General features: G+C 41.2%; 1 protein-coding gene across 1 annotated transcript; it reads right to left on the minus strand.

Moving 5' to 3' along the window:
- Window positions 1-5,636: 5,636 nt before the first annotated feature.
- Window positions 5,637-34,128, minus strand: KCNF1 (potassium voltage-gated channel modifier subfamily F member 1). The gene is made up of 2 exons (XM_059468588.1): window positions 31,921-34,128; window positions 5,637-5,670 (listed from the first exon to the last, which is right to left on the minus strand). The coding sequence occupies exon 1, from the start codon at window positions 33,537-33,539 to the stop codon at window positions 32,076-32,078; it is 1,464 nt and encodes a 487-aa protein (XP_059324571.1). The 5' UTR covers window positions 33,540-34,128; the 3' UTR covers window positions 5,637-5,670; window positions 31,921-32,075.
- Between the last annotated feature and the right edge of the window lie 37,961 nt (window positions 34,129-72,089).

The raw sequence follows: 72,089 nt of genomic DNA on the forward strand, positions 1-72,089 counted from the left end.
AGGAAATCCCCCAAACTCTTGGAAGGTGATAGATATATAGCAACCAAAATTAGCTTTTATTCTTTAAACAGAAGACAGCTGCTAGGAGGAAAAGTTGATATCTTGGGGACTGCAAATCACAAGTAGTACTTGTGCTTCACTAATTGTCAACTGGTTCAACCTCTTCTGCTCATCCCTTAAGTACCAGTAATGCCTTTGTAACTCAGACACCATAGGAAATACATTTCTGCATAGCAAACAACTGGGAAAGTGTATCCAAATTAACTATAAGTCTCCAGCTGAGCTTTTGTTTTTTGACTACTGCTTTATCACACACAGCAAAATGGATTTATAAAAAGGATGTGGTGAGACAGTATATCATTTAGGGCCTGCACCGTTCAGGTCTGAGCAGTTTATCCTACTGAATAGGTTCTGTGCTGTGATTTGTATTGGCAAGACTGGACCAGAAATGTGAGTCATAGTATGTAAAGCATAGTCTGCTTTAGAGTTACTGTAAGGTTGCATTTCTTATGAGACTCTCCAAAGGGAAGAAATTAGAAGGACAGTCTTATTAACATTCATACCTTTACTTATAAAATTTGGAAATATAAAGGTACAGTACATGCAAGGTAAAAACAGGCTGAAAAACATCTATAGGTAGTATAAATCCTGTTGTAGATTCCCAAATCTTTGAATTATCTCCCCAGCCATTTATAGCCATCTGTCATGGTTTGACACTGGCCAAACACAAGGCACCCACAAGAGTCACTTACCCTCCCCTGCCACAGCTGGGCAGAGGAGAGGAAAAATTAACAAAGGGTTTGTGAGTTGAGATAAGGACCAGGAGAAAACACTCAGAGGGCAAAACAGGCTCAAAGTAAAGGTACAAAGTGAGTTTATTACTAACAGAATCAGAGGAGGATAATGAGAAGTAAAATAAGCCCTTAAAAACACTGCTTCCCCTCAGCCCCTCTCTCCTTCCCACCGGCAGTGCAGGGAGGCAGGGCAGGGGGGTTTGGGCAGTGCATCACAGAGATTTTCTTCTGCTGCTCCAGGAGAGGAATCCTTCCCCTGTGGGGCCGTGGGGTCCCTCCCACAGGAGACAGCTCTCCATGAACTTCTCCAGCATGGATCCACTCTCACAAGCAGCAATCCTACCACACCTGCTGCAGTGTGAGCTCCCTCCACGAGCACACAGAGCTCCCAAAAATGCTGCAGCGTGGGTCACTCCTCCACGGGCTGCAGTCCCCCAAGGACAGGCTGCTCCAGCCTGGGAGCAGGGACCCCTCTCTGCACCGGGTCTGGATCACAGCCTCCTGCAGGCCTCCACCTGCTCTGGCATGGGAAACTCCCCCAGGGGCTGTGGGGGATCTCTGCATCCCCCTGGATCCCCACGGGCTGTGGGTGGATCTCTGCATCCCCCTGGATCCCCATGGGCTGTGGGTGGATCTCTGCATCCCCTGTGGATTCCCATGGGCTGTGGGTGGATCTCTGCATCCCCCTGGATCCCCATGGGCTGTGGGTGGATCTCTGCATCCCCCTGGATCCCCAGAGGCTGTGGGTGAATCTCTGCAGCCCCTGTGGATCCCCACAGCCTGCAGGGGCACAGCTGCCTCACCATGGTCTCACCATAGCCTGCAGAGGAATCTCAGCTCTGGCTCCTGGAGCAGCTCCTCCCCCTGCTTCTCCCCTGACCTTGGTGTCTCCATGTTGTTTCCCTCACATGCTCTCACCTCCTCCTCTTCTCTCACTAAAAGAAAAAAACTTTGTTGACTTTGTTTTAATTTTCTTCTTAAATATGTCATCACAAAGGCATTACCAACCTCTCTAACTGTCCCACCCTTGGCCAGCAGCATGTTCACCTTCAGGGCCATCAGAGGTTGGCTCTGCTGGATGTGCTGGAAGCTTCCAGCACCACAGAAACCACCTCTGTGGCCCCCCCACCAAAAACCAGGCTGTGCAAAACCATTGCCCTTGCACTTCCCATAAGCAGCCTCTTTGTAGCAAGGAAATGGTGCAAATCTCAGAGAATAAGGCAATAACCTCATGACTTTGGTTATTTGAAGAATATTACAAAAATAATTCTGTGTGCATGTTATCAATGTGGTGTTCTGGACATTATGCTTATCCTGTAGTAAATGTTCTGCAGGATTGAGAAGGATTTTTCAAGAGTAGAAACTATTTTTTTGGTTAGAGAGATTTTCAGAGGGCTAAAGTTTCACTAAACCAGGTGGATTACCTGCTGTTTCTTCTGAGCTGATGTGGAAAGCACACAGCATGGATAGCATGGTAATTTTCTGTCTTACTGGGCAATGCTTTGTGCATTTACTGTACAGAATCCCTCTACAGAATGCTGCAGAGTCAGCCAGTGCCCCATTCTCATCCAAGTCCTGAAAATCACAGCTATTTGTGGTTGTCAAGTGAACTTGTTAAGCTTAGAAATAACATTATATTTTTGATTTAGTCAGTACTAAAGTGATTAAAATTACCAAAAAAAAGTTCCCTTTCAGGAAAATAATTTCCAACTAGTAAATATTTTTTTATTTCCTTTACTGCATCTTTTACTGCAGGAAGAGATCTAGAGAGAAAAAAGCCTATAAATTCTTACATGGAAACACCCTCATTATTGTCTTTAAGGAGGAGTAATGGCAAACAGACTGTGACTTCTCATTTCTAACATTTAGATATTTCTTGAACACAAATAGGGAATTAAGACTTGAGGTTTGGACTTGAGAAATCACTATTTCCAACCAGTGCCTCCCTCAGTTTCCCGTAAAGAGATGCTGAAATGTGCTCATGTGGGAACTATCTGTGCTTTATTAGCTTGTGAGTTTTGTACAAGCAGGTACTGGAATTTGTATTGCCCATGTAAGCTAAAGAAGTTACACACATCCTGCAATTTGCACGATTGGGTCCCTTAACTGCATTCTTTTCCATACTTGTCATCTAGAGAGAAGCAGTGCTGCAGGAAACTGTGATTTTTCCTGAGTATTTTAGGTCAAATTTAGGGAAGACAAAGATATTAAAATAAGTAACTGTGTGCTATAACCAAATTTTAATTTTTTTTTTCAAAAGCAAATATTTATTTGTTACAAATCTGCAACAAGGAAAATTTAAGTTTATTGGCATTCAGGGAAAAAGAAAAGAATTAAGAATGTCCACTGCTTTTTTTTTTACTATAAAGTACTGGAACTTATTTAGCTAACTCATCCTTCCTGGATGTCTGTAATCCTTGACAGCTGTGGCAGAGACCTAAAGTGATTCTGTTCTGTCCATTGCACCCCTCAACCTGTTCCTTGTTATCTTCACCAGATTTCCTAAAGTTTTTTGCCATTGGTTCACTACTCTCATCATGCTCTCATCTACAGTAATAGAGTATTTACTTTTGTCTCTTTGTATCCAAGGCTGTATTTACAAATCATGAAATTTCCAGGTAAAACTGGCTCTTGGGTGCAATTTCAAATAAAAAGCATGAAGGACAGATGAAATTCTAACATAAAAGCAAATTATTGAGAAGGAACTACTGGCACTGAGGATTATTTTAAACCATACATTTTGTCAGATTAATTAGTCAGGATTAGTTTCTACTGCAGATTTATGCAGTGGCTTGATCATTGAACTTCACTGATAATTACTTACTTGCATCCTCATAAAAAAGAGGAGATAAATGGTAGTTGATGAAAGACTCTAATTTATTGTCCCTGCAGAAATAAAAACAAACTTTTCTTTTATACAGAATGGTCACACAGAGAATTTCTATTTTCATGCTTTGAAAGTGGGATTGTTATTAACTGAAGGGAATTATTTAACATAAAATAAGAGGTAAAATGTTCACACTGGGATCAAACTGCTCATTATTGCTTTGGTATATTTTTTAAATAAAATGAAAAGGATTCATTCTGTTCTGGATGACTTTAAAGTAGATTTCACAGAATATATAAAAGAAAAATCCTGATCATATCCTTCCTTCCTTCCTTCCTTCCTTCCTTCCTTCCTTCCTTCCTTCCTTCCTTCCTTCCTTCCTTCCTTCCTTCCTTCCTTCCTTCCTTCCTTCCTTCCTTCCTTCCTTCCTTCCTTCCTTCCTTCCTTCCGCCACTTCCTTCCGCCACTTCCTTCCGCCACTTCCTTCCGCCACTTCCTTCCGCCACTTCCTTCCGCCACTTCCGCCACTTCCTTCCTTCCGCCACTTCCTTCCTTCCGCCACTTCCTTCCTTCCGCCACTTCCTTCCACCACTTCCTTCCTTCCGCCACTTCCTTCCTTCCGCCACTTCCTTCCTTCCTTCCTTCCTTCCTTCCTTCCTTCCTTCCTTCCTTCCTTCCTTCCTTCCTTCCTTCCTTCCGCCACTTCCTTCCTTCCGCCACTTCCTTCCTTCCGCCACTTCCTTCCGCCACTTCCTTCCGCCACTTCCTTCCGCCACTTCCTTCCTTCCTTCCGCCCCTTCCTTCCTTCCTTCCTTCCTTCCTTCCTTCCTTCCTTCCGCCACTTCCTTCCTTCCTTCCGCCACTTCCTTCCGCCACTTCCTTCCGCCACTTCCTTCCGCCACTTCCTTCCTTCCTTCCTTCCTTCCTTCCTTCCTTCCTTCCTTCCGCCACTTCCTTCCGCCACTTCCTTCCGCCACTTCCTTCCGCCACTTCCTTCCGCCACTTCCTTCCTTCCGCCACTTCCTTCCTTCCTTCCTTCCTTCCTTCCTTCCTTCCTTCCTTCCTTCCTTCCTTCCTTCCGCCACTTCCTTCCTTCCGCCACTTCCTTCCGCCACTTCCTTCCGCCACTTCCTTCCGCCACTTCCTTCCGCCACTTCCTTCCTTCCTTCCTTCCTTCCTTCCTTCCTTCCTTCCTTCCTTCCTTCCTTCCTTCCTTCCTTCCTTCCGCCACTTCCTTCCGCCACTTCCTTCCGCCACTTCCTTCCGCCACTTCCTTCCGCCACTTCCTTCCTTCCGCCACTTCCTTCCTTCCGCCACTTCCTTCCTTCCTTCCGCCACTTCCTTCCTTCCTTCCGCCACTTCCTTCCTTCCGCCACTTCCTTCCGCCACTTCCTTCCGCCACTTCCTTCCTTCCTTCCTTCTATTCAATATGAATATTTTATTGACTTCCCCATATTTAGGACTTTCAAAATAGCTGAATGAAAGGAGAGGAATCTTGGTTTTACTGCATGTTTCTCAGATGCCCCCCATTTGCAGACCCTGCTGGGTTTTGATTACGGATCTCTAGGAAATCATAAACTCAATGCACAATTTAGGGAACAGGAAAACATTTCTGCATTTTTCTTTGGAAACTCATACACCATTTGCAATACAGGAGAGTCCAGGAGCTGTGTCTGGCCGCGTTTGTAACACAAGGCATTTACATGGTAAAAAAAATGAGCCTCTAGTCATTTCTTCAGAGAATTACATTTCATGTTCAACAGCGCTAGTGGAACAGAACAAACAAAGCAGGATTGAAAGAGGCAACTGCTCCAGGTATGTTTTGCACAGCATATTGTATATAAATGTAATGAACAGATTAGAAGTGGTAACAGATTTGATTGCAGCTTACTTCTTAATTTTTGCTATGGCCTTCTGTAGAGCAAGCTAATTTTTAAGGCTTGGTCATCAACCATTTGTTTAGTCAGGTTTTCTTTTGTTTTCCTTTCTCATTTTGCATTTCTGGTTTTCGACTCCTTGAGCATAAAATCACAGTGATTCTTTTTCCTCCTGTTTCAGATGAAAGAGAGAAAGAGTCCATTTTGAAATCTTTTCAATGGCTGAATTGAGCACAACACATTTTCAGCAAACAGTCCTTCTCCTCAAATCTCTTGGTTTAAATTTTCAATCACACAGTACTGCTGTTGTTTGCCAAACCACTATTTATGGTGGTCCAAATAATCACCTCCAAATGGAGAGAGTAACAAAAAAAAATGCCCTTTTGCCAAGGATTTTACAAATCCTGAATCCTACTGGGAGGGAGACAGACAGAATATGGAGCCAAGGAAGAAAATGTCTTCAAGTAATTTTTGGTAATAGGTTTTGTCATTTTCAATTGTTTTTTTTAATGATAATCCTTTGACTGTAGTGGAGAAATGGAACACATATTTGTCAATTAATGTAGAGTGCTTTACAAAAGATGTTATGACATTTCCTCACCCTGTCTACATCAACACAACAGTCTCATTAATAGTTCACTGTTTTGGTTTTTTTCCCACATGTTTTTATCATGAGGACAAGCATGGAGTCACCACTCTTTCTGTGGTGTGTATTTACCTTGTCCCCATGCAGTGTCTGTCCAGCCTCCCACGACTTCATTCAAAACACAGCTTTGGATTTCTGTTTGCTGCAGAGAGTCATAAATATGGATTTATGTAACCTAGTGTTTATTTAATGAATCCGGTGCTCATTACACTGGAAGTGAATTGTTAACTGCCTTTTCTGAAAATATGTTTAAAATAAAGGCCTTAGTTAACAACTGGCTTCAAGTGTCTCATTTCTGGGGTAGCTGAGAATGAATTGCTAAGAGATGCATTCTACCCAATGTGCTCTGCACATCCTACCAGCAAATATGAATATTCAATACCACTATGAATTTTTAGGTAACAAGGAGCAGAAAATTCACCCTTTCTATGAGCTTCCCTGCTGCACAGGCGCTTTCACAGGAGAGTCAACCAGAAGAACTTAAATTTCTCTTCCTGTGAAGGGCTGTGTGAGACAAATGCCTCAGACAGCAGGAGATATCTGTGTGTCTACCAGTCCTTGTGGAGATTGGCAATGCCATGCATTGCAGAGGAGACTGAGCACTTTGCTTAGGAATTTTGGAAAAGAAATCACTGAGATGATTTGATATAGATAAATCTGGTAGGAATTCCCACTATTTTAAAATAACAAAAATAGTAAAATATGTATATGCCTAGGCTAAAGGTTTGGAGGCTGTTAGATTTAGTTTTGAATTGTTTATAAATCCTACCAAACGAACCTCATCTCCCATTTAATGCAATAGAACTTAAGCAATAACTCTGCAAAATAGTTAACTGGCAGAGATAGGTGGATTTAAGTCCATGTTTACCATTCTGTAGCAGAATGGAAAACACTTAACTTTATTAGCACAAAAATGATGTAATTTGAGATAAACCTAAGACAAGATGTCAAGAAAACTGTGCAAGACATATTTTAGTGATGAAATGACAATGTTAGGATCAGAACACACAAAATCTTTTTCCTTAATATTTTCTTTAACTGCAAGATTTGCATTTGACAGTTAAATGCTGTAATTTTGTGGGACTCAGTAGATTGCTTTATTTTCCTCTTTTTGAAGAAATCCCTGCTCTCTGATCCCATTCCTGATGAATTCTAGGTCTATTACAGTACTGCAATGTCCATTGCTAACTGTGCTTTCAAATGCTCTGTCCCTGAGACAGACAAACTTGGCAGTGAAAGGAGCCATTCCCAGATTCTTCTGCTGATAAAATTTGATCTGACAAAGATCTTCTCTATCTGACCTGTTTGGGACCAGACCTGTGAATTGAAAAAGTGCATGAAAATATGTGAGCTCAAAGTACCCTGAGTTTCTCCTCACCACTGCATAAGGGGAGTTTTGTGAGCTCCAGATGTAGCAGGGGGACTAAAAAGGCTGCTGCAGGCTGCAGCCCTTGCAGTTTGTGCAAAGTGGTAACGAGGGCCCAGGACATTCTGCCTAGTGCTGCCTGCAGGGTGGCAGTCTCTGAGCAGCTGCAAACCCCTACAGCTGCTCTGTCATCCTCTCATTTAATCCTCTCACCCTTGTTCCCAACTAAGGTAAGCAGGAAAACAGCTCCAGAAAAAAACCCAGAATAATAGAATATTTTTTGTTTGGTGTTGTGGGTTATTGTTTGTTTGTTTAGGTTGGTATTTTGTTGTTGTTGTTGTGTTTGTTTTTGGTTTTTTTTAATAAATCTGTATCCTCTCTGTCTATGGAAGTTAAACCAATAGGCTCAAGCACCGTTCAGGAGAGAAGCAAGAACAGGTCTCTTGATTCCACTGGGTAGTTTCTGTCTATGTTTACTTGAGTTTGGGAGAAATCACTCACAAAGAGATTGATTGGTGCCCACAAATTATGTAGGAGAAATGCAGATAGAGACCTACACATTTTGGGCAAGGAAGTGGTGGATGTTTAAAACCAAAATCCACTCCCCCATGAAATAACCTGGCATTGCTTGATAGTTGGTCTGTGCATGAGCTTTGAATCTGATGCTTCCAATCTCCCGTGGTTCAAATTGAGCTCTGGCTCATCTGACCCATAGAGACACTCAATGTTTGTCTGATTGAGAATGGAGCCATACCAAAGCACTGGCATTTACGTAATTAACTATATGGAGTGAGCAGAGGTCTGAATTCACCATTCACTAACCCAGAACTTGTAAAAAGCTGATGGCCCTAAAGACAGGCTGGTGACTTCAAGATGCCTTTGGCAGGCAGGAGCACCCCATGGGGCTTTTTCCTGATCACTGAGGTCTGCATGGATGGTTCATTACCATTTCACCCCCTGACAGGAGATAATAACCCTGCTGTTTCTTGGGACAGCCCTGAAAACCACAACCCTAGGTTCTCATAGCTGACTCAACCACAGCTCCAGAAGCAGTGCCATAATCACTTGCATTGCTCAAAGATTGAAATTATTCCAGCCTGGGGTTTTTTTCCACACTAAAAGTGTATTTAAATTAATGCTGTTTGGCACAAACACTGGTTGAACTAATTTCTTGCTCTCTCACAGCCTTGTTTGTGGTGCAGCATAGCACTCTGTGCTGTCTGCTGTGGCTGCTTCCTCAACAGACTGCTCAGTGGAAAAGAAAATGCCACAATCAAAGTCATCATATTGAAAATAGCAGTTTTCTTGAGTCTTCATCTACAAGGAGAAGCCAAACTTTTCAAGTATTTGTGCATTGCTTTTTCACACGCAGCCTTAAACTGTTAGGGTTATAAAGGAGAAAATTATTTTTTTCCTTCTACAACATAAAGTTTAAGAAGCATACAGCTATGCAATACCAAAATTACCTCAGGAAAAAATCTGTTATTTTTTTATAAAATATTAAATAATAATTAAAGGCTAATGAACTTTCTTATCAGAAGGGACTATTCAGCCTGACTTTTCTGGAAGAGAACTAGTAGAGTCAGTTCAAAGTAACTCATGAAAATATCAAAAATCTCTTGAAGTCAATACCATCTCTCTTTTTCTTCAATACTCAGCAGGTCCCCTGAACCACCTCTTAAGTTTTTAAATTTGAATTTGAATATACCTCATATGGTCAGACATCCATTTCAGGGGGACAGTAAAATCATATGTTCGTGTGTGCGTGTGTGTGTGTGTGTGTGTGTGTGTGTGTGTGTGTGTAAAGTTACACTCCAAAATGATGGCAGGTTCATTTCACATGTTAGGCACAAATAAGACTGTGAAATGCTTCTCTGCATCCTAGTAAAAATAAAATCCCAGAAAAGACTTGTGCTGATTCTGTGGATGTTATAACTGAGAATTGTTTTACTGAATGCAAGGTTATATTTGAGGGTGTCTCTCCTTTGAGTTGAATCTTTAGGTTACCTGTAAAGGCAGGCATTTGTAACTAAAATCTTTACTGTATTCAGCCCCAGATGGGTTTCTTGTTGATGCATGTGGTAGGAGTCATCTTTTATCCCTATGTGTCCATAGACTACACAACATGATTTCCTGCTTTCTGTCTCAAAACATCCCTACCAAAGATTCAGCAAGCCTGGCTTGTTTCCAAAAAGCATCCTTTGTGAGAATTAAAAGAAAATGTTTGGAACACTATATAATAAAAGGAAACAAAATACAGCAGAAATAATTTTTTTATCTCAGCGAGAACTGAAAATGAAAATAAATAAAGACCAAGTGCTGCTTACTGAAATTTCTCTGCAGTGTGCACAGAGCAGAAAATAAAATAATTTTGTTGGTTCTATTATCATTCTTGAAAGCATGACAGAAAGCAATGCTGATATGGTACAGGTCCATCTGCCAGCTGGGGAAGAAGAAAAGAAAAAGCAATTAAGAACATTATAAATTTGGTTTGTTGCTCTGGGGTGGAAAGATCCAGTTAAGCATGCTGTGATTCTGAACAGAGAGGTACAGGAGACAAGCCAAGAGAGAATTCCTCTTGATATTATCACTTGACCTGTTTCCATTGCCTTGCACAGCTCTCCCAGCCAAGGATATATCTGTAGCCAAATCACCTCTGGCTCTCAAAGCTAAAATCTGACAGTCTGTGTATAAATCCACACTCCTGAAGATGTGTGGGCTAAATACCAGCCTGGACAACTTACTCTTCCAGTCTGACCATGTGAAAGAGCAGCATTCTGCACACCTCACTGAAGACACACAGCCCTGATTTCTAGAGCATGGAACTAGGTGACCATTCTGACTTCTCCTATGCCTTCTGCCATCACCTTCTTGACACAAATTTGCTTGATGTGTGAAACTAAGGAATAAAAGTAACTCCTGCTCTGTACAGGCAGTGAGAAATCCATGCCTCTTCCAGAAAGAAGGCTCAGAATTAATTTTCTTGCAAATGGTCTTATATGTTTTGTCGGTTTGAAAAATGCCAGTTAACCAGCACTGACTTTTTTGGGGGGCAAAGATCTGCCTTCACTTCACCTTTTGCATTTTGGTTTTGGTATTCTCAGTGTTCTTGGTGATTCTGCACAGGGCTCCAGTGGTATGCACATAAAACAGCAATGGGAAATGAGCCTCTGAGAAATTAATCTAGACCACATTACTCTTAAGTAAGAGCATAGAGCAGCTGGTACAGGTCCTGCCAGACACAGCTCCCTTGAAACCAAACCTTATCTTTATGTGTCACAGTAATCTGGAGGAAATGAACACAAGAGAGCTCTAAAGTTATATCTGCTTTACAGCATCAGTCCTTGCAAACTGATGATGTAGAATAACCCATTTCTCTGGGACTCTTTCTGTTTCCACTGTTCCCAGAGCTACTGTGACAGGGTGCCCTATGTGTGTCAGTGAAGCACAGCCCATAAACCTGTTACCACTGTTACCTGTTACCTTAAAATCATTGCTTTGCCAATAGGTCACCCTGAGCCTGCACTATTTGTACTGAAGTGCAGTTATTTTTGTAGGCAGCACGGCTCGTTTTTCCATCCCCTTCACATCTCACACCTGTTTGGAGCACAGCCAGAGGCTCAGCCATGGGCAGCCACCCTGTGCCAGGGAGCAGATCTGCCACATCTGCCAACCACCAGCAGGCACACTGTACCATTGGTGGGGCACAGCTTTGGGCAGGAGCAGAGCTGTCACCTGTTCGTATTTATAAATACAAAAGGAATAGTGTCAGGCCACTGTTGGCTGGGTGGGGTCCCACTCGGGGGTCTGCCCTGAGCTGGCTTAGTCATTCCTCTTTTCATGCTCATGTACAACACACAGGGACCAGCAACAAGGTCACACAAGCCAGCAGAGGTGGCCACAGTGCAGCAGCCTGGCAACAACCTGCACTGGCCATCAGCCACCCAAATCAGCAATAGCTTGGGGAATGCCATGGGCTGAGAACCGGGAATCAACCTGCCAGCACTCAGCTGAGCAGCTGCAGGCTGGGCACAGCCTTCGAGATGGATATTGCTGCAATCTGATGTGAAATTTGTGCCAGATTATCTCCATTCATTAAGGGAGAGAATAGAAAAAATGGCCATTTTAATAAGGGTGGAATTAAACTTGAGTACAGAAAAAATGAAACTAGTTGTCTAAATACAATAAGTCTTTTATAGTGTTCCCAGTGGTTTATAAATCATTACCAGCTAGTTCATGTCTGTGTGGAAGCTTTTTGTGAGAAGCTGATCTTCTCTTACTGCAAGCATTTTGCTCCTGTTCTGTGGGGAAGAAAATGTTTGGTTCCATTTGTAGAACAAGATTAGAAATATAATTTTGTGGAGAAATGGTGGGATTCTTGAGACAGAGCAGAAACCCCAGAAAGAGAAGGTGGAAAAGGGTTATTATCTCATCCATAAAGCATCATTTGACTCTGGAAATGTTGATTTACTCTCTTTTCTTTTGTATGGCACTGGAGAAACCAGAATTGGTTTTTAAATCTAATAAGAAAAATTGGAAATAAATTTCAAAGGTAAAATTAGAGTTATATATGTAAAGACCAATGTTTTACCTTTGAACTAGTAAATTTAATTAAAAGATAGGTGTATCCATAAGGGCTGTAAAAGAGCAAAGCCTGGATAAGCACTCACAGTGCCTCTCAAATTTGATTTATTCCTGTTATTAGAAATGGGTGAGCCTTCCTCATGACAGGCTTGCTACATTCTCCTTTACTGGGCTGCCTGTTTTCTGAGAGCTTGGGAAAATCTTTGTCAGCCGTATAGGCACTTTGAATGATGCAAACAGAATTTTGGAAGGATTTTATTTCATTGTCTCTTTTGTAATTTTGCCTATTCATTTAACTTGCCATTTAAAACCTGTTTACATGCATCATTAAACATTTCAGTTTACTTCCAGGATAGATGCCACTATTTCTCATTTAGCAAATTAATGAACTGAGGCACTAAGTGTGTAGCTGAAACAGGTGATGCTCCTACTAAGCACAGAGCAACCTGTAGTACTTGTTCCTGAGTGAGAAAGAATTCACCTATGGCTGATAGGGACTGAGAATCACATGAAAAATGGGTCACTAGAGGAGGTGGGGATGATCTCAGGATTTCAGGAATTGGGTTTCGCTCTGAAAGCAGCTGAAAAGAAGGCAAATATTCTACTGGCCTGAGTGGGTTGCTGGAGATCCTCACAATTTCATCTGTTTCAGCAGAATATAATTTAATAGTTTCTAATGGAGTTATCTGAGTGGAAATAAAAGGCATCTCTTACAGCACAAGCCTCTAAAATAATAAGTTTTATAAATTAATGCTTCAGCCAGTTCAGCATCCAGTCTTGAATAGTATTTCACTCATAAACAAACAAGATAGTATTTCTGAAATATTATTGGTGTGGAAAAAAGATAGACTATTTAGAAGAATATAAGAAAATTGTGCTAATTTATGCAAAGATGCAATTTTATTCTGAGATTCTGAAAATACTTCTCCTAATGTTGTTTTATTAATTCTTATTAGATGTAGGTTTAAAATGGAGTGCTGATTTGTCTCATGGAATTTAGCAGAGTGAAGAAGCAAAAATAAAATTAGTTTTGTTGTCTTCTATTTCAATGTTCCATTGATATTTGAGAGTTTATTGTTTGAACAGGTTGTTGCAGCGCATTGCTCCAGCTACCTTAATCCTTTGATTTTGTAGTAAATAATATTCCAAAAACGTTTCTATTTTTCCTAAATTTGCTAATCTTAGAATTCATTGAATTCAAAATGGTCTCTCATTTGAGCAAGAGATCAGTAATTTTATAGCAAATGAAAATCACTTATTGAATATGAGACATAAAAATTCTAAGAATGCATTTATTGTATTTGTATGTAACCAAGTAAACTGCTTTAAAATAGACATGAATATTATGGATGGCTTTTTGTTGCTCCTGTTTTTCATCTCAAATGATTATTTCAAACACCAGATGCTTATCATCTTAATTCTTTTCCAAAATCCAATAACTGAAATAAATTTATGTTCCAGAATGGTATCCTGAGTGGAGCTCATTGACACAGGTAATACCATTTTCACACTGCCCTGACGCTGACCTGTCAGCTGTAGGCATTGAGGAGGAGGTGGGCTGGGAAGCTCCAGCAGTTCAGGAGCAACAGTTTTTAGCAGGCTCTGGAGCGGCTGTAGATCCATGAGGTTATTTATGACCTATAACTTCAGCTCTGCTGTTTAGTGCATATTCCTACCATGCACAAAATCCCATTCCCAGTCGTTATTTGAAAATGATCCTTTGTACTCATGGGCTCTGTGGGCTTCATTAGGGATTTCTGAGGACTTAAAGGAACGCAAAATCCAGCATTCTGTTTTCTAGACATTCAGTGTTTCTGAAGGAAGTAATGTAGTTTGAAACTCTGTTGTTCTATTTATAGGTGACCTAATATCACAGATTGGGTGTATACAAAATTTTATTAAGTTCTGACTGATGAGTTCCATGGCTGGTAAATCTCTCTTGGTCAGATCCGGGTGTATTAAAGTGCTTGGTTGCTTTAGGACGTGAATGTAAATGGCAAAACTCATTTTATGAGCTTCATTATTTCTGGAGGGAGGCTTCTCATACAGCTTATTAATGTACCTGATTTTTATTATCTTTTCCTCAATAAAAGCCTCTTTCTTAATAGGTATTTTGACACTGAGGTTTAATGGCATTTAAAAAGATGACAGATCCAGGCACAGAAATTGCAAGTCATATGTATTAAATTGTTCAGTCATGAAAAGATCGTTCCATCCTAAAAATGGAATCACTGCTGTTCTTTTTCCATTTAGGTTTTCATTTTTGCTCTGGTAGTTTGAACATATTACTCTGGATAAAATAATTTTCTTTTGCTTTTAGGAATGAATTTTTTTTTTCTGCTTATCCACAAACTAGAAGAGTGAAAGAGACAGCAGCTAGAGAATCCCAAGAACATTTATGTTTTTTGAGCACTTATGAAATCTGTATCAATCAATTTGATAAAACAAAGTCTTCCAACATGAAAACCCCTAATAGTACATTACTCTATGGATAGCTATTCCTTTATTTGTACAAGCCACTCTGCCTTTGAAAATACACTGGATCACCATACTAGTATAATATTTGACTCGATGACCTTCCAATTCTGAAGGAAAGCCAGGTCAAACTTCTTATTGTCAAGATTCTACTGGCTTCTATTCTTCTCTGCCTCATTGACTTGAGTCAGTAATTCAGATAAGACTTCTTCTGTGCATTTATAACAGAATATTTTATCTTTACTTTTTTTCAATATATTTTTCATTTGCAAAAAGTTCTCTACATTTTAAATGGATGCATGTATTTAAGCTGACATTAATTTTCATAACGAACATGAAAATGTAATATACATAGCCAGCTCAAGCTCATTACTGTGCTATTTAAAAAACTTTCATAACCGTATTTGTGCTTAAATAAATATTCTCTTTTTCTTAACAACCTGCATTACTTACAGACAGTGATATGCTCTTTCTGTAGGCACCAATTTTCTGATGGCCTGAAGCTTTTCACCCTGTAGATGTGGCTGCAAAAGGATTGGGGATGTAGCCCTGTGGAGAGCATAGGTTTTTCTACCATGTACGGAGCAGTATAAACTTCATGCATGTGCTCTCTTCTTGGAAATGTCTGTCTGGTTAACACATGTTTTCTAGCTCTGAAATGCCACACTTCTGCAATATGTTCTTAGCATAACTCTGGATGAGTGCCTGTGTGAATGGAGGCGCCTGCACTGAAGGAGTAATGTGATCTTCTGAATAGATTAATATGAATGGGAGCACTTTGGAAGCAGAGATTGGACAGACTTGTGAAGGATTTTCATTCCATTTGCAGGAATTACTTGTAGTCATTACTCATTTTCCAGGGTGTTGCACCACTTAATGTAAAAGCCTATCTTTCTGCTAGAGGACGGGCTTGTGAGAGGATTTAGTCTTGTACAGTAAGCAGCATGACTTGCTTTTCTCTCTGGTGGTTTTATGGTGGTCTCTAGGTTCTTATCACCTGGATATATGAATATAGACTGACCAATCAGGTCATTTCATTGTAAGGACAGATGCAGTTAGAGCAATAAGAATGAAGATAGTTTTATTTGTGTTTAGACTCTGAATATTCTTTAGAAGTCCGGACAAACTGTTGTAAAAATGGAAGAAGAATCAAAATCAACTGCTTTGGGATAGACTTCAGGGACCCTCTGTCCAGCTCCTTGCTGCAAGCAAGGTCATATGTGAGCTCAGGCCAGCCTGCTCAGAGCTTTACCCATGTGGGTCTTGAACTCCCCAAGGCCAAAGTGGGACTGCCTCTCCAGGCAGTCTGGTCTCCTGACTGTCCTCAGTGAGATTTCTTTTCCTATATCCAGCTGGAATCTATTTCAGTTTATGACTCCTGCCTCTCCTTCTCCCACTGTGCATTATTGTGAGGAGCCCATCTCAGCTCCTCCATAACCCTCCAGGTGGGTAGGGCCAGGCTGCTCTGAGACTTTCCTGAAGGTGTGCTTTACCCAGGCTGAACAAGCCCAGCTCCCTTCAGCTCTGCTCACAGGACAAGTCCTCCAGCCCTGACCAACCCTGACCAGCTCCACTAGACTTTTGCAAGTTTGTCAGTGACTTTAGATACCAGGCCAGAAACACTGCAAAAATAATTGCAGAAACAAGATCTTGAACTTGTGTTTGTCACTTGAATGTTTTTACACCAATTCTTTCTCTTGCTGTTCATTGAGCAAGAACCTGTCACCACTTTTAAGAAAGCAAAATCTATTATCACTCCATAAGATGCATTGCTTATAATAGCTGTCCTCTTGGAATTTCATTAAAGACATTATAATCATTTTTCCTACAGTGTCTTCTTTTCATCTTCTTTGCCAAGCTCCATGGATGGCAGACGCTTTTCAGGATTAATGAATAGTGATAACATCATTAGTCACTATCTCAAGATCCAATAATCCTTTAAAGGAGTGATGTGAAAGTCAATAGGTAAATGAGAAAAGGCTATTAAATTGCTTCCTGTCTCTAACAAGTCAATAAAGGCCCTCAGTGGGAGAGTGAGCATCTCTGTCTCACCGTGTAACAGCAGCTGAGGCTTGTCAGGAGAGGATACAAGGACACACAAGACACAGGAACATTTCATGTGCTACTTCCAGGCTGACCTGCAGAAGAGGTCTCTTTTCAACTCAGGGTGGCAAGCTGCATGGAAAGGATAGTGCCTTCTCTGTCTTTATTTCTAATTGACATCTGAAAAATTATGTCTGAACTTTACCATCACCAATGAAGGAGTAATTGCAGATGATACCAAACACAGAGGAACAGTCACTACACTGGAGTACAGTCCTGCTAGTCATAAAGACCTTGAACCACTCTGTCTCCTTCAAAAATGGGGTAAATTGGATTGAAGAAGTGGGAAATGATGTGGAAGTTGACAAGCTGGGCTGGCATAAGCAAAATACTCATGTCTCATTCCAGCCATTTGCATCCCTTCACCTTAGGCTGTGGAGCTGTAAATTCTACACTAAGTAGGATTAAAACATCAGAGAAAAAGAAACTACCATGCCAGCATAAAGAAATATTTCTGCTTGTTTAGAAGCAAGGCAGGTCCTTCACATGTGTCCCTTTCTCCAGTGCTTTTCCTTGACAGTTTGAAGCAAAGCTCCATTATTCCATGCAGCTAAAAATAGCCCTGTATCACACCCAGGGCTCTCTCCTTGCAGGAAAAGCTTCCTTTTAATTTCTGCCTGTGTCTAAAATAAAGAAGGTTCATTCTTGACAGTCTTTTTTATTTTTTCACAGAAGACTAAATTATCAGGTCAGCCTCTTAGGACATTTTCCCTCCCTTCTTCTCCCTTAGGCAATTTGGTTTGATGTTTAGCTTTGTTGGAATTGCCCAAGAGTGGAACTGCACATTGGGAAAGCTGGGACACCCCTGCAGTCCAGCCTGAAAGGCGATTTGTGTCAATGCTTTAGGGGCAAGAGCTGAATGGGGGACTAATCCCCTGTATAGAGCAGAGCTCTCCTGCTGCCAGTCAGCAGGCTGGATTTGGCTAGGATGAGTCTGCTGGGAATGTGATTTTGCTTAGAGAGCAGAGGTAAAAGGGTTTTATAGCAGTTTGTGCAGCCACCTGCCACCTCCTTTGCTTGTGCGTGTGCAGGCACCAGCATCAGACACCAGCACATCCATGTCCATCTCAGGGCAGGGGGTGGAGAGCTTGGGTCCCCCTTCCACCACCAGGACAGTCAGAAACCAAAGCATTTTCAACACTCATCTGTGAAAATCCAGGCATGCAGTCTCTTAGTATCCACCTTTCTTCAAGGCAAAGTAATAATGCTTACATATACCTCTTAGCATTACATCCATGAACTTCAGAGCACTTGGCATTGACAGATATGTTTATAACCAATTAAATAAATGCACAGATGTTCCTCTCCATTTATTTCACAAATCCTTAAAAGCAATTAACTCTTTTCTCATTTGCTTAACTTTGAGATCAGAAACCAGAAGTCAGTTGTTATCTCACAGAGGTTTTAAATAATAGGCATTCACTGCAGTGATTTATAATGCCATCCCTGACCTTGGATTACTTGGTAGCAATTAAACCATGTGTTTAAGTTCCTGAACTATTAGGAAATATGTTAGAATGGAAGAATGGTTTTTCATCATGTCCTGTACAAAAATATTCTTTTAATTCATAAGCCACAAATTTACTGCAATCTCCTTGGTTTTCTTGCAGGTACCCATCAGAAGTAACCACAGAAAAGCAGTATATCAATGAGAATAATACAGTGGGTTTATTTCATTACAATTATTGGTGTTTTCCATTTCATTGAGACTTTTTCTGTAGGACTCACTAACAAGAATTACCAACTGGAAATTAAAGGGACAGGATATATAGCCATAAATTTTCATGAACATGAAATATCCTTCTGTGCTGCATTTTTTTCCAATTAAGTGAGTCAACTCTGTGCAGTTTGTGGAAAAAATAACAGAATGGCAATTTCATTCTGAGGTAAATGGGTAAACCGGGATATGGGAATAGATTGAAGCTCATTAAGGAGGTGGCTTCATAGCTTCATAGTTGTCAACCTCTGGGTTGTAAATGGGTGACACTGTACCAATAAGCATTTTCAGCACCATACAGAAAGTAACTAGTAATAGAAAAAATATTTAGGACAAATTCAAAGGAGAAACATCTAAATATATGTTAGTTATAGATATACCCTATGGTAAATGTAACTATTAAAAGATTATTCTGTTACAGCTGTAGCAAACTTTTCTGAAAGTACTTAAAAATATTTTTCATCAATCCTGCAAGACTGACTGTATTCATACATGAGTATATGAAAACATACACACATTTATGCACTATCACTACTCACCCTCACTCTGTTGTTAGCAAATGACTGGCAGTGATAAAAGTATTAAAAGGACTTTCATCATATTGAATCAAAGTCACACAAAGGAAATTGGAAAATGGAGCTTTGTGAGAAGACAGAATGGAATAAAAAATGTAAAATGTCTCTCACCAAATGTTTCTCACCCCCTTCCCTTTTGCCTCTCCATTCTGTAGTATCTTTCTCTGTACTGCTTTTTATTCTTTTGCTCTCTATTGCCCTTCTAAATCCTGTGCTACGCCCACCTATTCTCCTCCTCTGCTTTCATACTAACTAGCAGCACATCCTTTCATGTTCCCATCAAGCCTGGACAAGCGGCAAATGCTCTCTCTCTCATGCACACTGACTTTTCTCATTGTTCTTGGCTGAAAAGGTGCAACTGTGCCAGCTTTTCGAGACGTTTCAGATGGGATTTTTCAGGGTGATGAATCAGACTCATTTTGTTCTCCAGTCACTGCACTACAGCTTTGATGTTTCTGTTCTTCTCAGTAACATGTCAATGACGATATCTTTTCTGCAATATAACACCATACCAGGCAGTCTGATGGAGGGATAAATTCACTACATGACTGCTACCAAGTGTTAATGCTATTTTGACAGTATTAAAATCTGTGTCTGTCACTCCATCTGCAATAAACAGGAGATGATGTCACACCACTTCTATGCAGGGCCACAGTGTGGACTAAAGACATGATGCTAAACTTATGTGTGGCACTAAACATCATGGAGCTACAGCACTACTTGAGTTTCAGCTGATTCATCTTATGATAAAAAAATGAGCATGCAGCAATTGAGTAAATGTTTGCAAATATTTTGCCACTGAATTTAAATCACAGATTTATTGCAATAATAAACATGAGAGTGCATCTTGATAGTTTGTTAATTGAGTTATGTGGGTGGTTAGCCTTTTATTTCTATTCAGATGATTCTCTATGTGAAATCACATGATTTAGTTATTTAGTCTGTAGTAAGAATACTGACTGTGGTCATCAGCTATCCCAAATGATCTTCACTCCTTTTGAAATCCTAGGACAATAACATCAGAGTTATTACACAGAGTTTTGTTTGTTCAAATTGAATATGCATGAGAAGCTGTCTAGAGAAAGCTAGGCAAGACAACACTTCTGTTGAAAGGCTATGAAACTTGTGGAGTTAGAAGCAATCTTTAAGTATTGTAACAGAGCAAAATTTTGTACTGACATGGTTTATGAAAATGCCACTCTAACATTCCACTATCAATATTAAAACCTGGAAGGTAAATCTCCTTGCAGACTAAGAAACAAAGTTAATTGGCTTGATCTATCCTCATCAGCTGGAACACATGAACCACACTGTTCCCAGCCATTGTTGAAAGACTCTTGAATTTACATTTCCAGAATAGGAGATGACAGCACAGTTTATAATGCTGTCTCCATTTACATGAGGGATCAGGCACTTGGAGAGGAAGGCTTTTCAGGGTGGGAGAACAGAAAGGGGAGCTGTGCAGAGCAGTGGCTGCTCTGGGGTTATGGGGTGCAGGAGTCAAGGCTGCAGGAGCTGCTGGAATGTCTCTTGAATTTTAGAAAACAGTCACCATTCTGCTCCCATGGCTGTTTCTGATCCAGTGCCAGAGCACATGGCCCACTGCTGATTTTTATCTCATTTTCTACTGACACAACTGTCACAAGTCCTCTTTTGATCTGTGAGATCAGAAACAGATGTTGGGTAATTCAGCTTGATGATTTGAGCACAGGATTTGGTAATGCTAGGTGTACAGCTGAACTCAATGTTAAAGGTCTTTTCCAGCCTGAGTGATTCTATGATTTACAGGTAGGGATCCAACAGCCAGATCCAGGCATGTCCTGATCTAACAGGAAGCCTGAAATACCATCATACCATCAACCTGTGCCACAGACTGTGGGACCATCCTTAAAACCATGTGATTTAGGTACCTTTATTCATACCTGATAGGTTGTTTTTTTCTGACCAAGCAGCAAGGGAGAAACTAATTCTATGACTCTTTTGTAACAGAAAACTCTTCAGCTGCATGGGGTTTTTTGTAAAACAAGACCATTCTCTTTGCTTTTCCTCAGCAAAGTGCCCTGTACCTCACGACGTGATCACAAACTCAGGAAGCAGACAGCAGACAGCAGAAGTGAAGGTTCAGGCCAGCATTGACACTTTGCACTCTCAAATCCCTCTGGAGTCAGCTGAGATCAGCTCAAAGCTGATGGTGGAGCCCAGCAGGCAGCTGAAGTTCCAGGAACCATGTTCAAGCAGACACGAGGGCTGGGATTCATTTGCCCAAACACAGACATCTATTATCAGTTCAGGTGCTGTGAAGGACCTTTCTTGGCATCTTGGAGGCACTTCAGGAAGGCTCATATGCTCCCTAGAGTGTATTTGCCATCCCTTGCAGATGTCTCAGACAGCCCGTCCTGTCTGGACATGCTCCTGGACAACCTGCTTCACATGGCTGCTCTTGAGCAGAGGGATTGAGCTGGGAATTTCAAATTATTTCTGCCAACCTAAATGATTCTGTGGTTTCAGCTGGAAACAAATTCCAGTTCATTGGGCACCTGAAAGTTCTGCTCTGCCAAAATCCACTGACAGTGATTCAGCTTGATTCATTTGAGGGTGTTTAGGAGTGTCATACCCCATGAGAACATCTTGTGACCTATCAAGCGTCTCAAAGCAATGTGGGGATTTCAACAGACAGTTTACTTACAAGTGGTTGCAACTTCTTTAGTCACATTAACAAGGCTTTTTATTTTTCCTTCCCTTTACCTCTCTGGGCCAGAACAGCACTTATGGAAAATATGCATAATTTCATGCCAGGCCAGGAGGGACACCCTCACCATCTCAGGTACACTGGGTACTAACTAAATTTGAGTGACTGACTTCTCAGTAGTCACCTCTTTTGAAATTTTATGTAGTCAAGAATCCAGATGGCAAAATCTTCCCATCCAAAATTAATTCCTTCCATGGTAAGATAATTTCTTGCTATGATATTGTGCATCTCCTTAGAGTATGCTACACTTAGCACTTTATGCTTTTGTCTGTTACATTAACAAGCCCTCAGCTACCTGGAACTTCCATTGTATGCTGGTACTTGATCAAGCCGTCTCTAAAAGTATTCTTTAGCAAACTAGGAAACAAAACAAAACAAAAATTGTCTTTTTTAAATTACTTATGGCAGATCTTTCACATTGCAGCCTTTCATTCCTGCAGCCTTTACCATGAAAGTTTTTTGAGTCATTAAATACTAAAGTGTTGGAAGATCCCCTGGATGCTAGAGGACATGGCTTACTCTGATCGTGTGTGTCTATTGTCACTTGATCGGAACGAGGCAGATGAGCCAGCAATTGAATTCAGTGATATTTCACTGGAGGAAGCATTGTTTCCCGTTAAATTGTAGCAATGGTTCAGTCTGTACAGGAGAAAAAGCAGTGGAATCAAATTAACGATGAAAAAAACTTTTTTCACTTTAGTCTCCGTTTATAAATGAAGCAATACCTAGAGACATCCCAAATGTCACCCTCCCTCACTGACTTCTCATTTGGAAGAAATCTCTTTTTTTTGTACAAAAACATTTTCTGACACAGTGATAGTGCAGCACAGGGAAATGTCCCACACATTCCCTATGCAGAAGAAGAGCAGCAGCACCGGATTGCAGATGAGGGTCCTTGGGTAAGGCACATTTCCAATCCTGCAGCCCACTGCCAAGATCCTTGCCTTCCCACTGATTACAGGACCGATTACAGAAGATCCTTTGTGTTTTGTTGCATCCTACATCTTGGATTGATGTAGCAGTGAATTAGGTTGAAATCAGGGATTTTGGATTACTTCCACTTCTAATTGTAGGCTGCCCAAGAATCAGTGGTGCTGGACTGCACCATAATATTTTTGTCTTGTTGATCAAAATTAAATTTTTCAGTCCACAAAATGTACAAATTTGGATGAGAAAGCTCAGCCCAGAAGGGAGTGTACCAGCAAATTATCTCCCTCTCCCCCACAACTATGTCATCACTATTTTCTCATTTACCCTGGAACTGTAAGAAATGTAGAGGAATCCAGTTATCTCCTTTATTTCCCTTGGTGGATGTCACAGAACATCTCGTGACCTATTAAGCGTCTCAAAGTAATGTGGGGATTTCAGCAAACAGACAGTTTACTTACAAGTGGTTGCAACTTCTTTAGTCACATTAACAAGGCTTTTTATTTTTCCCTCCAAGATTCCTGATGATAGAGAGCCATGAGCTTTCCAGGGTGGCAGAGGATATCATGTGACAGCTTAGGCAGCAAAGCCAAGTGTCACTGTCACAGGCTCTGACACCTGCGAGTCTCACTCATGGATCCAAGCATTATCACACTGGGGCTGTCTGCAACCTTGTGATTAAAAAGTGTTCCATTCTAAAAAAGTAAACTTAGGCATCCCTAAGTTTTAGCTGAGGGAAAAATGTTGAGTCTCCAAGGCTGCTCTACTAACCTCCTACGATATTTCTTGTACTTTAAACCTCATGGAATTTTGGGCAATAGTGTTTTCTGTATGGGGAGTAGGAAGCAACAGACCTCTTTTGAGGGAATATCAGACAAAACCATCCTCTGCCACCCACCTGCTCACTGCCAAGCAATGCTTAAGGGGCAGTCAGATGAGTGGAGGCAAGAGGGCCTTGTATGCCTCTCCTGATGACTCCTGGGTGGCAACAGAGCCAAGCTCTGCTCCGAGCCCAGCCTGCGTGCACCCTCCCCAGTTAGCCCCCAGATGCTCATTGAAGATCTTTATAGCTTCTTTACACCTCTTTTCCAACTCAGAAACGTTTGTGCAGCTGAGTTGCATCAGATTTGGGAGATCTCACTTTAATGCACCTTTGAGATGCTCAGGTCTCATGTGAGCAGCTGTGACAGTAAGAATCCCAACGTGAGGAGTACAATAGCAGCTCCAGTGTGCAAGGATGAAGTCCAGCTGGCAGCTGAGGTTCACTCCTCCAGCCAAGGCAGTACAAATGTGCCCTATGTGAGTCACAGCAGGGATGATGTTGTACGGCAGCAATTAATTTGTTTCTAAGGCAAACGAGTCCAAATGGTAAAGGCTTGTGCGAATGGAATTTACTGTTCCAATGTAAATAAGGAACTGGCAAACAATAACCACTCCAGCCTGAAAGCCCAGCCAGCAATTGGTTGACATTTGGGCTGCAGAGAGTTTGCAGATTCCCCACGAGTTGGAGAGGAGCTGTGTTTTGCAGCAACAATTGATTTATTACTGTGACAACGAGTAGAAATAGAAGGACCTGCTGGCAGACAAGGGTGTGATTTGTTCCTTTGCAAACAAGCAAGCAGCGTCCAGCTGGCCAGTGGCCATTGCCAAGCAAAAGCCATGGGGAGGATGCAAGTTTTATCTCCTCTCTGCTTGACTTCTGCCCACTAAACAGTGATGGAATTAGGGTGGTTTTTCTTGGTTTTTTGTTTTGTTTTTTTTTTGTTTTTTTTTTTTTTTTTTTTTTTTTTTTTTTTTTTTAATTGTACAAAACCAGACTTGTAATTAGTAACGTTTCTACAAAGTGAGTAAGTAAGGGGGAGGTAAAAGTCAGGCTGTCTCCTTGATATTTCACTTCTCAAGCAGTAGGATGACACTTTATCTGCTATTCATGAGCAGAAAATAATTCTCATTCGTATTGCAGCAGCCCCTGTAAGGACCAATCAAGGTCCCATTGTGCTGATGCCTGATTGGTGGCCATGAGCAGAAAATTGCTGGTGCCTGCTTGGATGCAGTTCAGAAACTTCCATTTTTTTGCCATGTAAGGTTTAACACGAGCACATTCTGATCAGCAAAGCATGTAAGTGTACATTTAAAGCAATCTCTTTCCAGCCAAATGCCTCAGTGTTTCAGTCCTCTCAAAGAGAGGGGCATTTCAACATGTGCAAAAATGTTCACCTAGGGCTGAGCATTCAGACAGGGCTGCTGCATGTGGGCCTCACATCTTCTGAGTGTTCATGTATGAGAGACTTTTCCTCTGATGCAGGGTTTGGGGGCTGAGGGGACAATGTCCAAGTGGAGTTTCAATCCAGTTTGTTTTCTCTCCTGGGCAGGTTCTAAGCCAGCCCCACTGAACTGGCACCGTTCAGAGAGCTGCACTCAGTGGGATCACACAAGTCATTTGACAGATGTGTCAGAGGTGTGAGCATCAAGACAGATGAATCATTTCCATTTTCTGAAACAAAACATTGACTGTAATAGAATGAAATTAAAGTATAAGAAATGAGGCTGAATGAAAATAAAAACATGCCAGTAAGGAGAGATGTCTGATTTTAGAGTAATCTGGATGGAACAAGGGAAGAAACCAAAATGGCATGCAGCATTTCATGGTGGTTAATCTGGTATTGACTAAGTCAAATGAGAGAATTCTTTTCTGGTTGACAATGGGCAAGCTGAGACTTCAGGGATATGAGTAGTTAAAATCAGTAAGACAATGAATACATCATCTATGTGAATATGGAAGGAACATTTGTAGTGTATCATTTTTGCTGCAAAAGTAATAGTAAGGAAAAAATCAACAGAGACCAATAGCTAGCTACAACTACTTCATATTCTGGATGTTGTGTAAAATAGCCATTATTTACTATGCTAGTAAGCCTGGAAAACATTGACTTTGTAAAGCTGATAACAGTAATGCACTGGAAACATTGTCTGGGACCAGTGGAGTGCATTGTACTGATAAAGAATTTCCCTGTAATGCTCTTATAGTAATTGAAGCTGCAGTTTGTTTCTTGCACAGTAAAACAGTCTGAGGCTGGCAGAAGGTTCACTAAAACTTCCCTTTCCAGTGCTGAGCAATTTGCTGCCTTCTTCCACTGACTGCTCACCTGAGTTTTCACAGCTTTGAGAGCCCTACCACAGAACCTGTGAGCTCTAGCACAGACTCTAATGAATATAGATAATTCCTATTTTTAAGACATTTCACTGTTGTGGAGTGTACAAGTTACTTGCTTATACAATAGGGAATCAGAGAACGTTGTACTTAAAACCCAAAGCACTGAGGTCAGCATTTGTGTGCATCATTGTCAATTAAATCAGTAAAGGGATTCACTGAAAATAAGAGAGTTTTTGTAGGGACATACAGCATAACATTCAGTCTTTCTTTCCATTTTGAGATTATTTTTAAAAAAAAAACAAACTTGTCAACTTATACTCCTCTAAAGATTTCCCTTCCTTTTTGCTTTTATTATATATCTTTAAATGACCAGCAGGATTTAGCAGTACTTGGCTCTCAGCATGTTAAAAAGATATTCAAGGTTACCTTTACATGGGAAGAAAAAAAAGCAACTTTAAAACACTGCCAGCTTTCTCATCTACATATGAAAGCAACAAGAAAAGAAACAATTAAATGGCACAGCTTCTCCTGGAGCTCTCAGACCTTTCCATCATTTTTATATTCCTCTTAGCAATTTATACAAGATTGCCTTGTACAGTAGCCTGGCTTGCTTGGCTCCATCATCCCCTATAAAATTCCTAAGGCAGGCAAAGCTCCCACTGAATTCAAGCCTAATACGGTTCACTGCAGGAAGGGAAACCAATTTTGGTTTTAGTGAGATATCTACAGCTGAAGCAAGTGTATTTAAGATATATTGTCCTGAGCTGACTCTCACACTAGTGTTATGTTCCTGCAACTTGCAGTGAAGTTTGGTTTACACAGGCAGTGCAGAACTTATTACCCACATCATTGAGAGCCCTCTGTCTCAAAGGGAAAATGTCTTCTGCAAACTGGTGTGGAAGGAAACACTGATATTCGCAAATGGACAGTCTAGATAAAATAGTTGAGTGGAGAGCAAGCCAGTTCCTCAGAAACCTGGGGGGGTAACAAGTGCATTCTCCTGTGCCTGTGCCCAGTAGCTGTGTAAGTAAGGAATTGTAAGGGGATTTGGTGGATATAGGACCGAGGGCTGCATTGAAAGGGAGGAAGTAATTCTGCCTGGCATCATTCACAGGGGACTCTATTCTATCTGTTTGAGCATATCTGCCAATGCAGGTGTGACTGGAAGAGGGTTGTGGGGTTTTTTCACAGAATCACAGAATATTGTGAGTTGAAAGGGGCCCACAAAGATCATCAAGCCCAGCTATTAAGTGAAAGGCCTGTATGGGTATCCAACCCACAACCTTGGCATTATTAGCACCCTGCTCTAACGAACTGAGCTAATCTCAGCGGATTTTTGTCTTCCAGTGTAGTTAATTGTTCATTTCTATTCCTTAACCTCTACTTTTTATGGATATTTGAATGTTCTGTTTCAAAAAAACACCTGTTTGTGACTATTTTTTCCAGTCTCAGGTGAGCATTTTGGGTAGTTATTTGAAAAATCCATATATAGAGAGTAGTTGAGACTGAAAACAGTCTTGGTTTCTCCTCTTTAGCATTTTTATCAGCTACATTCAAATAGTACATAACACAAAAACAAATCTGCCCAGAGGGTTACTGAAACAGCATCGCTGTCAGCTTCACCTGCAAAAAGTGATGAGTGCCCCTAGCACAGCAAGGGACAGATGGGCCATGGTGCCTGGTCCTCAGCCCTCCTTCTCTTTGATAGGAGCTGCCTCTGCCTCCACATGTTCATCTTGACCCATGCACAGACCAGAGGGGCCATTGCAATTAACCTTGTGTGGCACTGCCACATCTGCAGGACTGAGAGCCTCTCCCACGTGCACAACTGCAGAAAACAGTGGTGCTCTACTATTTCCCATCATTTTGGTGGGTTTTTTTATAAAGTCTCTTCAAATCATATATACATGTCAATCCAGCAGTGAAACCCCAGCTGCTGATGGCTGTTTCTGCCTGAGCCTGAGCCTGGCTCAAAGTGAAGGTGGCTGTGACATGCCAGCCAGAGTGTGCTGTGGGCTGGTGTGTTAAACACCCATCACTTCCCTAAGACTAATGCTGTGTGTCACTAAATATTCCAGCCATCTCCCACGCTTCTAGCAGCAATTTCCACTCTATCAAATTCTACTGCTAATGGTGTCCAGGAAGGTAGAAACAGGCTTCATTGTACCTAGAGTTTAGCAATCTTCACCAATCTACCATTGGCTGTGTTATTAAATAAAGGCTATTGAATCAGATTCTGCTAGCAGCTATTTGATGTCAAACCTGGAATTAATCCTGAATTTACAACTGTGACTGATGTTATTCAGGAACTAAAAGATTTTCACTTCAAGTTTTAACTCTATAAAGAGTTTTAAGGCTGTTTTAAAGATACAAAGTTTTCTAGAAGCAGCCAGGACTGGCTGCTAGGGCAGATGTCCCACAGGATAACTTCTCCAAAGGACAGTTTGAGCTGCTCACTGTGCTCTGAAATTGCTTGAATGGTGAGCTGAGGAACTTCTGTATGAGGAGGGATATCACCTAAAATTACAGTAGCTCTCTTTTGTTCTCCATAATTCTGGTCAAGAAGAGAATTTTGAAGATCATTCCATAGAAGAGTACTACATTTTTTTTTCCCAGACTCCCAATTTCTTATGGAAACAGTGACCCCTTTCCTTTATACACCCGTGAGTCCAAAGTAGAGTCCTTGTGCAGCAAGAGTAAGGAGAGACCCAGGTAGTTTATTGGGATTTTTCCGCACTTGGATGCATTCTGGCTATCCCAGTCCTGGTTCCCAGATGAAGGGTATTAAACACTAGGGACAGGGCTCCCCTGAGAGACAGTTGTGCTACAGTTTCCCATTTGTGTCTGGAGATGGTCTCACTTGGAATGCTTTGCATTCCTTAATTGAATTGAGTAGACTCAGCCAAAGTGTCCGCAAAGTGCTTGGGAAGAGCTGGATGTGGGGAAGGCACCGCTGGGTTGAGTGGAACAGCCTGTGCCCACTTCACCCAGAGCACAGAAATGAAACCTGCAACAAGCATGGTGCAGTTTCCCCTTTGGAAAGACTTCAGAGCTTGTCCTAAATCTGGACTTTCTCAAGTCCTGTGTCAAAGAGTGGGGACACCAGACCCTTTGGATTGTGTTGCTTACTCTCTGAGAAAGGGCTTCTCTAATCCTCCCCTTCAACCCTGGAGACTTCCAGATTTTTAAATCCTTTTCTTTTCTATACTGCCTTGTAACAAAGGAAAATCAGCTCTGCTGAGTTGTGTAGGATATTAAAACAATAGGAAACAAACAACCCCTAGATCACTCCATTCTTTAAGGAGCAGAGCCCTCTGTCCAGCCCTGATTTCAAAGCCAGTGGTTTGTGGTAGTTTCCTGATTTGCAAGAGATGTCTCCCCAGGGACCCAGGAAGCCTCTTGTTTTGCACCATCAGGATTGTGTGCTCAAGACCCCCTGCTCCTTTCCAGTCTCACCATGGGCTGCCAGCCTGCCCTGTCCTTCCACCACTGCCCACATCTCCCCCTGCTCCTGCAGGGTTTCCACACCATGAGCAAGGCAAATAGGCAGGAATCCATCCTGCCCACACACAGCCTTTTAAGAAAACATAATTTATAGCAAAAAATCCAACAAATGAGGTCCCTACTGCAGCAAGACACACTGAGACCTGCCTGGGCTACAGCAGCACCAAGGTTGTCTCTAAACTCTTTCCACACTGACAGAGCATAAGCAGAGCCCAGTGCTCAAAGGCATAACTCATTGGAGAAATTAGCCCATAAAATAATTTCTGATAAAAGAGAGGGTTTTTTAAAATTTAATGTCAGGTTAAATAAATGACAAAGCATGGCAGTGAAGATTTAGCACTTGCAGTGCTAAACCATATAGCTTAGTTTTAACACAGTGCTTTCCTCATTCAAGAAAGTGCTTTTGCTAACTGAACTCACTCTCAGCTACCCTTTGCATGTCACCAGCAAAGTCAGGAGTGTGTAATATTCCTGCTGATAGATAAAGCTGGGCTCACACAGCTGTGTTAGATTCCCTCTTCTCCCACCCTCAGCACCCCAGCTGAGTCAATTTTTGCTGGTTTGCAGCCCATACTTGTAACCTGGAAGTCTTAAGCTGTGCAGGGACAGGATCCTGTCCCTTAGATGGGAGCCAGCTGTGGTCCTGGCCAGGCAGCCAGGGAGAGGAGCTGATGCTGTTGGCAAGCAAGGAGCAGGTCTCAGCAAGTGAGGCAGAGTGAGAGAGCAGTTCTAGAGGCCAAGAGCAGGGATGTGGAGGGGAAGGTGGATGTGAAGGGGTGCTTGGGCTGAGGAGGTACTTACAGTGGCTGTTCGTCTTAGGCAGGAGAGAATTTGGCACAAATGCTGGTGGAAGGATTTGGGTACAGAAATGTTTAGACATTGTTTAAATTATCTTCCTTGATGGAGGTATGTAAGAAAGGACAGGGTAACAAACTGAGGGAAAGGACATTAGGTCAGGCACAGGGCTGGGACATGGGGGTACCAAGTAGGTGTCCCTGGAGATCAGCAATTTGAGGTGTAATGTTGGGAAAGGCCTTCAGCCTGGGGAAGCAGGGGCTGATTTCCATGCTAGGAGAGATACAGGGTGGCTGATGTTCCTGAGGAGTGCTGCCCTTCACTGCACACCTGCCCACCCCTACATGCCACCACTGCTCTCTGCTCCCAGACGGACAGGGAGCTCCCCACCAGCAGACACATACCACTCTGCCAGGGAACAGGGACAAACCAGGAGCCAGAAAGGAGCACAGAGCCCATCCCTCAGCTCTGCGCCCCTCCAGCCACTGCTCCTGTGGGGTGTGTGGGGTGGATGTCACAGGCCCGCTGCTTGCCCATGTCCCAGGAAAAATGTCCCAAAGACCTGTAGGGGGATCTTGGGCATGAGGTGCCCAGGGATAGGTCATGGCTGGTGTTGCTGCATTTCACCTGGGCAAGGGGCTGCTCAGCACAACAGGGAACAAATACAGATAGCTACTCTAGCCCTTTAAACATTTGGGATCCTGCTTCCAATTTATGTAAATATATCTGTGTGCCAGTGCTCCCCTTCCCTCCAAGCTGGCAAAACTCCTAGTTTCAATGGATTTCTCTGGCACCAGACCTATTACACATGCAGTTTTTACACCAACCAAATTTAGACTTATGTAGATGGCACTTGCTTTTGAAAAGGATAGTACCTTATACACTGATGTTGATTCATTAGTATACTAATTAATAAATAAGATACTGATCAGTACCTACTGCTTCTGTAAACTAATGTTTACAGAGTTTGCAGTTATTGTAGGGGATGAGTATGTCATTTAAAAAAATAACATCTTTATTCAGCTACATATCTTTACTAAAAATCAGTTGGAGACTATACTATTTTTTCTGAAACTTTCTGTGCACTTACTTTCAAAGAGTTAGTTTCTTATTTAGAATTACTCAATTTAACTTCCTTATAAACTTCCCTTGATTTAGTAGGGAATTTAAGATACCATGATTTAACTTACAGTTTTAAAAAGCTACTTAATTATAAATCCTTCCTGAAAGATCCCTGCATATATAAACCACCCAGCAATTAATAGCTAGAACAAATATTTTTAAATTTGCTCCTGAAAATACACTGATCTGTTCTGTATCTCTGCTCAAAATATAGTTTCATGTCCCATTGAAAATGACACTTTTTCTGGAAATAGGAACAGAAACCTATCCAAAAAGTTGACCCCAAAGCACATTTTACAAAACAAAGCCATTTATTCACTCTATTATTCTGCACACGATATGCTGATACCTTCAGTATCTCTAGGCTCAGACTGCTTGTAACATTTTGCTGTACGCCTGAATCTTATACAAATGAGAGGCTGCTTTAATTTTTTTAAGGAGCAGTTCCCCTAGCTGCAAAGGCATTGAAGAGAGCCTGGAAGACACAATCTGTGTGATGCTGCTCTTTATTGTCACAGGTACAAAGTTCTGATGTGGCAATGTTGCACATTCGGGTCATTGAACATTTACGGATCAGGAAGGATTTTTCAGTCTCTGAAATGGTTACAAATGGTTTTTGTCAGAACACACTCAATATAAGCAGTCTTATCTCAGACTGCTGGAGTCCTACTGTTTTATTTTGGGTTAATAATGGTAAAGTCTTACCAACTGTTGATGGAGAAGCCATGGGGTTAATTTATATTCATGTTGGAAAAGCAAAGCAGTGCTCCCTCCCAACTCTGACAGATCTGTGAGTCCCTTCCATAGCTGATTGTCAGGTTGTCCCGATCTGCAGCTTAGCGCTGACAACAGCTCACAGTTTATTTGCAGCTTTGAAGCCTGGTCCTATGGTGTTTCTCTTCTGACAGGAGATGAATAAAGGTGTCACTGTGGGAGACTTTTATCCGGCTGCTATAAAAAGGACCCTCTTTGCTTTCCCTTGAAAGATCCTCCAGTTCACTTCTGGAGCCTGCGGCTTTCCCCTCAGCAGAGTTTAGTTCCATCAGCTCCAATTCATGTTTGGCAGCTGTTTCTAAAACTCTCTGTTTGTTGTAATACCTGACAAAGTTGTTAATGATGGGATGGATGGGGAGGGCGATCGCTATCACTCCACAAAGAAAACTGATGGCAGCATTCAGTTTTCCTAGTGTTGTTTTAGGGTAAATGTCTCCATATCCAACTGTGGTCATGGTAATGATTGCCCACCAAAATGATTGAGGGATGCTTTTAAATAAAGTTTCGGGGTGACTTTGTTCCATGGTATAACCTAGGGCAGAAAAGACAAATATTCCAACAGCTAAGTACATGAGGAGCAGCCCCAGCTCCTTAAAGCTGCGTTTCAGGGCATAGGTTAGGGTCTGGAGCCCTGAGGAATGCCGTGCGAGCTTGAAAATCCTCGCGATCCTCATGATGCGCAGCGCCTGGACAGCCTGCTGGACATTGCTCAGCTCCATCAGCTTGGCTCCCAGGTGGGTCAAGGTCAGGCTGACGTAGAAAGGAAGTATTGCTAGCACATCAACAATGTTCATGAAAGAGAGGGCAAAGTGGAGTTTGTTGGGAGAGGAGATCAGCCTCAGCACGTACTCCATGGTGAACCAGCCTATGCAGGCGGTCTCGATGCTGTCCAGGGTCGGGTGCTCCATACGGTTCCCCTCTGCATCTACCACCTGCAGGTCTGGGATGGTCCCCACACACATCACAACAGAGGAGATCAAAATAAACAGAAAGGACAGTACAGCAATCACTCTAGCTGGATAGGATGATTCTGGTTTCTCCAGAAATTTCCAGATGCATTTTTGGCACTTTTTCCAGCGACTTTCTGAGGCATCTACTCCCAAGTCGTCCAGAATGAGTTGCACCCTTCGGGCTATTTCTTCCAGTTCCTCCTTTTTTTCACTTAGGTGAGCTTTGCAGCAGTCATCCAAAAATTGCAGATCCACTTTCCAAAATTCCATTTCATTCTTGAAACATATGGGGCATATTCCTTTCTTCATGTGAATTTCCCCAAAGTAGTACACGTCAATAATGCATTTGAAAGCATCTGGATCTCTGTCAAAGTAAAACTCTCTCTTTCCAGGATCATAGTCATCACAGAGGGAAAATATGCTATCGTATCCCCCCGATAAACAATTGACCAGCTCTGCCAGCCGTGTCTCTGGGTACTGGTTCAGGTTATCTCCGTAGAACACCTGCCTTACTCCGCCGACATTGACTACAATCTCCATTTCTTCACTTTTTACTGATCCATCACTGTCCACATCTGGAAACCTAGAGTCACCTGCCATTTTATAATTGTGTTGGATTTTGGTTGATTTTTAGCCCGTTGTTTGGTTTCACAGCTTTGGGGTTTTAATCTCTCATGAAAGCAAATCAGCACTGAGCCAGCTCTGTTACAAATGTCACCAAACTGCCCTGGAGTCCTGATGGGAAAGGTTACTGACAGAAACCTGCGGTCGGGAAAGCCTGGTGAGGAATGCAACAAGCTGCAGGGAAAAGACAAGTCATCGGGCTGCTGTGCCTGCAAGCAGGGTGTTAGAAAGCTCCAGCAGACTGGAAAGAGAAGAAACCATTTAATAAAACTCACCACTCTGTTCAGTGCTCGAGAGTCTTTTCAGGTCCCATTCTGTCTCTAAACGGGATATCTATTCACAGCTTGGAAGTCACGGCAGAGAAATAAATCCCGAGCTCTGATTAAGGCACGGTGCAGTGAGTGACAGCTCTGAGACAGCCGGCGGGGCGAGCCCACGGGAGCTGCCGCGGCTTCTCCCTTCGCTTCCACCGACTTCCCTAGGAAGCTGCTTTTGAATTTTGTTTCTCTTTCCGTTTTCTGTTTACTTTAAGGTCTTCCAGAGTTCATCTGCTGACTCTCGCACATAGTCAGTCGGTGCAAACAGGCAGAGGAGAAACTTGTGCTTGTTTTCCCTTCGCTGTTTCCCAGCACAATAGGGAGCCTGGGCTGCCAGGAGTCCTTTCCAAACTCTACCCTCTCCTGGTGAAACGCAGCAAAGCACCAGCTGCACGGAAAGCACTTCTCAGCTATTTATACGCCTGCCCAGTGGTACAGTGATGTGTTTCTATGCTAACAGGAACTTTAAGGAGTTTTTATAACATTTTTCTTTATCACATGCAAAGCTTAATCGTGTATAAAGTCATCCAGAGCTCAGAGAGACACACAAATGTTTTCTCCAGGCAGAAACCAGAAGAAGCAATACTGTGTTTTGGGAATAAACATATGGCATAAATCCTGCTCTCAGTGAGACTGGAGCAACTCTAGAGCATCTCTGTCCTGCATCAGGACATTGAGTTAATTTGGATTTGTACTGGTGTCTTTGAGAAAGAAGCAGAGACCATAAAGTTTCTGTTGCAGATGTGGAGCAAAACCTCCCCTACACTCTGTGCATGTTTCCCAAAGCTCTGGGTCCTCACTTTTAGCTATGTTTTTGTGACCTGTAGTCAGCTGAGTCTGAGGAGGGTTTGAGTAATTTACATCTATTATGATTTCTCAGTGACTGCTACTTACCAGAATCAATGCTTTGTACTACATCCAGCTCTTTAAAAGTAGAAGTAGAATAACAAGCATTTCCTTTTAACTTTGTTTTCTCTGAATTCCAGGATTTGAAGAACATTTTCCCCCCAGACCTCTACAGGCAGGAAACCTACCACCCTTAAATTATTAAATCTGACTCTACAGTTCATTTTAGTGGGTCCAGGAAAACCTACAGTTCATAAGTTAACTGTTTTTGGCCACAGCAGAATTATCTGCACCAGCAAGTTATGATCGTTTCAAATTTACTGGCTTCTGAAAAGCTTCTCAGTAGAAGGGAATAGAGAGGAGCAAATCCAGCTGACTGTTTGCTCCTCCAGGCTTGTGTCCATGCAGGGAGAAAGGTGAGATCTGTGGTGTGCCTGCTGTCCTCCTGCTGGTGTCCCACAGCCAGGGGAGCCTGCTGAGTACCCAGTGTTCCTGCTACACTGTCTCAGAAGCTTATGGGTGATTAATGAGGGGCTGTGCACCAGACCTCATCTTGGCATGGCATGTGCTCATAGTGTCACATACCCAGGAAAAGGGAATATCAGGTCCCAGGAAGAGAGTGATATCTATTAATCTACCCAGTGTCATACTGTGAACATCTGGAGGCCAGTGTCACCTTCATGTGCTCCTGAGTGTGCTGCATAGTTTGGGTATAATACAAGAAGTCCCTTGAATTTTTTTCCAGGCACATATAAATTTTCTGATACTTGCAAGCTTCTTGAGACAAAATAAATACTTTGGAGACCTAGAAAAACCCTCAGTATTTTGTGTTCATCAATAAGGCTTTCCTGCTTGCTAAATAACTTGGCATGAGCAAAATAAATTTTAAGATGCTAATAGCAGTAACATACTTGCACAGGGGGAAAATGCAGATGGGATTACTTACCCAATCTTACAAAACAAAATCAAGATCTGGAAAAGTTAGGCTTCAAATTTTGTCACACTGCATATGCATAGGGAAAAGTTCTGTAGATTTAAATCCTCAGATTTAACCATCTCAGATCCTACCCTCTTTGATCAACAATTCATTCCAGTGACCTTTTGGTTTTTTTCTAGGTAATGATAAGAAATCAATACAGGGTCCAGCACGATCAACACAAAGACCTCTGTTTCCAAAAAGGCTTCTCTCCCTCCCTTATCCCTCCCCGTCCATTTTACAGAACAAATACCTACAAAAAGGCACACAGGACATTGTTCTGTTTGAAAGGTGAAATCAGCTCCTTTCAGATGATAAATCTCAGCACATTCTCAAAAGGTTGAGAAGAAACTATTTTTGAAATGCCAGATCTGTCCTTATAAAGACTTTACTTAGTGTGGCTGCTAAAATCCTTGTGCTTTATTCTCCCTCGTCTTGCACCTTTTCAGAGCTCTTTACACCTTTCAGTGTGCCTGTGAAATGTTAGAGGAGATCTGGTAGCATTTTAAATCCACTTGGGCAAATGTAAATGATCCAAAGAATGGTCAGGGAAATCATAATGAATTAAATGCGCAGTGCATTTTTGTTTTTGTAGCTGAAAAGAGTGACACAGGCTTGCTTGATGAATGTTTGTATCAGATGTATCCCAGATCGGCAAACAACGGGAGCAGAAATAATAACTTGCAGCAATAATTTATTCCATTAATTCATTTTTTATCCACAAAAAGAAAACTTCTCCAATCTAAAAATTTCAGTAGCTAATTGTTGCCCTATAATTCATTTATGACCAGATTGCTGCAATTATTGGGGCTCCTAAATTCAACTTCTGTTGCCTGTGAGAACAGGTCAAGCTGTGCTGTGTCTGCTGGAAGCAATATGTGCTGGCAATTGAATTCCTACAGACCCAACAAGAAACACAGAGGGTTTTTTTCCCTGTGTCAGTGCTTTGGCTCAGAGAACAACACATGGATTTGAGCTGACAGTTGTGTTAAGTTTTGGCTGTGGTTCAGACAGGCTCCTTCAGGGAGGAGGAGGAGGAGAAGCAGGAGGAGGTGGAGGAGGAGGCCTAGCCAGACACCAAGCCCTGCAGCCTGACCAAAGGGCTCCTGGGTTGCTGGGCGTCCCTGCTGGGCCAGGGGCTGCATTTAGTGGGGTTGCCAATGTCACGGGGTGGGGCTTGAACCCCAACAGGGCTTGGTCCACAAAGTGTAGGTGGAGCTCAGAGTGGGTCCCCAGTGACACTGGCTCCTTTTGAGGGAAGTGGGTGGCACAGAGCACCCACAGTGCAGCACAGGGACCTGCAGTAACCACAGTCCCCAGGAAATGCCCACGTTCAAGGTTTGCCTCCCTTGTTGATCACTTTTTGGGAAAGGGCATTTACCCCTGAGTGGCTTTGTGCCAGTCTGGGAAGAGAGATTGCTCCTCTTGAGCACTACTCTGGCTCATACTACATTCCTGAACCCCAGCCAGCACCTCTGTCCTCCTGTCAGATGCACTGAGCTGCTCCCCACAGAGCTGTGGGCAGTAGTGATGCTTGAAGGACTGTGAATGGGTTAGGAGCCAACCCTAGGGAGATAAGATTGGATTCCACTAGGAGAAGGGTGCTTAGTACAGAGACAGGACTTGGAAGCCTCTCTGCAGGCAGGCTGTGGGGCAGTCAGACCCTGCCTGCACTGAGCACAGCCCTGCATCTGCCCTCTCCCTTCTCCCAAAATCACAGGCAAGCTCAAGAAAGTCTAGGGGCCTGACTCTGACTGACCAAATAAGAAATAGCTAAAGCATGTCTGGCACAGATCCAGCCCACAATGACCAGCTAACATGGACATTTCCTAGCCACATGTGGCCATCAGAGACAATTCCCAACAGAGCATTTGCAGGCAGCACCAGTACTGCAGATTAAAAGGACTTCTTAAAAGAGAGGGAGGCCAGTTGTCAGTTTTCGTCAATGCCCAGGGACATCTTTGAGCACATGTAAATCTGCTTATACTCAGTATAAGCACACATTCTCTGTTGTGTCATATTTGGGTTTTAAATGACACATGCAGTACTGGACCTGTGATAGATCCAACAAAAGATCTCAGCATCTAACACACCGCTTCACCACTTATTTTAGACTAGATACAGACTATGGAAAGCCATTTAAGACAGGAACATATCATCAAAATGTCCTATAGAAAAGTCAATCAGGGACCTAAAGGAGGATGGAGAATGGAAATATCTTATTCTTTCTCCCTTCCTTGGGTATTGTGGGGTCAAAGTTTTCAGCCAGTTGCATGGACATCACTTCTTCACTGGCAGTACAAGGTTCTGTTTGGAAAAAGCACCATGTAATTACTTTGTGCCAATCACAAGAAATGGGAAGCAGATAACCTGGAAGGACGGGAAGCAATTAATGATGTCATTCTGGACTTCAGAAAGAGCAAGTCATCCAGTGTAAGACTGGTGTCTGAGCAGCTATTCTGAATGCTTTACCACAGCCAGCTTTAGTAAGTTCAAGAAAGATTTTGCTGAAAGAATCCTTTAGGCTTTCCAAATCTAAGGAGTTTTCTACTGGTTAGTGCAGCAACATCACAATCACACTGGAAGATCCAGCACACTCTCTTTGGCAAATTAATCCAGCTACTGCAACATGTTGGTTTATCCTTTATAGCTCAATATTTCAAATCTGTTTTCAAATCACACCTTCTTTTATCCTTGTAACATGCTTTACAATAAAGTCAGCTTTTTGACACATCAAGAACACATGGATTGCCTTCCCTTGGACACTGTGGTTCCCAGCATGGATCTGGTGGTGCTGCCATAGCACCAGCACCAATCTCATGCACCTCCCCAGCATGAAGGTCAGCAGGGCATGAGTTGATATCATGGGCTGTTAGCACCAGGGCCTGTGGGAGAGGAGCTGTGGCACTGGCTGCCTGCAGGAAGCCTCTGTGTGCAGTGGCAGCAGCTCCTGGTCCCAGCACTGCTGTGTGTCTTGTGTGTGTAGCTATGAGCTGCTGGAGTGAATCTGAGCTTCAGCATGAAAGATGTTCATTGCCCACTGCTGCTATTTCTAGCAACAGATGAGTCTTTTAAACCCCTTGATATGGTGCTGTGGTGTGCTGTAATGTCCCATTTTGGACTTCCAGGTCACTTCCCCAGGTGTGCCTATACCTCTCTCCCTTCCCCCTTGCCCCCATGCTGAGTGAGTCCTGTCAATCAGGCTTAACATTCCAGCAAGGTGTCGTGTGGTTGGTCAAGTTCAAAGGATGCCCCTCAGGCCCAGGGGTCATTGGCCTGTCTGGGTGTCATCTTCCCCTGAGACCCTGCCCCTCTCACCTGGTTGGTGGCTCACCTGTACCTCCCCTCCCCCTGTCCCTGAGCTTAAAAGGTGAATCGGACCACGTGGCCGGATTCTGTTGGAGCAGTTGCCTACATTCAGACCTCTGTGACCATGGAATAAACCTCTGGATTTAAACCCTCCAGCAGAATCCATCTCTTTTTCTCTTCACCACCGCCAGAAGCCATTCCTCCTGAGGTAAACGGAGTTCCTAACAAGCCTGGACTTGTTCAGTGCCCAGCTGCAATCTCCAGCAAGCCAAGGTATCTCTGGGGTGATTACACCACAGTTGCCGCCTTTGGCCCAGCAGCAAGGGTCAGACTGGCCCAGGCACAATCTAACTGGTAATATTGGGATTCATATTCCAATAATATGGTAAAAGAAAGGTCCCTGTAAAGCTAGAGAAACAAATTGTCTACTTCTTTTATTACATCTCCGTGCTTTGTGTGATGTTTCTCAATACATGAAACTTCCTTCAGATTGGTATATTAGGAACAAGAGATTATGAAATATCTGAACTGAGATGGGTATCTGGACTGTAACAGGTACATTCACCTTGCAAATCTGGTTTTATGTGTCTCTGTTTCCAGCATATTTATATATTTCTCCAAGACTATTATTTCAAAGTAGTTTTTTTCCCAGTTTATTTTTCCTCTCTTAGCTACTTTGGTTTTTTTAAAGTTCAAAATTTATACATAGTCAGTTTATTGTATCAGAGCTTTTAATTAATACCTTATTGAAGGGCTGGTAATAGCTTGCTGCAAATTTCAATTGGCCTTGCTTTCCATTTGACATTAATAAGTCTGTTTTCCTGTACAATTAGACCTGCCTTAAGTGACCACTCAGGAGTACAGCCAAATCTCTGATTTAATGTAAATGACTGCAAATAAATAAAATGCAACCTTCCCTTTAAGCAGCAAACAGATGGGTTCAAATTAAGCATATCAGTGAGCCATGAATAGGATGGGAGTTGGAGATGCTGTAAAAGATTTAAGAACCTTGGCTTGTTTACAGCATCACTGTCTCTTGAGGAAGGACTGGAATTCTGTTTCTTGCTCTTAAACACTGCCATCAAAAGCTTTGAATGTGGTTGCATGTACAAAGAAAAGCAAAAAATGAGGTGAAAAGACTTACTACAGTTGCAGAGAGACAATGACTTAAAAATTAGGAATTGCATATACATTATGGTCCAAAAATGATCCAAAAATTTGCACATGCACATGTAATTAGGTGCTGTATCATAGTCAATAGGCACAAGGTGATTGAGTGCAGTTTGCATGGGTGATCTCAGCTCTGGCATTTCTCAGCTCTGTCTGCCTTTGTACTTCCACTGTTGGCTTTTATCACAACTGGCTCTAAGTGATTTCCTGCAGGAGCCACAACATCCTGGTGCTGCTCCCCAGCAGCTTCCCCAGAGCCAGCTCGAGTGTGGGAGACCCAGCAGAGAAATCTAAATGGTACTGGGGTAAGTAGGCAGATAAAGGTAATGGTACTATCAGAGGGTCTTGCTGGTGGCTCTGGTGAAGTGATGGGCCTGGCCTTCCCAAAGGTGAACACTCCCATCACTACCAAATGATTTTGTTACCAATAATTGACTTGAAGAAAAGACCAAGACTGTGGCAGCAGAGAGGGAGGTGAAATGGGCAGACTGTCTCCTAAGTTTTGTTAGCCAAGACACAATGACAGATCTAAGGCTGATGGGGCAGAGGTTTTTAATGTTGTTTTATGTGTTTTCTTTTTAAAAATTCAACCCTGCAGCCCTCCCCTGTGCTTGGAGTTTGAATGGTGATTAATAATACTCTCTACAAGCTATCATTCCTAATTCTTTGAAAGAGGAGCATGTGTAGCAATTCAATGTGTACCATTTAAAAATAAAAGTTATTTTCATATAAACTAATATTTGTTCTTGTGTCAAATCAAAATGAGGAATATAATAAAATAATTCATTGTTCTGCTGCTATGGTCAAAAGTACTCCGATATGTCTGCTTAATGAAGAAAAAAGAATATGTAATATTTTCTATTAAAAAGCTGTAAAGAACACTTGTTGGGAAAAAAAAGAAGAAAACAATTCAGCAGTGCATTGAAACAGAAATAAAAAATAAAATACTTTCATCGATTCTAGAAAACATGGCAGCAGAGAGAAAAATGCAGGCTTACAGAAAAGCCTGCAATTCTCAGAAGCTCTTGTGAATGCAGCTATAGTTTTCCTTCTTGCAGTGAGCGGTAGAAGATGAAGGAGAGGAAGGCGTGTAGGCAGAAGCAGAGGCAGAGTTCATATTTTCACAATTCTGCAATTACCCACGGAGGCAACCTCTGGACATTTGACTTCATTAAACCCTGCAGGACTGAGAGCTGTGGGAGGATGCCCCGGAACCCCTTGCTGCCAGTGACTCCCTCAGCTTGAAGCCTTTCTGGACTTGCTCCCTCCATCTCCTGGGACAGTGACAGTACTGCCTGTGGCCAGGAAGGCAGTCAGGCACTGCAGGATGTGGTATTTCCCAGCCAGTATCCTGCTTGCGCAGCCAGCATAGAGTGGAAGCATTAAAGTATGCACATTTGTGGTGATGAAAGTAATTTTTTATCAGTAAACACTTCCACTATAGATCAGAGAAAGGAGAAGATCAAATGTGCTTTCCTCTTCATCAAATGTGCTGAAATCACTGCTTTCAGAAGTGATGGGACAGTGGTCTTACTCTTGTTGCCTTTGAAAAAAGAAGACCAAACCTCTGTGTGACCCTACCTTGACAAACTGTTTTCAGCATCTCCTTCTTTGCCTGTCTTCTTTAGCTTTGCTTAGCAAAAGCGTTTGCTGAATTTGAGTGGAATCTACAAAATGTTTTAAGTCAATCAAAACTACATTTTCTGGAGGACAAACAACCTGCCAGAAATTATTTCCTGGCCCTACTCAGGATCTGTCATCTGCCACTGGGCAAGTCTTTTGCCTTCTTGCTACTTATTTTAAGCTGTTTGGCAACACATTGTATTTCTTCATAGCTTACAAAGGAGTAAAATGAAGAAACATTTTTAATTTGACAAACAGATTACAAATAAGCTTTTACATTGTCTGAATGGCTCTAAAGCTAACCCACATATTTCTAAGTGATTTGTCTAGACAATGGATGAGTCAAGCCTTTTATCCATTCTGTTTTATACAATAATCGGTTCTGCTCAGTTAAGATTTCATTGAACATTACTAAATGCCTTTCATTACTATGTGCTGTTTAATTTAACATTGTATTGACATCTTGCATACTAATTCACTTTTTGCTCAGGACGGAGTCATAAGCCCATTTGCACAACGTGAAAAGAACACCACCATCCATTGTGTGCACTAGTAGTGTCCTCAAAGATGAAACTACAGAATCCAAGATATCCCATTGGGCAAAATAAATAAGGGCTAAGAAGATGAAAGGAAGCTCAGTGATGAATGGGAAATGCTGCTGCTGAAACCTTTATTACCATTCTCTGTACTTTTCAATTGTTCTGTCCTGATGAGTAACGAGGATTTCATCGCTTTTGCGAGCTCCACTGCAAGGTGCTGCTGTAACTAACACAGGTTAATCACAGGACAGGCAGGGGCTCCTCACTTCTGGCAGCAGCAGAACATTCAACCACCCTGGGACTTCTCTTGGGTGACCTTGAGAAAGGAGTTCCTGCCTATGACAGCAATGATGCTAACATTTACCTTCATCTAATCTCCCCCGTGCTCTTTTACCTGCTCAGTCCTCCCTACTGTTTTCTTTAAGCTTCTGTGCATATTATTGAGACTACACAGTAGCAGAACCACCAGGAAAAGGAACCACTTCCCTGGTCAGAACATCCACAGTCACACTTGGCCACAAATCACTGGGACACCTCCTACACATCAGCATAAAAATTCCTATCCTGACCAAAAATAGCACTGCACTAAAGATCAGAGTGGAAACCATAATGGCTCTGGCTCTTCAAATCTAAAACTTTACTCCAGTCATGAGAAATACTTCAGTATTTCACTAGTCTCATAAAAAGATAGTTAGTTTTACAAAAATAGCTCAAATCTCAAAGCAGATTTCCTTTATTTTGCAGTAAGTATGGGTACTACCATACATGTGAGGTCGGGTGGTAGTTGTAAACATACCCATAAATGTGGCCAGAATGCAAAATTATCAGATCTTATACATACAAATAATAAAGGAATTAATTATTTTATCCTGTATTTGGAAATGGTTTTGCACCTTATGGTTGGAGTTTTAAAAGCAGTTGTCAATATCTCATTACAGGGGGGTTTGGTTTATTTGACAACAGAGCTGGATATACCAGTAGCACCATGAATATGATAAATAATCAACCATTGTTTAATACGTGGCTGAGTTCTCCTTCCATATTGGTCTTAGACTGGTTCTGGTACAGAAATCAGAATCAGGTACTGTGTATATTTTGCAACAAATTTGTGATGTACATGCATAAAATGGTGACACTGCATAGGTGGGGAACCACAACTCAGCTCCCCTGATTCAAAATCTTCTTGGGACTTCTGTTTCAGAGCTGATCACAATTCATTTAATAATCAACCATTTACTGTTTGGCCTTCGCTCATCTCTTAAAGTCTTTTTCCTTGATAAAACTGACTAACTTGAATTAATTTTAACTAGACCTTTACAAAATATATAACATTTTCTAGGAATTTCTGATATCCTGACATTCTGTTGAGATGCAGAAAGAAGGAAAAACTAATCTGCATTTTAGAAACTTCCCTGCAATGTGTCAAATCTAAATATAGGACATTGGAATCTTTAGTTTAGCAACACTAAAATTTCACATTGTGAAAATGTTTATACACTGTATGCTAAATATTACATTCTGATATTGTATTATCAGAATGCTGCTAGTGCAGTACAAAGCCAAAATAAGGAAAAAAAATTGAAATTACAAACCTTGACTAAACATTTTAGACACAGAGGTAAATATATTTTGATATTGTGAAAACAGTTTCTTTCAACACATGGACATATCTTGATTAAACGTTTTTATTGCATTTTTGGCAGCTTTCTATTTAACTGAACTGCATTTATCTGACATGAATCTCTTCTGTCAAAAAATTATCTGTTCTATTTCCATTGCACAACACCAGTAATTCTAGCACTCATGAGATTCTTCACATTTCCTTGCCAGACCCTCTCTTAGAAATTGGAAATGACAGATGGGATTTGTGAGAGAAAAGGATACTTTCTGAACATATAGCCCAAGGGCACGAGAACAAGTCAACATTCTCCACATCGATTTTCACTAGCTTTTGCCTTTGTTTTCTCTGTAGCCCTTCTCATCTTATTAAGCCTGAATCATCTTCAATTGTTGTTCCTGAGTACATTTTTCAAAAGGAAAATGTACTTAATAAAACCTTTGGGGACCCATGGGTGTAATGGAAGAGCTCTTTACACCAATCAAACAGTAATGTAGCCGATCCACCCACCGTGCATGAACTCTCATCTCAAAAGTGGCCAAAAATCTGTAAAACACCAATGAAAATATTTCCTTTTCTGTCAGAATAAGTGCAAAGAAAAGTGGAATTAGGATCCTATAAAAAAAAAATCATTGCTCCAACCACAACTGGTTTCTACCTGCAGCACTGCAACATTAATACCTGATATTTACAGTATGTAAATGTTACAGTTGTAAGGCCAGAACAAAAACTGAGGTACCTCACACATGACACATCTCTATACACCTTGTGCATGAATATATTTTTATGAGAACATCTGAATTTCATCTTCTGGAAAGTAATTTCTTCTACAGCACAAGAGAAGAATGGTGCAACAACCCTGCATTTCAGATCAACAGGGTAATGGGATAGAGTATATTTTAAATTCCCTCTGTATTCATTCCTTAATTGAAATAATGCTGTTAATTCCTCTTTCCTTTTTTTTCCCCCAAATTTGATTTTGAAGAAGTTGTCACAAGCTGGTTTTAGACTAAAATTTAACATTCCATCAAAAGGGGTGATTTTTGACAAACTTATCAAATATGTAATTTTTGCACATGCATTGAGGAAAACTCTTCCCTTAAACTGAGTCATTTTGTAAGTTAACAACTTTAATAATGTGGTGCTATATTCTGCAAGAACTCTGTCTCACATTACTTGTTGATGAGAGTAAGTTGTTTTTAAATGATAAAAAAGCTTCCAAATCAGCATTTCAAAAAGCAGGTAAATAATCTGTAGACTAGAAGTACAGAATGTAAACACAAATGGGTCCAGACAGTGTTTCACAACACACTGCATATTTCAAATAACTCAAGAAGGGATCTTCCCTTGTCTGTTTACCATATACTTATTACAAAGAGTTCTCTCAATTTAAATACAGAATATTACTGCAGTCATTTTGCTCTTTTTCCTGCTCACTAATTTCTTGCAAGATGATTCTGTTTTTCTTCAAATATATGCACTATATCTACTTACTATCTACCAGTATTACAATCACACACACAGGTACCATTGAACCATTGGGGTTTCTTTGATGTAGTTGCAAATTTTTCCAGCAATGAGCAAGAAGCAGCCAGGAATGCATAGCAATAAAAAACAGGGACAAGACAGAAGAGACACCCTGCAGAAAGACTTGAATAGGATGGAAGAGTGAGCTGACAAGAACCGTGTGAAGTTCCACAAGGGCAGGTGTAAGGTCCTGGGAGAGCAGAGTCCAGGAGTGCAGCACAGGCTGGGATCTCCCTGTCTGGGAAAGGGACCTGGGGGCTCTGAGGGACAACAGCTCAAGGGTGAACATTGTGCTGCTGCAGCAAAGGAAACCGACAGGACGCTGCTCAGGGACATCGGAGCAGAGAGAAATAAATCATTGTCCCACTCTGTTCAGTGATTGTCAGCCCTCATCTGGCACACTGTTCAGTTTTGGTCCCTGCTCTGCAGAAAAGGATGTGGACAGGCTGGAGAGGATCCAGAGAGGGGCACAGAAAAGGTAAAAGGACCAGGCAGCCTGCCATATGAGGAAGGCTGAGAGAACTGGGTTTGTTCAGTCTTGAGAAAAGAAAGTTCAGGGTAGACTTTATCACTGTGTTCCAGTTTTTAAAGCATGGCTACAGAGAAAATGGAGACTTCCTTTTCCAAGGAGTCACATGGAAAAGACAATGTACAAGACAAATAGATACAAGCTGCTCCTAAGGAGGTTCCAATTAAACACAATTAGAAAGTTTTTCAGAACAATCAAGCATTGAGATAATCTCCCTGGGGTAATGATGGATTCCCCAATATTGGACATTTTCAAGGTTCAGCAGGACAGGATGCTGGGCCATCCTGTCCAGACCATGCTTTTGCCAAGAAAGGCTGGACCAGATGGTCCTTGGTGTCCCTCCCCACTTGGTATTATATGACCTCATGACTCATGCACTAAAGTCTTTTATCTGCATGGTAACCTGTAATATTTTTTGCATGAAAAACAGCAGTAAACAAAACTCATGTGAGTGTGTCTGCAAGGGGAGATGCATGGATTATTTTCAATGGCTCTTTGTCATCAAACAAATTTGAATGAATAAATACCCCTAAGCCCAGCACTAACACTACTCATTTTAGAGCTGTTGAGTCACTAGAAATTCCAGGTTCTGAGAATGAAAGTGAAAATACCCATCTGAACTTACCTCTGGGACAGCACAGTATCCCTGAGGCTGCAGCCTCCACACTCATTGCCAGGCTCATGATCTGGCTCTGCAAAGGCTCATGTTTTAACACAGGTCCTCATTTAAAAGGGATGTCTCATGTCACTGCAATGAAGAAAAATTAGCACTGAGGATGTATTCTGTGGTACAGAGATGCTGTGTCTCAGACTGATGCCGCTGCTCTGCACACTCACCAAACAAGAGAGCTTTTTCCCCAAAAGGAAACAGAAATCACTGATTTCCTCTTGCAAGTAGAAGGATAGAGGCAGGAAGAAGACTCAACCTTATGTTGTATGTGTCCTTTGACCCCACCTGGAGTCCAAAACAGGTCAGCTGCTGAGCTCACCACCTCCTGTTGTCATCTTATTGTATTCATATTTCTAGAGTCCCATACTGTTGTTATTATATTCCTAAAGTCCATACCTTCTAGCTGGTTTTCTACCATGCAGTTCTTCTCTGCAGCACAGTTCCTCATGGCTTCACAGGGGCTCCTCCAGGGCTCTCAACCCACCCCTTTTATCCCAGCTATCTTCACGAGCCACAGCTGCTGCCCAACTAAAGACTTTGCAGCTGTAGCTCATTTAGAATAGCTAGGACCCACTTATCCAACACATAGGACTCTCGCTACATTTCCCCTTTTTCTCTTACAAACAGATATTCAAATACAATATATTCATTACATGTTTTATCCCAAGACTCAAAGGCCTCGTACACCACACAAGTACAATACACACATTCCCCCATGACTCAAAGGTCATGTACAACACACACAGCTTCTTGCTCAAAGGCCATATTTCTCACAGCTCCTTGATTCAATAGCTATGTTTTTCTGCAGCTCTAGGCTGCCTTTCCCACAGTCCTACAGCTCTCAGGCTGCTACACCTATCTTCCACAGCTCTTCTGGCTGCTACAGTTCTCAGGCTGCATACCTCCATCTCCACCTCCACAGCTCTTCAGGCTGCTACAGTTCTCAGGCTCCTGCCTCCATCTCCACAGCTCTTCAGGCTGCTAGAGCTCTCAGGCTGCATACCTCCATCACATTGGGGTCACCAACTGTCGCTATCTTGTTGTTATTATTATATTTCTAGAGACCCATACTGTTACAATCATATCTAAAGTCCATACCTTCTAGCTGGTTTTCTACCATGCCACTCTTCTCTGCTGTGCAGTTCCTCATGGCTTCACATGGGCTCCTCCTGGGCTCTCGACCCACCCCTTTTATCCCAGTTATCTTTACGAGCCACAGCTGCTGCCCAACTAAGGACTTTGCAGCTGTAGCTCATTTAGAATAGCTAGGACCCACTTATCCAATACATAGGACTCACTACAACCTCCTTCTCCATATTTCACCCCAGGGAATATCTCCCTTCTCCGCAGCCTTCCTGAAGGCTCCCAGCAGAAGCTGTCACAGGTGCCTGAGGAAGGAAAAATCACCAAAATAAACTCTGCTCCCACACATCTCTCATCTGTCTTCCCACACATAGTGGGCATTAGAGAAAGAAATTTTCTTTTGTCTTATTTTGAAAGCTTTTTTCTTTTTAAAAGTGTAAAGCTTGATATTTTCTGTCAGTTTTGGGATGTTTCAGTTGAACAACATAATTTCTCTGCTGTGGATCTATAAATAACCTTTATGAGTAACTGAAAAACATGAAGCACACATTTTATCCTTCCCAAAATATGTACACTTCTTACCACTAGGTGAGCAACTTTATTCTATTTGAAACTAGCAGTAAATTTCCTAGTGTGTGTCTGATCTCTCATGTAGGAAAACAACAAATAAAAGATAGTTAGAAGAAAAGAGATTTATTTTACCAGATTAAGCTTGAGAAGTTTTTCTAGCCTAAGAATACAAATCCATTATTTGGTAATATTTTTAATTTTTCTCAGATTATATGTCGTCAGCACTATTTTGGAAGGAAATCTGGGGGTGCACAGACATTAGCATAATAATACATTTTATTGTCTAAATCTTCCCTGAACATTCAGGTGCTACAGTCTCAACATTTCTGCAGCACAATAAATTCCCTAAGCACACGACAGGGTTTCATACACCAATTCCTTACTGTAAAAGGACATTGAGTGGCCACCAGAAAGGTACTGTCATGTGAGGAACTGAAGAATAAAAGTCTTTTAGGGGGAGAAAAACAAAACAACAACCAGAAAAACAGCACAAAAGCAAACAAAACAAAAAGCACAAGTAATCTTTGCCTAAACAAAACTAGCTGTCACTACCAGTGCCTTTCTCATTCACTTAATTTCTTTACTAGATCACAAAATTTGATTATTTTTCTTTTATCTTGCCTTGGACCATGGCACTCGCTGTATGAGGGAAAACACTGATTCAATTGTTCACAGAGCAGCAGCTTTGAGTGTCCTGCCACTGCTAACATATCTATGAATCCTCCTGCAAGGACTCAAAATCTTGCCAAAGTGAAAATATTTCCTTTTTCCCATGTCATGGTCCCTAGCTTTGGCCTCCTCCACCTGCTTCCCAGGTCAAATGAACATGCACTGATTTAAAGCTGATGGGATGTGCTGAAGAATTACCAGTTAAGAACTGGACTACACTGCATATTTTTACCACTATCCATTGCAGTGAGGACTCTTCAGCCACATTGATATATTACCATCACTCTGGGTTTTAACTGAGATACAGGTGCTCCAATGTAAAGCTGCTTATTACCAGAATAACTTGACCTTCTCATACAACAAATGTTCTTTCACACTAATACAATTGCAGAAGGGGAGCACCAGTGTCATTGTTAATACCACATTTTAGAACTGGAAAATGCTGCGTGGTGATCACTTGGTAAATCTGTAATGAAGAAAAACTAAAGCAATGACAGGGTTGTTTTGGGTTTTTTTTAGTTTTTTTCCATGTTGGGATTTGCTCTGCATCTGCCAGGTCCCTCTCCCCACCACCACAGCACTTGCTCAGAGTCAAACACAGGAACAGCTGCTTCAGGAGCACATGGGTAAAACATGCTGAGTGTTTCTGGCTCACTCATGGGAGATGCTCCTTTCAGCATTTGCCTGGCTCTCATTCTGAGTGGACCCAAGCAGTGGTGGATACCACCAGTTCTTCACTCAGGCCTGCTCTCACTGCCCTCCTGCATGCCAGGGACAAGAGTTCCCTGGCAGGCCTTCAGTTCTGGCTTCAGCATCCTGCTCCATATTGCATTAAGGTGCCAAATTTGCATGCACTGGTTTTGGACCAAGCATTACAAGTGATAGCAAAGTCTCCAAAAACAACAGGTGGGGCAGAGGATGTAAGGAATAAGAAGAGTGAGTAGCTGGAAACAAGTCTGCCACCTCACGGTGCTATTAACATTGGGAAAAAAAGTCCCCATTCATTTTGTCTTATCTGGCAGCCCCAGCTTTACAGTGTCTGGAAGCCAGAGGAAGGGATCAATAGACATTTGCTGAGACTTTGTTTTAATCCATCCACAAATGGTTATGTTTTGGTAGCAGATGTTTCTATACATGTCTGAAATCATAAAGAGAAGGCCAGCTGGCTCTTTACAGGACTCATGGTTTAAACAGCAGGAATACTGCTTGCTGCAGAGCAGACTTCCAGTTTCCACTGGCAAAGTCCACCCTGGTGACAGAGACACAATTGTCACGGTCAGAGTAAAATAAATATATTGTGCAGATAGGCTTTAAATAGAGAATGTAATTTATTAGAACAAATTACATTCCTAAAGGAAGTAAATAAGCTTTCAAGGATATAAACCATCTTCTGAATGTAGTAGTCAAGGCACGATGAATTGTATGTTTGTAAATACCCTTTGGAGCCTGGATGTTGAAGTTGCTGTATAGAAATATCAGCTTGTTTTAATAACTTTATGGTCAAGCAGTTTCCAAAAACCAATGAATTCACATGAATTCATGTCTATACTTTGTTAATTTAGTTTTATTTGGGGACAAGTACACAGCAAATTTCTATAAATCTTACATCAGGATGCAATTGCTAATACCTAAAAGAAAACCTAGCCTGAGAGAATTATTGGCTACATGTGTCCAAAGCATCTGGCCTGTGTTTGTGATAAAGATGTGAGGTCTCAAGCAAGAAAACCCAACCTATCTGAAATCTTTAAATCAGTCTAAAAACTTTGATTCTAGCCAAAATGGCAAATATAGTCAAGTCAGATTCACAGTCAAGTTATGAACAACAATGTTTGGAGAAACCTTTTGACATGCTCACCCAAATTGCTGGGCCTCTTTCCTTCAGCCACCTGACAGCTGTGTTTGGTGCTTGAGTGTTTATCAGTCAACTGCGATATTCTGGGCTGGCTGGAAACCAAACACAAGAAATGTTTGAAAAAGGTACTTCCATTAAAACAAAAAGTTGTTTTGTTTGTACTCCCAGCTGACTCTAAGACTGCCTCAGTTGTAATACCTGTGCTTTACCTCCTGAACTTCATCTACATTAAAGATTCATTTCTTAGTTGTTTTTTTATGGTTTTGGTTTGGGTTTTTTGCTAGACTTTTCAGTTTTATTGCCATTTTCTGTTGCTTACACAAAAATGGCACCATAAAAAGCTTATTCTCCAATCTTAACATTCCTTTGGGCTGTATGAGAACTTTCATTCCAATTTCTAATTTCAGTAAAGGCACTGCACAAAAGCTGCTGAATTATTCAGAACTGTATATAACTGGTACAAATTCTCCAGGCTCTGTGTAGTTTAATTCAAGGTAAATCCCAGCAGACATTGTAACTGCAATAGAGAACAAACAGGAAGAGTTAACCTGTAAATGATAAATAGAAAAGATAAATACAACCCCCACCTTCTGTAGATAGCTTCCCCCCCACCCTCATTTATATCAAAGCATTCTCCATCAGATTACCTAAATTCTCTTCATTTAGAAAAACCTACACCATTCCATGCAGGACTGATTTTTATGTTGACACACCAGAAGTAGATGGCTATTCACAATAGATTGTCAGAGGAACAAATTAATCAACTTATTATTTATCTGGGGCCTGATCTCTCTGAGGCATAAAAAAGCTGAAAGTACTTGCCTTAGGAATTTTTTCAGTGTGTTGCCACTGAGGAATATAAACCTGCCATGGGATTACAGCAATGATCCTGTCAGATCCAAAGCATGTGGACACCTGAATTTGGAATGTTTTTTCTTAGACCGAATCCCATGACTTTGTTAGTGTCAAGAGGGGCTGCAGGTCTGTTCTGCACTATTAGCCAGGCATTGAGGGGAATATTTACATCCCAAAGCACCAAAATTGAAGAAAAGTGTGAGGCACAGCTGACTGTGAAGAACAGTTGCCCCTGTTATCATCAGAAAACACCACAGAATAAATAAAATTTCTAACAACTGCCATAAGCAGATGTTAAATGCAGGATCTCTTGGGAAATGTAAAGCAAACATTACCTACAGTATGCTGACTGAAATGAAGTATCTGTCATGAGTAGTGTTGAGCTAAGTCTGCCATAAGAAGGAGCTGGGTAACCTCTGGAAGCAGCTACTCAGGAATGCTCACTTTTACCATTGAAAATCCTATTCCTTGGGATGTTTGCATGTGGGATGGCACAGCCATTCAGCTCCTGTGCAAACTTAGACCAACAGAAAGACTTGCCTTCTCCCTGTGTCATCGTGCAGGTGTCAATAGGATGGTAGAGGTGAAAGAGAACTCAGCCATGGGTAGAGCCAAGCCTCCATTCCCAAGACAAAATCCATTGGGGGATTCCATCTGGCCTTCTCCCACTGCCTTGAGAAGATGGCATAGAGCCCTCATGCTCTCAAAGTTGACTGGGAAAGCCATGGTCATCTTTTTTTCTCTGCTGGTGGGATGAGGGGTTGGATTCATTACTGACTTATGTCCACAGCAAAGCACAGTGGCAACCTTCTTCAAATCAGATGTCACACTCTGAGAAATGGGGTGAGGCTCTGCCAACTTGACTGACCCTCTCTCATTTGTATTGAATTTCAGGACGAGGTTCACTTGCCCACACACAAGCACCTGGAGCCATTTTAGATGCTTCAGGTTTTTCCTGCTTGACTTCCAATGCCAGAAACATAGAGAACTACAATTAGCCCTGCATCATCTTTTTCAGCCTCATGCCAATAGCTCAGATGTCTTTGGGCTCCTCTGACCATAGAAGGGGCTCTCAGTTTAGAAAGGATAGGTAATCCCATAAGAGGACAGAAACCCTATTTAACTAATCTTTTATACAGTTGCAATTCCACATCCTTGCAATTGGAAGCATTAGATAGCATTCAGACTAACCCATTTTTGAAAGCTAAAATAAACAGATTTCCCCAAAATATTTATTAGATTGCCTAAAATTCATAAAATCTCTAGGAAATAAACTTATTAAAGAGCAATTTAGAAGCAGAGTGGGGCATTCATTTCCTAAAGCCTTAGAAAGAAAAGTATTCAGAAAGAAGAACAGAGAAGAGAAGCAGAAATACTAGTCATGTCTCAGTGGTTTGTGTATAAATAATGTGTGGAACAAATATGTGGTGTATTTCCTTCTTTTAAGGATGCTATTACCCTACAAAGTGCAATATTTCATATGGCCTGGCAGGGAAGACTACTGCTAAAATTGACAGACTTGTAATGAAAGAGACAATTCCCCATGCACTGAAATTTTGGATGTCTGTGTCAGAGAAGTGGTAATGGACGTAAGCAAGATTTGGAATACACTGAATGACTGAAATGAATGCAGAACAGGTTGTTGCTGCCCATTGACAACTTAGTTATAATTTAAGCAACTGGGCAGGGATGAAAGGCAAGAGTGGAGCTCAAGATCCCCTATCCATTCAGGGGAAATGCACCCATAGTTTTGGAGCAATATTGGGCAACACAAAATACATTTACCACAGGCTTCTTTTTCACCATCTGAAGAATTAAGTGAATGGCATTTTCTTGATCTCAGCTGTTACCTTACGATTTATCAGAGACAGGGTCTAAGAGAAAGGCTAAAATTGATGGGGCTATTTAACAGAGACTGGTTTTACTGATTTCCAGCTGGTTAGGGCTAAAAAAGCCAGTGTCACAGCTTGAAGTGTGATTTTTCAGGAGTTAATATGTTTTCTTGAAAGTCTATAATTCTGCTGTAGCAATTACTCTTAGTTGAACTAATGCTAAAAGTCAGTCCTAGTGGCCAGAGCTTTGAACATTTCACTAGCACTGACATTGTGGCTATCTGCTATCACCCATACCAGCACTGGGGTGGGCATGTGAACTGACCAGCACTAGGGTGAGCATGGGAACCCAGCCCCACTTGCACAGTAGTGACCCTTTACTGTCCTGTTGCATCATTGTTTTGGACACAAATGTGGAATCCAGTGTTTTCAAACTGATTAATTCAAAGGATCAAACATCCTGATCTGTACAGTTCCATTATTCCATTCTGAGTAGTTTGCAATTGACAGTTTTTATTCTAGCTAGGAAATCAGAAAGCTTTTACCAGACTGCCAAAATACAAGGCCAGATGTTCAGTGTCATATACTTAGGTATCAAAACTGGCTTCTGCAAGTCTGACTGCTTTCTATGTAAGTAAATAGCTTTACCTCTTCTTGTAATTTCATGTAAACAGTAGGAGGTACTAGGAAAATAAAGGTGCGAGGTTCATGTTTAAAAGGTTAAATGACTAGCATGTCATTTAACCCCTGATAGCTGTTTAAAATCACATATAAACACTTCCATATCCAGTTTTCCTGTCTGCATTAGTATATTTACGTTCAAATTAAGTATCCCCATTTTAAAAGACACATGTTCTCTCATCTTGTACAAGTGCTGGAATGCTCCCATACCTTGCAGAGGAATACAGGATGTGGGTGGCAATTTTCTCCAAACATTTTATCAGGCAATTTTCAGACAGCTTGGATTATGGATTTTCTTTCCTTGCTAAAGAAGAACAACAGTAGTGCTATTAAAGTTATTAAAAGATAATAGCTGATACCTACAGAGCTACAGAGGGCTGGGAAAGTGGGAGAAAAATAGTTCTGGTTTAGGCAACTGAGACTAATCCTGTAATATGCTGAGCTACCCCAGCTCAGCTGTCAGTGGTGGACAGAGCCCAGACTGGCTGCAGCCAGTGAGCATGAATTTCAGTTCTTGGTACCTGATCACCAAGACATGGCTGGCTGCAGCACAACTCGGGCATGGTCCCAGATTAGTGCTCTCAGAAACCCAGATTTCATCTGTTCACAGAAAGTAGGGGAGACTGTTGGGTGCAGACAGTTTGGAGACGGCTGTTCCCACTGAGCCACATCCCTGCAAGGATGGATATGGGGTAGCTCAGCTGTCTGCATCACCTGAGACCCTGCTGTGCTTCCCCAAAACAGCTTCTGCATGAACTGCTACATCTGCATGGCACAAGGGCACAACACAGCTTTGTTTAGTTTGTGGTTCAGCACAACATTCTCTCACATTGATCCACTGCCGGTAGTTGAAATACAGATCAAACTGTATAGATTCACCCATTTTCAAAAGCAATCATTATTGTAGAGGAAAATAATGACAAGAAGTGGATCCTGATCCCCCAGACCTCTGGCCTAAGCAAGAAGCAGCCCTGTTTGTAAAATGCTCTTGTTACTGTTCATTTATATAGATCTAGAAGATACCTGGTTATCAGATGTATTAGTGAACAAATTCACCAGTAAGGCTGGTATGAAAGAAACTGCCATTTTTTGTGATTTATGATAAAGAAATTATTGAACAGGTAAAAGCAGTTTCCTGCATTTGGTCATTAAAATTAGAGTGTCACAGGTCTGATGAGGTGGGTGCGTGGATTGAGAATACTGACCATAAATAAAACTTGATCAAGAGGGACAGGAAAAAGCCATGCTGTGTTTTTGAGCTAATAAAGCCCTTAGGATCCTTAGAAATAGCTTCTACATATCTTCTCAAATTCTGCAGTGAAAACTTGGAGCTTTGTGTAGTGTCTTGCAAAAAGGCATCTACCCCTCTTTGAGATGACCAAGAGTACTCCTCTTGGTTCAGTCCAGAAGGACCCAAGTCTTGGGTCTCTGTCACACCCAAGCCATGCATCCTCAGGCACACCAAAGACCACTCACTAGATGCCAAAGTGTGGCAACTGAGTGCAGCCTTAAGATTGGACCTGACAGATCCTTCTTCTAGCTCTGCTACAAATTTCCTATGGGACTTGGGTCAAACTCCTAAGTTAATTCCTGTAAAGGGACTCAATTTCCATTACCTTCAGTGGAAACATTGATTCTTAAAGAACTGGATTCATCTAGCCTAATTTAGGTACCTTATCTGTGCCTGCAGAGTAGATGCCTAGTGAAAAAGTTCTCCAGAAATCCAGGCAGACAGGATCTTCCTTTGAAGACATCTCACCACTGACTGTATGGCAAATATCATATCTTTTTTTAGGATAACTGTTTTGCTTTGGTATTTAAAATGCAGCACATTAGATGTCTGCAGTTAGATGGACTGGATTTGATAGTTAAGATATGTGGATGTGAATTGTATAATTTAAGTTTAAAAATCCCCAAGATTTTTTCAGTTAACTTGTACATGCATTTATGAGCAGGCTGAGCATAACTGTGGAAGCCAAAGGTTCATTTCAGCAAACTCACCATTTTGGTGGTGCAGACACCCAGATTACAGGGAAAAGGGCAGTGAGTGGAATTTATGGCAGACTATTGAAGACGTTGGCATTAAGTTACACAATGTATTTAACTGATATGATAATATTCATATGACCTAATTGCAGGATAAACCAATGCTTAGGACATACACAGCTCTGAAGATGGAAAGTGAGCTATTAACTGAAAATTATTATTGTAATTTAAAAGCACTGTTTGTGTTCATCAAACTAATTCTTCTTCTTCTATCATCCTAATTAAAGAAAAAATGGAAACAACATGAAATTTTCAGTGTGCAAAATGATCTGCTCATAAGCAGAGCAAGCAGCAGACTAAGAGAATGCAGCAGAAATGACTCAGTGGATTATACCAAACAGCATCTGAGAGAAACACGATTTTCTTTCTGGAACATAGAGAAACAAGATGGAATTTAACAAACATATTTTCCAGTGTGAACTAGTCTCCTAGCTCCTGAAAGTTCAAAAAAGAATAAAGTCTAAGCAATGCTACCTCACCAAAAAGTTCTCCAACACTGCAGTAAACTCAGATGAAAGATTTGGGCATTTTATGCTTCATTCTCATATCAAAAGCAGTTTTTTGGTCTATGTTCTTCAAAATTTGTGACTGGGATTCATCTCACCTAGCTTTAGACTTTTGCAGTCTCGACAGCTACATCTGAGCCCAATGCCTTTGGCTTGCTTTGTACTCAAAGGAGAGCAATAGGTAATCTGAAGTGCAATTTGGCTGTCCTATTTAGGAAGCCTAATTTTAGGTTTAGATGAATCACATTCCAGAAGTGTCTACGTCTCTCCATCAACTAGGAAGGGAGCTCAGATGTGAAATTTCTGCATCGTATTTTTTTACTCAGTGAACATTGCTTTAGAAACTGAATCTTAATGCTCACCAACTTCATTTTATGATGTGTAGAAAGGGAGAAAAACAAAGTATAAAAAAAAAAAAGAAAGAAAGAAAGAAATCTTGTGGAGGCTGAAACAGTTTTAGAAGACTGAAGGCAACATTGAACTCATCTGGAGCAAAGGTAAGCTGGTGTTTAATGTCACATTAATAGAAAACAGAATTCCACCTGAGGAGTCCTTGGAAGGAATTAGTTTGTGCCTAAGACTTCTGTGTCATCAGAGAAGCTTCTCCCATGGCCATACCATTGATCTCTGAGCTCTCAGGATTAGAAGGAGCAATTTTGGTTCCTTTCTGCATCAGCATTAGTGACAGCCATGTTTCAGATAAGGCATCAACTGAATGGCACAACAAAGAGCATAAACAATCAAAGCCCTTCAGGAGCTTGCTTTACAAGTTTTCCATAAATCCTTTTTAAATCTTCAGTCTAATTGCATTGGCCCAATTTTTGCCCCCAAGTTCCTTCTACCTTAAACAAAAATAAATAAGAGGAGTGCTGGATCTGTTCTGCTCAAGAATTTTCATGGATGAGTTTTATGTTGTATATAGTAGAAACCACTGCCTTTTTCCCTTCCATAATACACACTACAGAGGAAACTTCTCAAGGAGAGAGAAGTGCTGACTGACCATGCTGCCACAGCTCCTGCATGCTGTGGCCACCCCTGCACACAGAAGGTGCTGTGACAGATAGTGTTCCACAGCTGGGACAGTATCAAGCACAGCAGAAGTACTGAATGCAGGGTCTCCTGTGGCCAAAACCTGTTGAAACAGAAGTGTAACTGATCCTGATAAAATCCTTTTCTGGATAGGAATGAAACTAAAGAACAAGCTGTCCATGAGAAGAAACTAAAACCCCAGAAAATGCATAATTAAAACTATTCTTAGGCTACAAGTAAGGAGCACTGGTGTACTGTTGCTGGGTGATTTCTACATGACACCTCTGCTCCTGTCTTTACCAGACTATGTCCTTTAAATGAGAAATAGGCCAATATGATTGAGCTTTACAAATGAAGACGTGCTTGCATTGTCTGTCAGCGCTGTAACTTTGGTGTTTCTGCCTGCAGCTGTAGTAAAAAATGGGTACTGCAACCCCACCAGAGTCAGGAGAAAGGAGTCCCTTGTAGAAATTAGTCCAGCCCAAGGAACAGTGAAGAAACACTTGACCAGCTCAGCAGTAAAAGTGTTGTCCTTGTGCTTTTCATTCTTCTTCAGCCAAAACATGTAAAACGTACTTCTTCTGATACATAAAGTGTAACTATCAGTGACAAATGCCATTACCCTTATATTCTTTCCATCTTACCTCCTAAATGGTCTATTCTATGTAATGACACCCAATTACAAGTTCCTGTTATTCTCTGAATTGCTGTAAAACTGAGCAGTCTCCATGTGTTCAGAGCAGCTTGCAATTAGCATACCCTGATCTTAGAAACTGCAGTCTGTTAAAAATATGGACATATTAAAGCACAGCAGCTGGAAACCTGCATATGTTCATCTTGCACAGGTTTCAAAAGCCAGTGTCAAATGATTCCTAAATATTTTGTAAATGAGCTCATAAATGTCACCATTCAGGTGGAGAACTTTGCAGAATTTTCAAACATTCTTGGAAAATATTATATTACTTCACACTTTTATTCTGTTTTCATATGAAAAAGATGAAGAAAATATAAAGATTTAAAAAAAAACCCCTAAGACTTGCTTTATATAATCCCTATGTTGTATTTTGTAATTAGGCTTGTAGCCACAGCCCTGCTAAAACTATGGAGATATGAATACAAAAATTTTAATCCAAACTCAGATGTATTTTGCTATGCAAATTGTCTCATTTTTGTGATGTTGCCTTCAAACTAAGGACCTGCTGGAGAGCCATTTCTGCCGACATGCATGTTTTTCTTTCCCTTAAATAGTGTAGAAATAATGCTTTCACAGGACTGTAGAGATTGACTGGGTTTATATTGCTTTCAAAAAAGAAAATCCTGAAGTGGACAACATAGTTTTACTCTTCATATAGCTGTCAAGGCAAAGACAGGTCTCTATTTTATCCAGATTCTTATTTAAACAAATATGTGCAGTAGCTAGAGGCTGGTTTCCATTTTAACAGCAAATATTCTTGTACATGAACAGGAGCTTTTCTATTTACATTAATCAAAATAATTGAATCAAAAAATCTACTGCTAATGAGCAGACACAGGACAATAGATTCTGCTAGATATGAAGTGTTTCTGGAAGTGGCAGTACCAAAGTAAAATAATTATTCATTCTGCTGCATACAAGACTTGAAAATAATATTAGGTAACAACAAATTCAGCTCAGTGCCTTGACTTGGCTATTTGAGGGATGAATTTGGGCCCAAGGCTGAGACCTGGCTCCACATTTAGATACCTCTACTGTACAGGCATGTGTCCATAGGTAAGGAAGGTGGCTGAAAACATTGTAGTCAGTGGAAATTTAGGACAGCTGCATCACACCCATGGCCCAAGGAAGTACAAAAATGAGCCAGGAAAGATCTGCCCCTTTCTGCATACAGCTGCTGCATCCAGGAGGGCATCTCAGGGCACAGCAAACACCTCAGAACCTATATTTCAGAGTTTCTTAGTCAAGAGTCAGTGAGGCTTGGCTGAGCTGATGCACCTGTCCCCTTTGGGATGGGATGAGTCACCCACTAAATTCCTGTGAAGGCTTTGAGTAGTTCCTTATTGACTATAGGGCTGTAGTAGGACCTTAAGCACCTCACATATAGGAGGGTACCTACATTAAAAATCCCTACATGGATGCATCCAAAATCAATGCAGTGGCTTCAGAGATGCATTTATTTTTTTCTCTAAATACAGAGAAAGCTTATCTCCTCAGTTCAGACTGGCTACATGACAGCCAGTATGCTGAGTTGAACCCCACACTTCCAGCTTGCCATATACTTCCCAGCTTAATGTAAGCACCCTTTGTAGTGGAAATATTGTCCCTACCATGTAGAAAAAAACAAGCTAAATTCAAAAATCCAGAATATGATTCAATCCTCATGCCTGTGCTTGTACCAGGAATCTGAATTTTTGGTTTAGAGATAAAACTAGAAAAAAAAAAAAAGAAAAGAAAAAAAAAAGAAAAAAAAATTTAAAAAAAAAATCTGTCCAAATGCCATATATGGTTGTTAGTTTCAAGTTGAGTTTCTAAATGTTTTTCTATAATAATCACAGTTCTATTGTTCTAGAAAAAATATAGATGTGCAATCAAATTTTCTTTTGATCATAATATAGCTATTACCAGATTTTTATTTATTACCTTCAGAAGAGTAGTCTGCTGTATGTGATTTTAACCACTGAATATAATCAGGAAAACCTGGAAGATCTGTTATTTGACATCTTAATTTTAATTACTCCCCATATATTGCATTTGCTCTCTCTCACACACCTGACCGATGAAGACTATTTTTATCTACATGTTAAAAACTTGATGGAGTGCTGAGGAAGGTTTGTTTCCTCAGAGGAAAAAGCTGCAATTACTCAGACCTCAATGACTCTACAATCTGTTGTTTGCAAACAAGCAGTCTGAGTGGCAACATGCATTCTTCATACCCCACATATCTTGGTAAAATCATTCCATTTTTCTTCACAAACTTCAGCAATACTAATCTGATGTCTCAGCTGCACTCTTCCCATGTCATAAATATTTTGACAACATCCTTCAGAGTATCTCAATCTCAAATCTCATTCAGCTTCTTCTGTCATTTACTGGCAAGTTGGGTTCATTTGCTTATAATGGGTAGATTCTGTGCTTTCAATAATAGGAGTCATTAGAAAATACCAATATGACCAGAAAGCCTAGAGAAGACAAAGAAGGAGCACGAAAGACCAAAGAAAAGTAAATCATATAAAGAGAGCTATGGAGATCATCCTTTCTTAGAAAAAATGAATTCAGGAGAAAAGTGGTGAAATTGAGAGGCAAAAAAAAAAAAAAATTAGAGCTGTTTTCTCTTGCAGGTTGCAATTACCAAAAGATGTTCTTAAACATGGGTTTCCATGTTATTTGTCTTTGTGTCTGGCCCTCAATGCAGAAGTGATTTCCAATCCTTTTGAAAAGACAGTTGCATCCTGCAGGCACTCTTTGCAAAAGATAATGAAAAAAATGGCGTAGACATCCATTTGTTTAGTAAAATATTACATGTGCCCATGAAAGGAATCAGAATAATCATTAAAAAGATGCTTCATCAGCAAACAGAAGAAAAAGCAGTAAGAAGATTTTTACAAGAGTCTAGGGCTTACTGATGTGAGAGATGGTTTCTACTACCACATAAGCAATGCTCTGTTTTTGCTTCTTATTTCTGTTCACTGGCAGAACTGCCAGTGGCAGACCAAGGGAAGAAAAGAAAAACCCACTCAGAAGTGATTCTCTGGCGACTGCAGCCATCCACTTTGCTAAGGAATAACTTGTCCTTACAAAGAGAGTACAAAACATTTCTGCTCCTTGTGGCATAACTGCAGATATTGTTAGAGTTATAAGTCTTTGCTGTGTATCCATTTTCCAGCATGGGGCCCTTGGTTTTGGTTTTTCTGGGCACTGACAATGTGCTTTGAATTTAGAAAGAAAAAAAAAAGAAAGCACTTTATTATTGCTTGCTGAAAATGTAACAGAAGACTAGATTTTGTGCTCACTTCTATAGTGAAGTAAGTAAAAACAAAGTGCTCCTCCACTGCATTTTCTGCAGCAGTGATCAATTTTCTGGGCAGTGAAACACAAAAATTTTCAAGGTTTCCTACTGCTTATCCACTCTTAGAATGGGAAACAGGGCAACATGCAGAACAGACAGAGCACTGGATCCATGCTTTGACTCCTCACCCTAAAACATGAACCAGCAAACTTCAGATTTATTTGCTGTGCAGTATATTTGTTTCCTTTGCCTTCTCTAAGATGGAGGAATTATGATTCCATGCATCAAAGGGCATAACAGTAGTTCAGAGGCCATAGATCTGATGTTTTGCCCCTGTTCCATGCTATGCCTGAAGTCTGAATCTGTGATGGCTTTGCCATTGCCAAACATGCTAAACATGCAGCGTCTACATCTTCTGCTCAGTTTCCAGAGCCATATTTAAGAATAACAATATCAAAAAGAAACAATTTATCTAAATAAATTAAGGGCTTGTTATCATACATATGAATCAGTGAAGCTGGGTGCACTAATCCAGTTATGAAATTGTATTAATACCCCCAAAGGGGGAAAAAACACAAACCAAAAAATAACCCCAAATATATTTAGGAAATTGCAACCATGAGACTTTTGAAGCTGGAATAAATGAAACTAAGTTATTGACTGAGGGACAAGCCTATGAGTTGACCTGCTCTACCTAAATTTTAAACATGTATTTACATTCACATGTACACATTACATTCACATATAGATTTGTAGGGCAAATTACCTGTGAGTATAAAATGCTTTCCTATCTCCAGTATAATGATGGAGCAGGTAATGATAGATTCCTAATGTTGAGGTAGGAAGACAAAAAGGGATGATAAAATTGAGCACACAGAGTAGATGTGTTATACTTGTAATTAATAAGCAGTATTAAATCTAGAGTTGTACTTACTATCATATTCTGAATTAAAACAATGCTGATTGATAGCAAAGAAAAAGACAGCCATCAGTTTACTAAAAGACATGAATATGTCCTGAGAAATAAAGCAAGAAATTAAAAGAAAAAAGATAAAAAATATTCCTTGACTTGTTTTCATTTCCTTCTTCTGTATTATGATATAGATCTCAAATAAGCATTAACCCACAGCTAACACAGATCTGAGCTGTGACTGCCATGTTTTGGATGCATCATTCATACATGTAACACAGACTGGGACACGCTGTAACATGACCAAGAGGAAAATCTGTCTTCTTAGCAGAGATGCTAGGAAAAGCTTCTGCAAGCAAACTATCAAAATTATCTACCTCATCATAATCAACATTTCTATACTTAGATGTGAATTAATCTAATCTGTGCATTTTCTTTAACAAATAAATACAGAGAATTATATATTTTGAATCATAACAAAAAGTTCAGCACAAAAGACTGTAAACTGATCTTTATGGTACAAAAATATCTCAGTTCATCCAGAAAATCTGAATAAAGTTTGTGGAACAGCAGTTCTGTGGGCCTGAACTCATTTTTAATGAGTCAAATAGCAACAGTGCAGCTTCTCATAGCTACCTCCTTACTATTATTGTTGTTGTTGTTGTTGTTGTTGTTGTTGTTGTTGTTATACTTTCTCTGAAGATGGGTTTCAACTGTACAAGCTACAACAAAGACTCAGTTCTGCTCCAGAACACATGCAACGACTAAGATGTGCAAATGGGCAAGATGTTCTCCAGGAATTAACAAAGGAGGAAAACACTTTGGCTTTCATTAAATCACTTGTTGGGGTAAAACAGTGGAACAACAATCAAACCCCTCCTGATCTCAGGCTGTGGGGACACCAGAGTGCGGCTCTCCATAGCAGTCTTCTCTTCTGTCCTGTTGGGAAAAGGAGGGAGCTGATGAGGGAACTTCCATGAAAGACCTTTACAGAGACAGGGATAAAATTACTCACCACCCCTCCCAACCCAGAGGGGAACTCTCTTTCTGTGTTCCTTCTCCACATTTTGGAGTTCCCACCACCGCTGCTCTCCGGCAGTGCTAAAGCTGAGCAGCTGTGACCTGCTGAGGGTCCCTCCCAACAGTACCACACTGACCTGCTCTCCTCTCCTCAATGCACTCCTGGCTCATCCAGCCACCCTGCTGGAGGAGAATCCCCACAACAGTTTTGCTCAAAGCAGTCCTGATGGGAATGATCCCTCTAAAGGCACAAAAGAAACATTTATTGGTAGCTTGTGAAATGTAGCCAGGGAATATAGAGGAATGTAACAGAAACTACAGGGGCAGATTTAAGGATTTCACTAGAAACTACAAAAACATTCTAAGAGTTTACACAAACAGAAAGCGCAGGTAAATGCTACAACTTTGTGCAATATTAGCCTGTGATTTTTTGACTTTTACTTAAAAGCAAAAATATTGCTTTAACTTCTGCAGTTGCCTGCCACTCCCAGAGAATCATTTAGTCTCTGGAGCCATTACTGCCACTATTGCTTTTCCTGGGAGCGTGTGCCAGTCTGGGAGGAACACAGCACACAACAGTGGTTATTCAGCTTTTTCTATACATGTGCAAAATAAGACTTTGATTTCACAAGCCTATGCTGAGTCCTAATAAATACTGCAATTTGAAATTTCAGCACTTACTCATGCAAAGGTTGGTTGAAGGAGATATTCACATGTGGGGCTTGATTATAGTGTTTTATCACTCAGCTGAACATCTAATGTTTAGCACAGTCGTTGGAGTGCTTCTTTTCATGTCATAACAAAGGTTGCCCTCAGATAGTAATTACAGCCTTCCTAATAAAAGGAAAGGCATTTTGAAACAGCCTGAAAAACTCAGAAGCTAGAGATGAAGTTTGGAGAAGGAGTTTGCCATCACTTTGCATTTGGCAGGTACTTTGGTGCCTGAGTTGTACAGTAAAATGGCAGAGCTGCCTTGAAAACCTTCCCTCAAAGCTGGAGACATGAAAAAAATCACAAGCCGAGGAAAAAGAAAGTCTTCAGGATGACAAAAAATTGCAGCAAAGTTAATGTTTCTGTAAAAAATGTAGAAAACCAGTGTGATGTATTATTAGATGATCTTTTAAAAGTGTAGAAAGGCATAGGGACATGGAGATGTAGAGCAGAGCACAGGCAGCAGAATATATTTGGAGCAAAGCTGCCCATGCTAAGTGCAGTGGTTGAGCATTCGTAGCTTTGCCCCAGGGCAATATGGGTTATATTTTCTAGTGACATTTCTGAATGCATCTTAAAGGGCCTCTCATGAACTGCTAATGACACATGTCTGTGCTTTATGTACTTACAGCATAATAATAATCAGTTCAGTTAAAACAGTTTGGAGGGTTAATGCAGTTTAGGGCACTAAATTACAGATATGCTTCTCATCTGTCTTTGAAAATTCCCAGTCAATTTTACATCTGAGCTTTTGGATTTCTCTTATTCTCTTCTGACCTTCAAAACTACTTATCAGTGGCCAGCAACCTTATTAGCAAATATCTTATTAACTGCAACAAAGAGAACTGTTAGTTTTACCTTTGTAATTTACATGGTCTTCTCTTTTATTTTAAACCAACAGTGTTATTAACAGTTCTAAAGCCTCAAACTTTATCATCTGCTTCAGAGTTGGGGAAGACTATCTGTGTATAATTTTATTTTCAGTGCATTGGAAAGTACAATTTTTTCCTAATTCTCTTAATTGGGTAATAACTCTATTTTTCTGCAGTCTGTCTCCTTTCTCTACAGAGATTGATTAAATATGCTTTTCTGAACTGTATGTACTGTGTTCGCTCCTTTCTATTGCCATGGTTTTGCATCTACCTTTTTCTGGATTGCAGTTTTGTCTTCAAATTAAAGTGTCAAATTTTGACACATTTCTATGTGGATGAGTTTGATTTTCATTTTCTGTAGTGCCTAGGCACTGAAACTACACCATGCAAGTACTATTCCATCATAAAATTAGAATTTCCAACCCTTTTGAAAACATGCCTTCCCTCATGCACAGCCTCCACGTCTCCTGCTAAAGCCGTGCAGTTCTGCATTAAACGGATTAGCCCTTACAGCTTGATGCTGCATTTCATGCTCAAATAAGCATTACTTTATTAATATGTGTGGTCACAGAGATAGTTTGACACCCTTCAGGATACGTGATGGTTGTTTTTCCTTTGCTGTGAAGGCTGAAATAGTCACTCTTCTGTGGTTAGGTAGCAAATGAGAGGTATTTCCAAATGCTTTGAACCAGTCAAGAACGTACCACAGGAAACATCCAGAGAGGAAGAATGAAGAAAGGAGGAACAGAGCCTGTCCCATCAGAAACAGACTAAGATGAAGCCTGCTGGGAAGCTAGGCATAACATTTTTCTTGTATATCCTGGAGGCAACAAGAGTTCTTGCACGTGCTCTCATCCACGAGAGCTGATGGCACACCTTCCCATCTGCAAGACTTGGAAGGCAGGACAGGAAAAGAGCCTTTCCACCAAATTTGTGACCTCTGGGAGAGCAGGGATAAACAGGGGCTGGGGAGCAGTGCAGCTGCAATAACTCATCCACATGGAGGGTTATGAAGTACAAATATGGAAAGCTTTAAAAACCACAAACCAGGTTTTGTCACTTTGATGACCTGAAAGCATCATGGTAAAAATCAGGACCCTTCCCATCTGGGAAGAAGATCTTGATTTTTGTGAGTGTTTCAAGATCTGGGTGCTGATTACAGGCTGCAGAAGGGAAACATCTCAAAGGAACAACCACAGGGAGTAGATCTTCAGGAATGGGAGGGGTGACACTCACCATCAAAATTGCTTTCTACATGTAGGTTCTTGCTTTTAAGACAAGCAGTTAACAAAAAGTCTGTGGCCATGATGATGATATCTAATGCTTCTTTGCTTCCTGTTTGCTCTTATGGAACATGTTAGCTCCTCTTTCCAAGGTACAGCAGGGACTGTCTGCTCTTCCTCAAAAGTGTCCTTCAGCCAGTGCTCTCTCTGAAAAGCACACCAGGATTTTTCTCATAGGGGTTTCTCTGCCAGGGGTTTCTGTCCCTGACCACCCATAGCTTTGTGCCAGCAGTTCTGAGCCCCCAGGATTGTGGCAGGACCCACAAGAGTTTAACTCTTCCTTGCAACCCTCTAAAACAGAGCACAGTAGGCATAAAATTCACAACAATTTAGGAACAGCATACGCCATGTCACAAGAGGACCAGAAGGATGTTGCACATATAATATAAGCTTCAAAGCTTCTTTAGGTGGAAGAAAGAAACTCCATGGAGACTTCATTTATCCTCTCCTCCAGACCATGCAGAACATGCACAGTTGCCCCAACTGATAAGACTGATGGTTTGGATTCAGGTGTGTGTTAGCAGCAATGCATTAAAATAACGGGTCAGACCCATCATGTGAGTTTGTCATAAAACAGGAAATGGGCCAGATAAACCTTGCTTTGCACTGGCAATAAATGCTGTTTCTACCAACTTGTCTTATGCTAAGTTTTTCTCTTATTCCTGTGGAATTAGTACTGACAACACAAACCATAGTATCCTCTTGTGCTTCCCTCCTCTTACACAGCTTTTTGGGTATCTAAGCCAATGACCTGAGGTAATATTGATGTTCCTTGAAAAACATTGAATCTATGGATAAGAAGGATTTTTTTTTTTTTTTTTTAGAGATTAGACAAGTCAGCTGCAATTACAACTGGATGGTTTTAGCAAATAACTGAGAAAATGTTTTCAGCAAATATGGGGATCATTCACTTTCACCAACCTGACATTTCTGCATGACAGAGTGGAGGGTCAGGAAATCCACCATTTTCAGGCACCATAAACAGTCCAACAGGGTGTAATAGCTGCTGTGGAAAATGGCCCTGTAAGGTGCCTCAAAGTCAGACACCTTGACTTTTACCACATCATTTTTATGTCTCTTCTTTGCAAATTACACAGATATAGATGTCACCACCCATTCAGAGATGCATGATAAAAATACTAAACAACAAAGTGCACCTTTTAGGAAGTGAATCAAAATCCTGGGATAAAATACTTTAGAACTATCATTATTTACTTGGATTTCATCTAAATTCCAACAGACTGCTGACTTCAAAAAACAGCTTTCCTATGTTTATTGATTTATAACTGTCATTTTTAAGAACAGCTGTCAACAAGCTGTATCTGTATCTGTATCTGTATCTGTATCTGTATCTGTATCTGAAAGCCCAGTTTAAAGTCACATAAACATTTGCCTGACCTTGTCCATCAGGATGTCTGTTGACATTATAAATCTGAAGGATATTGCTTTAAATTCTAAATATTTTCCACTACATTTTTGTGGGGATGGCTTAAGTTTAGAATACTTAAAGAAAATTTACTGGAACTGACAAAAAACCCGGCACTGGTTTGGAAAGTGCATTTGTTCTGTTTGGAAGACTTTCACATAACACAGATTTCACTTGGTTCAGCCTTTGCATAGATTCTGTCCCCTCTTCCTGGCATCCTTGCTCCAGTCATTAGGATATTCCAGTCATCCACAGCCTTCTCTCTCCTGGAGCCACGTACTGAGAACACAAAATCTTGGAGCATCTAAAATAGCTGGTGACTGTACAAAACAGAGCTGGAAAAGCTCTTGAGAATGTCAAATACAAGCCCCTGCCTGCAGGAGGAGCATCTACCCCCAAATCCCTTCTGACAGAAACTAGGCCAAGATGCTGCTTAAGCTACAGTGAGGGAACACCAGTATCCCCAGCCAAACTGTTATCTTGTTTTGCTCTTCTTATCCATGGGAAGTTTTTCCTAGTGCTTAGCCTACATCTCCCTTGCTGCAGTTTAAGCCCATTAAGAAGAATTATAAGCAAATGAAAAGCATCTCATATTTTATCCTCTAGAGGAGATAGCAATAAATTACTGGAAGCACCTTTAGGGCTTCTCCATTACATACACATGATCCCACTCTAGTTCAATATTCAAGAACTACTGTTTCCCACAGCCGATGTTCCTGGCTCTTGAAGTGCTGTAACACTGCTGCTTCCTGCACTCCCAAGGCACCTCTAGGAATCTAGAGGATTCCCACTAGAGCTCAGTGGGAGCAAGCAGAGCCCCTGGGCTCAGCTGGGAGGTATTTAAGGCCACTGTGCCCAGCACACACGGAGGTCATTTAAAAAAAAAAAGGGGAAAAAAAAGAGTTGGACAGACAGCTGCAGCTGCTCTCCTGTGGCTTCTCAGTGCCATGACCCCAAAGCACAGCTCAGGACCTGCTCACATAACCTGATGACACAGGCTGTCTACTGCTCTTCTATCATGCTGCACTCAGATATCACTCAGATATTTTTCTCCCTCCCCTGACACTGCCCTTTTCAGTCTTTTCTCTGGCCACTCTCTCCATCAGCAGTGCAGGAGAAGCTGGTGGTGCTAGGGAAGCCCTTGGCAGGAGAATTTCTGCTGTTCTCTGCAAGAGACATCTCCTTGTTGCCCTCATGCTTGCATGCTGTGAATGCCCCTTCTTGTCCCCAAACCACCCCATAAGATGCCACCACTGAAGTTTTTCACTGGTATCAAGCTGTAGCTTTCACTACAATTATCACAGGGAAGAAACAAGCATATAACCTGATTGAAAAGAAATCACCAGGCAAAAATGATAAACAAATTCCCTCTTGTTACTAAAGCCTTGAGTCAGGCTGACTGCTTTGGGATGAGTAATTTTGAGGTCCTAGCACAGATACATGGCTACAGGGTGATTCAGGACCCTGGGGTTCCCCATTGAAGGAGCTCAGAAGAAGAATCAAATAAACTGCTGCCAAGCTGACAGCAAAGAGGGAGCCAGGGGTGTGCAAATCAGGCCCAAGACGTGAATTCCTGGCTGGCTCTAAAGATGCAGAGCTGCCCCTTTTATGTCTGCCCATGCCCATGTGTGAAGGCATTCACCAATGGCACCAGTGACTGCCTCAGCGTAACAACCCCACAGAAGGGCCCCCATGGGAAGTTGATAAATTCAGCTGAATCTTCCCCTGAAGTCCCCGTTGCCTCCAGGAGGGTTAGACCTGAGGACTGAGACAATTGACACTTGCAGAGGCGATGGGACAAGAACAGCAAAAGGCAACAAAAAGGCAATGCCTTGCTGAGCATTTTGCTGCTGCTGAGAGTTACACCTGAAGTGCTCTGAGCTTTGGCAATTTGCCTCTTCACTCCTGCATACAAAAATTAAAGTGAAGACCCAGACACAGGCAGCCTTTGCTACTCTCCTCTAGGCTCTTCAGGATTTCTAGCAAACCAACATCAGCCCAGCATGATTCTCCACTCTCTGTCTGTCTTGGTCTTGGAGTAACAGTGCTTTGAGTAGAGAACTCAGACAGCCAGTAAGTCCAATACCCCAGGAAGAAGAAATTAGTTTGACAATTGTGCATGATATAGCAAATGCTCCTCAGATTGTCTCACCAATCTATTCAGATTATAAAAAATAGTATTAATTTTAGCTCTACCATTAGGCTGCATTTATTGAGGATCTGGGACTTGTAGAACACGTTTTGTTCCATTTATTCCCATTTTCTCATTAAAAATTGAAACCAGACAGCACACTGGAATTAAGTGTGTTTCTCTGAAAGGCCAAATACTGTGCTCTCTCCTGACAGTGACAAAATTCCCATTACTTTTATTGGCACACCACTGAGCCCTAAAGCTAAAAGTATCTCTGTGAGTGACAGAACCATTGCATTCAAAATGAAATGCTGCTCCTGATGCAGAGCTGAATTTCTTACTTTGCTGTCATTTGTGAAAATAATAATGATCTTTGCAGATGCCATCTGCGTAGGGTGTGCCTTCTTTCCAAAAGCTTTTGTGACTTGGATTGCTTGGTCACCACCACAGAAATGCCAGTAAGCCAAAAGTGCCACATCCAAGCCATAGGAGAGTGGGCACAAGGTCAGCTCCAAGTTTGGGTGCCAAGGGGATGAAATGTAAAGGATTCCTCTTACCAGCAGTCCTAAGATATGAACTTCTTTCAAATTACTGGATAGGAAGATGTACAGTGCATTTTCTGGTTATTTCATGCTCTTTTTCCTAGGAAATCAGCTTCACCTGTGCAGCTAAATCTTGAGAAAAGAAGCATGATGCTTTCTTTCTAGATAAACTGTTAGATCAGTTCAGAAATAAAAAAGTCATCATTCTGTGACAACTCTTATGAGTCTGTCATGCACCTGTAATTTAGTGTCTCTTTGGAAGGACCCAGATGATGAAAAACAGACATGACTGAAGAGTGTCAGCTTGCACTTCTATAGAAAAGTCTGGGAAAAAAACTTTAAAATACAAATAGATTCTAAATATAAAAAGTAGCAACAAACTATCTGAAAATAATCTTAATGCCTTTTTAAAATAAAATCTCTGGAATTTGGAGGTGCAAGTGTGATTTTTGAAGTTCGTAAATCATTGTTATGTAAACATAATAGTCCCAGCATTCTTGTCAGTAACACCAGCTCTTTGTTAACCTCTCATATCTTCATGTGTCCCCTCTAGAAAATGTGCTGAAAGTAGTAATCCAAAGGTTTCTGTTAAGTGCTGGACTTGATTGTGACAGAACAGCTGACTGGATAGACAGTCCTGGACAACAAAGACTACTCCCTCTGAAACTGACACCTTGGTACTGTCATTTCTATCTCCTTCCTGCCAAGTTTTCAGTGCCATAGCTCTTCAACCAGCTGCGGGAGGGAGTTGTCAGAGCCTCTCCAGCACACACTACGACACTGTGAAATTCCTCCAGAGTCCTCCTGCAAAGCTACGCCCAAAGAAACAGCTCTGCCTTTCTTTCCTCACTAGGGGCATTGGCTGGGTCCCAGACTAACCTACAGACTAACACTAGGCTGTGAAAACTTAGAGGCAGCACCTCAGCCCTGTCTGCAGCCTTGTTTATGCCACAAGCCTGTGCAAGGCACTGCTTGAAATCTATCAGTAAAGTCGAGCAGCAGAGAATGTTTTCAAATGTCTAATTCTCATTTAAACCTCCTTCTGAAATACTGTATTTCTAAATTATGAAGAGGTTTAATAACAGCTTTCAGCTTCATTAACTCTTTTATATACCTGGAGTTAGAAAACCCACGAAAATCTTGATTAACTACCCAGCAGCATTGTCTGACATAGGGTAAGGTTTACACCAATGTTAAAACCTTTTTGAGAAAGCAAATATTTACATGACATCAACATCTAGTTCGTGAAAATATAGAGAACTGGTCCCATGTCATATTATTCTTTTTCTGAAAAATTCCACGGGGCAGTAATTTGGCTGAAGAGTGCAGCAATGCATTCAGCTAGAACAGAAACTGAAAACTGTGTGAAAATGGCACCTTGACAGTATTTCCCAAGCACCT

The sequence above is a fragment of the Ammospiza nelsoni genome, chromosome 3 (assembly GCF_027579445.1).
Source record: "Ammospiza nelsoni isolate bAmmNel1 chromosome 3, bAmmNel1.pri, whole genome shotgun sequence".
Classification (NCBI taxonomy): domain Eukaryota; kingdom Metazoa; phylum Chordata; class Aves; order Passeriformes; family Passerellidae; genus Ammospiza; species Ammospiza nelsoni.

What these genes read in the sequence shown, in the direction of transcription:
- KCNF1 (XM_059468588.1), bottom strand. Translation starts at nt 33,539, where the DNA reads ATGGCAGGTGACTCTAGGTTTCCAGATGTGGACAGTGATGGATCAGTA.